The sequence below is a fragment of the Chenopodium quinoa genome, unplaced genomic scaffold (assembly GCF_001683475.1).
Source record: "Chenopodium quinoa cultivar QQ74 unplaced genomic scaffold, ASM168347v1, whole genome shotgun sequence".
In the NCBI taxonomy this organism is placed as follows: Eukaryota; Viridiplantae; Streptophyta; class Magnoliopsida; order Caryophyllales; family Amaranthaceae; genus Chenopodium; species Chenopodium quinoa.
The window spans coordinates 7831336-7889948 of NW_018743955.1; the positions used below are offsets into that span (position 1 = coordinate 7831336).

Genomic DNA, 58613 nt, shown 5'->3' on the forward strand with positions numbered 1-58613 from the left:
AGTTTAGCTCCAATCAGTTCACTTCATCTCAATTCAATAAATGTGAACAAACCCTAATATTAGGGGTATAATCTTTACTAATGGAAAATTTGATCCAGTAAAGAAATCCAGTCGAAAAAAAACTCAAAACTTTGATTAGATTTATAGTAACACCCTCTTTCTTTCATATGACTATATGAGCGGCGAGCCTACCTTTTCTTACATTTGTACATGTTAGCTAAAAAAATAATAGATTGAGATATATAGCTTTATATATAAAACCATGAGAATTTTCAATGGGCCTTATGATACACGAATTCTTCACTTAAGGGTCTACATTTTCGTTTTTATTTCAATTTTTAAAACTCAAAAGACGTTTTTGAAACTGCGGAATAAAATATAAACTCGCATGATTAACGCTAGAAAAAATATTATGCACAAAGATTCATATTATTTTCGACATTAAATCTCTTAAATAAAGGCCAAATTTTGTTCTTACTCTTTGTGTATCACTTCTAGTAAGCAAATACATACGCAAAATTCTCTAAAATCAAAAGGGAAAGTTTAACCAGGCACCTGAGCTATCCGATCCCTCACATTCAACAGTTGTGTTTCATGATTTGTCTTATTTCATGTTAACTTTATATCTTGCTTCTCAATTTTGTGTCTAGCACAAGCCTACATCATAGGATAACGTACAAACTAAATGATAAGAATATAAGATCGATACAGATTAATTGGCTATAAATTGAACGAGAGAGCTATAATACATCATCAATTCCTCGGAAATTGGGATATGATAGATTAAACATTTACCAAAAAATCAATACTTGACATATCTCTTTTATTAACAAATCCCTATTATAAATTTATAACATAACTTATTCAAGTAACTAAAACAACAACATATCGTACGTGAGCTAATGCGTGAGCTTTATGTACAAACAAACAACTACTTAAAATTAAATTAAATGGAATTTTGTCAGAGAAAAATGGAATTTAAATTTAAATGGTCTAGATACCAACGAGGCAACGAATGTGATGATGATATACATGAAATTATTATTTAGGTTGGTGCACAAGCACAACTGCATAATAAGTCCAAAACCCCATGCATCTTGGAGGATACCTTCTGAAAATCTGTAACCTTTTTTTTTTCAGCCATATATTAAATAAAATGCATGAATTAATTTGGCATTAACAAAGGTAACAGAGAACGTCACTTTGAAATAAAACTTGGAAACTGAAGCAAAATACTCCATATAAAAATGTTAGGAAATATAGGTGTAATTGTGTTTAATTAGGGCTTATTCTCATTGACTGAACTCAGCTGAGCTGAACTGAACTGAACTGAACTGAAATGAATATTTTATAAGAGAAGGAAATTAGGAGCTGAACTGAGCTGAACTGAACTGAACTGAATAGAACTGAATTTCAACGTAAGAGAACATACCCTTACTGCGGAACAAGTCAATGAAAATAAGAACGAAAAAAACAATAAAAAAGATAAACAAATGACACAAGGATTTGCGTGGTTTGGTCAAATTAGACTAAATCTACGGGTGGGGGATACGAGAGCTTTTTCACTATAACAGAGAGAATGAGAGGATGATACAAGGAGACCTAAATCTAGTTGCGGAAAAGGTATGATCTAATTGATCAGCTAAAGGGTCCTTTTATAACATAAGGAAACCCTAACAAAAACCTTAACTTGTTCCGCAAGTCCTCATAGGGTCGAGCTATAGCTCACTCGCATAGAGCTATAGCTCGCCCGCTTGTCGCAATTTTCTAATTTTGTCAGGTTTTCGTAAAACGGCCATAACTTTCTCATTGCTTATCGAAATTGGGCATATGAATTATTGTTGGAAGCTCATGAACCAAACTATCACCTCCAACTTGAATTACCTCAAAATTACTTGTAGTTTTAGAGAAATCTGTATTGAAAGTTTGCTCTACTAGATTTCAAGTCACAATCTAACAAATAAATAATGTGACCAAAACAAAACAAACATCAAATACTCCCTCCGTGTTTTTTTAAGTGATACATTTTCCATTTCTGGCCGTGTTTTTTTAAGTGATATATTTCCTTTTTTGGCAAAATAATACATTAAAATATTATATCTCTCTCCTCTCATAGTCCCCACCCAAACCCACTACTACTATTTTATTATATCTTTCATCTCACATTCATTACTTTTCAATAAACTATTAACCCCACTATCTTTTTTTAACAATTCTTTAATACTCCACTACCCCACTTACCTCTTATTTTATTTAAGTCAATTAAATTGCCTAAAACTATGTGCCGGTCAATATGTATCACTTAAAAAACACACGGAGGGAGTATGTTATACAAGTAATTATTTTAAGTCCAACAATTGTTAATATTATTATAAGTATGTCGAAAGTATGTAGCTAAATAAAGATTTTCAAACAACTTAAACAGTATAGATATAGATAAATTAATGCAATAATTATAGGTGAGACACGTATTAAGTATAACATTGATTTAAATCTCGAGAAGGTATTGCGTCATTCCGAATTGACAATATGTTTGGTTAATCCAACGGACTTTTAATATCTTATATTGGATAGATGATATCCTCTATTGAATGGATGATATCCTCTATTGGCTATATGATATCATATAGTCAGTAGAGAATATCATCCAGTCATGATATCATATAGCTAATAGAGGATATCATTCAGCCAATAAAGAATATCATAGACACAATCATAAATAATATCATATAGCCAATAAAGAGTATCATCCAACTAATAGAGAATATCATCTAGACAATAAAGAATAGCATATACACAATCATAAATGATATCATATAGCCAATAGAGGATATCATCCAACCATAATATCATATAGCCAATAGAGGATATCATCTAGATGATATGTATAAATGATTGGAGGATATAAATTATTTGGAGGATATGAATAACTTGTTTGAGGATATATATAATTTGTTTGAGGATATATGTATAATAATGGCGGAACCTCTATTGAAGAGCTCGTTTCTCAACCAAATAAAATATATGCATTTGTCATCAAAATGCTCACAATTCAATATACAATCATATGAGACAAACAACTTCAACAATTATACATCGCATAATAAAGGTCAATTCGATTTTTTAGGCATTTTTCGAAAAATCCGAGAATCAAACATTCTCTCTATTTCGCCATGAATGACCTCGCTTCTCTCCTTCGCCATTAATGTCGTCGTCATCGCCGCCTACAAAGAGATAAGGAGATCCACCATTGTTGTCGTCATCGTCATCGTCATCGTCATCAAACATTCTCTCTATTTCGCCTTGACTGACCCAATAGTTTTTATTAAATCTCAATCTAAAATCATAATTCTGATATTTGGAAAAAGTTAGCACAAACATCTATCTCGTTATGTATTATGGATAGACTTGTCAGTTCAGATCAACGGGTCGAATTCGGGTCAAATTTTAGATTTTTTGGGTCGTTTGGTTCGAGTGGTTTGGATTGATAGGATCATTACAAATTATGATAAATTGGTCAAATTGGGCTATTTCGGTCATATGGGTAGGATCGGGTTGGATTTAGGTTCTCTCTCAGTAAAACGGATTTAGCATTGAGTCGGGTCAGGATTTAACAAGTTTAACTATGGAGCCATGTGCTTACCTTGCATGCTTACCACTAACTAAATTAAGTAATAAGAAATGAACCTATGTATTATTTCTCCGTTTATGTAGTGATATACTTTATTTGTTTCACAAGTATTGCAATAATGATGAAATTACGTATTTATAAAACATATTTTATACAAGAGTAAAAAATATAAAAGTAGATATTGTGAAAGTATTTTACGAAAAGAATCTAACAAGACCACATGTGACTATATTTTACTTTACGTATAAATCTTAATATGTGATCAGACAAGTGTGATGTGTAAAAATCCAGTTGTTGCAATATTATATATTAAGAATATGTTCTGATTTACTGAACTGAACTTATTGGAGCTTAATTGAATATTTTATGGAAGAAGGAAATTAAGAACTAAACTGAACTGAACTGAATTTATTGGAGTTGAACTAAGAATAAGATGAAGTGAACAGACCCTAAATACCTACAAAATGTAGATAAGAATTCAATTTTTTTTTTCATATACTATGTTTATTTATATTAATTTATCATCAATCTCCATGCTTTTTAGATAGTCTTAACTCTTCGTCAGATTTAAAAAACAGAAGGAGAAAAAAAATAGCATATGAGCGGATCATAAAACGAGGTGGAACAGGCGAATAGTATAGCAATGTCAAATTTCCAAGACTCACTTGTACGGTTATACCACATATATACATGCCCAAGATATATTTTGTTCGTTGTTAAACAACCAATTTGGAGCTTTTGCGTCACTGAATCCCCGTGCCCATCTCCCAAGGATTCTTTTTAAGGTTTATCTCTAGTCTCTGGTTTCCTTGGGTTCAAGGCTTCTTTTGGACGGTCGAAAAATACACATAGTACAAAGTTTTTTATTGTTTTTTCATTTTATTTTACTTCTTTCTCATTACTATGTACTCCCTCTATTTTTTAATACTTATTCCACTTTTTTTTTTCGACCGTTTTTAAATACTTGTTTTATTTCTTATTTTAGAAAGCTTTTACAATATTTATATCATTTCTTACACTTAGTGGACTCAACATAATACTCTCTCTCCTCCTATTCTTCCACTACTTTTATTTTTTACAATTTTTTATTTTAATTTCCTTCTCAATTACCCCACTACCTCCATATTTTATTAATTTCTTTAATTTCTCCTAAAACTCCGCGCAGGAAGAAATAGAGTAAGTATTAAAAAACGGAGGGAGTACATTTTACTGCTTCTGTTTTCCTTTATTTGTATCAGTTTGACCGGCACATTTGCCGAGACGCAACTTTGAACATTAATATCTTTACATGTTAATTATTAAATTATAACAAAATTATAATATGAAACTAGACATTATGACAAATCTAATGATATTTTATATAATAACAATTATTTATTTTATAAAGGTGAAAAAAATTAAGTCAAGCATGATATGTGAATAGTGCAAAAATTAAAGTGATGCATTTAAAAAAACAGAGGGAGTATCATTTTCATCTTATAAATGTTTTATCATTTTCGTCTTATAAAAACATTTCAAACAAACATAACTAACAAATAAGAACATTCAAATTATAAATTAGTGCACATTAATACAATTATACAAATTTTTTGATATTTTATTTAATAATATTTCATTTTACAAATTATTGTACACTTTAGATAAAACTCAGAAATCTGATCAAATAAATTAATACTACCTCCGTTACAGGTTATGTGCAACGATTTGACATAAAGCAGAGAGGAAATATCTAATCATTGCACATAAACTGTAACAGAGGTAGTAAGATGAGATGAGAAAATTCAAATCAGATCAAATAAGATAATGTAACGTGTGAATATCCGTACGGAATGATTGGTTGGTGCTTGGTACAAATTCTTAAATGGATCTGGTTCATACTAATTTATTGTGGACCACTAACATTAGAGAAAGTATGGTTGTTTTATTAATAAAAAAAAAGGTCACTATAATTTAAAAAAAGTTCACTATGTTGAAATAAAAATCATTTTGGTAATATATATAGGCCTAAGTGGTTATTTTTTTTAATGAAATATTTTATATACTGATCAATATGAATAATAAAGGCCACTATGTTAAATTTAGGGTAATAGCGTCGTATTCCAAGTTCACAATATTATTAAACGTTGTAGTAGTTTTAACACAGTAACCTTATTTTTAACATAGTAACTTTTACGGATTTTTCACCAAATACCATTGAGTTTAAGCTTAATTCATCGTATACCACCAAAAACTTTGTAATACACCATATAACCTTCAGTTTTATGGAAATGTCACAACATGCCATTAATGACTAACGGAGGTTAACACCGTTAGTCATTAAGGTTCATAATGCCACGTGGCAGCTTGTGATTTGTTCCCTTTTAAATAATTTAATTTAAAATAATTATTTAATTAATTATTGAAAAAATAAAAAATAAAAAGAAAAAAAACTACCACCACCAACGTTCCCCCAGCGAGCCACCACCAACGACACCCCCTGTCAGCCACCACCAACGAACCCCCTCGCCGGTGCGAAATCCGACCAGGACCTCCGCCGGCGCTCCTCCTCTTCCCCTTGTGCCTCCCTCGAAAACCCCATTGAATCACCTCAAAAACCCCCTACCTCACTCGAAAAACCGTCCCCTAAACACCGGCCGACGTCGAAACCCCCCTCCCCCGCGTCGGCGAACGAATTCGCCTTATACCGATGCCATCTCCACCCCATTGAACCACCACGTATGCCGAAACCCTAAAACCAAAATCTAGGGTTTCGATTTTGGTGTTTTGGGGTTTCGTGGTGGTGGTTTTTGGCAAGTTTCGTGGTGAAGGCTAGAGGGGTTAATCGGGGATGGGATGGAGGTTTTTGGCCGTTTTGCGAAGGTTAGAGGGGTTAATCGAGGCTGGGATGGAGGTTTTCGGTGATTTGCGAAGGATAGAGGGGTTTTTCGAGGCTGGCTGGTGTTTTAAGGGTGGTGGTTATGGTGGTTTCGAGGGTAGGATTTGGGTCAAGGGGTGATTTCGAAGTTGGACTTAGATCAGCGGGGTGGTTGTTTGTATTGGGGGGTTCCGGCCGGCCGATTTCGAGGGTTTAGGGTGGCGGTCGGCCAGTTTTAGGTGGGCCTAGGGTAAGGGTTAGGGTTTCGCGGTGGCTTGGGAGGTGGGGGTGGGTGGTGGGTTTTTTTCATTTTTTTTTACATATTTTTGTTTTTGTTTTAACTTTTTTTATTTGGACCAATTATTGAGTGCCACGTGGCATTATTAAACTTAATGACTAACGGTGTTAACCTCCGTTGGTCATTAATGGCATGTTGTGTCATTTTCATAAAACTGAAGGTTATATGGTATATTAGAAAGTTTTTGGTGGTATACGGTGAATTAAGTTTAAATTTAGTGGTATTTGGTGAAAAATCCGTAAAAGTTACTATGTTAAAAATAAGGTTATTGTGTTAAAAATAAGGGTCACTATGTTCAATATAATGTAAATTGCGTGTGTATAGACCTCGGGTCCACAATAATATTATTGTGGACCAGGTCCACACAAGTCTTTTTGGGTGCTTGGTGTCGTTGTGAGGGTATTAGGGCCTTAGGGAATGACTAACCTAAGATTGAACTCATGAGTCAAGAGTCAAACTTTCACATTCTAAAAGTTTTTTATTTTATTTTTTTATTATTTTTTTTTTTTTAGGAAGCAAAAGATCAGTACTTGCATTATTAATTTATTTAATTTGAGGACAAAACACGAGCACAACATTCTCATCACAATCAAACCGAAGCAATATAAAACAATAGAATATCAACAATATCATAACCGAACCGTTAGCAAGAGTTCAAGACAGCCTCACCTTGAGCAATATCAAGCACCGCATCTTCCTGGTAGCACCAAACGAGAAATTTCCATTCTTCGCCACAGCTCCGACTCCCACCCATCCATCCTCGTGCAAGGAATCTTCGCAATTCACTTTAACCATACCCAAAGATGGTGGCAGCCACACCTTGGAACTCTTACACATACAACTACTTACAAATCCGAAGATACAAGGTGCATGTATTAGCACAGCCAGGTACTCAGTTCTATTCGCTGCTTAATAGTTAAAACTTCATACTATTGAATTACGTATTTTGAACAAAAGAAAAAACATTGTTAACATAAAGTAGAAAAAAATGAGGTACATGGCAAACATTAAGGGTCGGAGGGAGTAGAATATAGCCTAAAGCAAGAGACTTGCCCATGTAGAAACTCGCAAGAAATCACGGTCGGCATCTCATTTATCCATATCAAGCAGTTCAGCTGATTAAAAAACACTCGAAAACTGATAAGTTATAACACACAATAATTAACAAAAATACACTTAACTTATTTTACATGAAAGAGCGAGGTGCTCCTTAGCTTATAATGAGGATCGTATCTACGACAAATGCCTCCACATTGCTGGACGGTCTCTTGATATCAGCAGAACCTGGGAAGAGAGGCAATCAAATGAAGGAGAATACAAGTCATCCGGGCCAATAATTTCCTTGGCACTCTGTGGACTAGTATAGTCGCTAGCAAATGAAGGCAAACCATCATCTTTTAAAGCATCAAAAACAAACAACCCAAGTCCACAAACGGCCATAACCATGTTTCCGTTCCCCCAAACTTGGGTCAGCGCTTTGTGATGCGAATGAGCGTTGGATTCAGGTAAGGTATAGGTGTTCACTATCTTTTGCTTACGTAAAGAGAATTGTTGCACCTGTGAATTCACCTGCTTCTTTACAGCTGAGACAACACTACTGCAGCCAAGAAACACGGAATCTCCTCGAGAAGAGACAGATTGAACAGTTACACCAATCCTAGGTATCTTAAGTCCGATACCAGATGGCTGACGGAAGTCAAGGACGTTAATGGAATCAGCAGTGCAGAAGACACCATCATTTCCTTCCGCTTCTGATGAACTTGCTCTGTACATCAAACAGCAACCAATTTAAACAAAGAAAACTATCACATGCTCTTATCTGATCAATAGGTTGGTATAATTTTTCTTATCCCACTATACTTTCAGCAATACACCCCTTTCCCCCACCAAACACACACCAGCAGAAACATAGAAGATACTCATTAATTTTCGCAAATTTTAAATCATTGCATTGCCAGGATGAGTTTATTGCTGTTAAAAATGATTAATTCCATAAATCCACTGATACAGTAAGGCATATTTCGTAGTGAGCAGGAAATGTGCACTTAACAAGAGAGAAACTAACCTTTGTCGGACTCCTCCACCCAATTCAGCATCAGTATTATTCACATGAAGAGCTGATATCCTGCGACCTGAGGTAGAAACAGATAACAATGCTCGAGGATTTAATGAGTTGACATCCCACAGAGATATAGCATCTGCTTCTGCTATAACAGCTTTTCCTCTGTTTCTCCACTGCAATGGACTAGAATAATCCATTGGTAGCACAGGCTTTTGAACATCCCACCTCATAATTTGCTCGCCATCACGGATGTCAAATACTTTAACAGCTTTCTGGCAACTAGCAGTGGATATAATTAAAGGTCCACAGGGTCTATACCACCATTGGAGGTTTTCAGAGGACATGATATTAGATGGAGCATTCCTTCTGTACATAATGTTATCACGTAACCGACCAAGAGCTACTCTTGGGCTGGTTGTATTATCCTCAATGTGAAAAGCTCGCACATCTTTGGTATAAAAGTCCCATGAACAGAACCCTGAGTCCATAGTATTTCCTGCAGAAGCAGCCACCACATACTTTCCAGAGCAACCATCAGCACTAGGGGCGCGAATTATCCAGCAGTCCCTCCATATGTTTTCTGAAATTCCTGCCGGTGGCCTGTATTCAGCTTTCTCCTGGGAAATTGATGATAAATTAACATCTCATATATTGTCCAATCCTAATAAGGCCCAAATAAGGAATACTTGAGCAATTCTTGAGTTAAGGGTCTTGCTTAATGTTGAATTGCAGAAAGAAGGTAAACAATGATAGATAGTACTCCATAAAATTTCCATCAAACATGACAATTTTCAATTGACAACAGTATACAGGAATAAAAATTACCGAAAGCCATAAAGACTCAACATTTCAACAAGAAGTGAATGCACTTTGACTATATGCTGCACTGATACAGTATGTTATCAAAAGTAATTTGCATCTCCCAAAGACTCTTATGTAGTATGTAAGTATGTAACTGGCAAAATTCAAATTAAAATGCTAACAGAATTCAGAATTTGTAATAAAAAACATACCTCGTGGTTCGCAATATCATAGAAAGAACATGAACCATCATCATGAGCTAGAAGAACTGATTCTCCTTCCGATACAAACCATCCTCCAGTAGAAGTCTTGCGCCCAATTTCTATCAGCTGAGTAATGGAATTATCATCCATCTCTTCATCAACTATCATTTTTTGCTTATTCTCTTGATCATCAAATTCATCAAGTGTCTCGTCAGCTTCCAAATCTACTTCCGCAGTACTTTTTCCACCCAATACACCTGAACTCCGTCGTGTTGTTGAAGTTTCAGCATCATCTGCTTCATGAACTTTATTAGCATCCAAAATAGCTTCTACATCTTTCATATCAACCTTAGACTGTGTCTTAGTTAAAGAAGCCAGGAACTCCATTGCTATTGGATCCTCATCCATAGGACACTCTGCGTCATCTTTGGAATTAGATTCGTCATTGGTTTCTAACACATGGGTTCCATCACTTTGAGAGCCATAATCTGCCACTTTCATTGTAGTCCGATTTCGCAACAATTTGTGATGAGGGAAAAGCCTAGCTTCTAGCTCTTCACAACTCAAGCTTTTCACTGATACTTTTGAAGAATCACCTTGCACATTTCGATTCTCCTCTTTTATTCCGTGTAAGCTATCAATTTCAGTGTTCTTTAAATTATCCGAATTACTAGAACTATCAGCAGTTCCATGTGATTTAGATTCACTCATCACATTGCCCATGGCTTTCTCAATACCCGAAATCTTCTCCTGAATATCCGAAAGTATAACCTTAGACGCATCGGTATTGTTCATATCAAGCATCTCCTTCGTCTTCTTTATATCGGTAGCAATTCTCTTCACCTTCCCTTCCAAATACGCAAGCTTCTCGTGCAACTTACTAGCGTGCTTGTTCCCAACACGCCCACTCGTTCCCTCCTCGATCACACCCTTTTCTTTACCACCATCCACGCCCTTCGAAGCACTCGAGACTCTCACACTCTTCTCCATATTAGAACAACCAACATTAGCCTTCAAATCGACAATTTGATTCACATTTTTCAATTCACAGGGATCAAATCCTTGAACTTTATTAGTCTCATTAACACACCCATCACTTAAATTATTAACATTTACCTTTACAGAATGAACAGAAGATAAATTATCATCTTTTCTACCACTAATTTTCCCAACATTTGCAACTTCTTTTCCATCAATAGAAACCCTACTTCCACTAATTTTCTGATTCAAATCCCTAAACCCCTTTTTATCCAAAACTTTAAACCCACTAACCCCCTTCAACCCAGAAATCTCACCCCTTCTAGCAGAATCACTCCCACTAGCAACCCTAGTTTTTCGCATATCAGACAAAACTCGAGTAAAATCAGAGGGATTAGAATTAGGGTTAGGGTTAGGGCTAGGACTCCTCCTACCTCGAGATCGAGACCGTGTTTCGACATCAGAAACTCTTGGCATTGACCGAATCACAGGCTTCTGAGCTCCGCCGGAAACCCTAGAAACCGATCTAGGGTTAGGGTTTTCCTTGCCGATTGATTTCCTTCCACTAGTAGCTAAAGAGGGTTTTTCAGAAATTGGGGTTAGGGTTTTATTGGGTATTGAAGATGCAATCTTTCCGACAGATCCTCCCCTTTCTTTGATCCGCCGAGTTGATGATGACGACATTGATTAGATTTAATTGATTTTGAATTTTAGGGTTTTGAATTTTGTTTTTTTTTTTTTGGGGAAGTTTTGATTTTTGAAGAAGGCGGAAAATAAGAGGAGAGAGAAAGAGATGACGAAAAAAAAAGGTAAAATTTGAGAGGTGAGCGGGAAAGAGAGTGTTTTTAATTTTTTATGTTTTTGAGTTTGAATTTTGTTGAAAAATGTGTTACGTTTTTTTTTTTTTTTTTTTTTGGTGGGTTTGATTTTTTCGATGGTTGTGTTTGTGTAACTTGTGTTTGATGGGGTGACCAATTTCATCTTCAAAGGCCCACGAGCTTTTTCATGATTTGGGTTGTTGTGTGAAAAACGGGAAAAAAAATTATTAGCTCAATTCTAATACTTTGTATCATATATATATCATATAACTAATATATAAAGCTAAATTTTTAGCCATGTCACGAGGCAGTTGGGTAGATTTAAATAGACTTCATAAGATAAAAATCAGTGTCTTAGGTAGACTTTATAAGATAAAAACGTTAGTTAAAAATTCCATTTTCAATCAAATTAGGATAGAATTTTAGAATAAGTTTGTTGTTTAGAGTTTTATTTTCGATAAAATACCAAATAATAAACTTATAATTAGGCCACAAGACAACATCATCATTTAGCGTTTTAACTTTTCGCCAAGTGTCGTACCATGTTCGATAAATATAGATAGATTTTATAGCAAAAAAATGTTAATTTAGAATTCTATTTTCAATCAAATTGAATTATAAAATAGTTTTATCTTAAAAGTCTAAACTTTTAGCCAGGCGACGAGGTAGCGACATTTGGCGTTCTAACTTTTCGCCAAGTGTCGCGCCACGTAGGATAGAGTTATATAGAATTCAATTTGTAGAATAAAAAACTTAATTTAAAATTCTATTTTCAATCAAATTTGGATAGAATTTTAGGATAAAATTTTTAATTTAGAGTTTTATTTTCGATAAAGTACCAATATTTCATATGTATAAATTAAATTATAATTTTATTAAAAAAAATTATAACACTCATAAATTATCATATAAATTTATTTTTTGTATCATAGTATTTTTTTGGAGCGAAGGAATTAGCTCAAAATATACCACATCCATTATTTATAATTATATATTCTAATCAATTAAAACAATATACTTTACAATCTAATATAATTTTATTACTGTGTGTAGACCTGTCAATCGGGTCGGGTCACGAGTCATTTCGGACAGGGTCATTATTTCAGGTTACGGGTCAAGAAATGTTTTTCACCAATGTTATTATTATTAGTCATTACATGCCTACTATATAGTTTAAATCATCACAAAAACACATCAATTCCTAACTAATTTTGTATCAATGATATGTTTTAAAATTTGAAATATAGATTAAAAATTTATCTTAAAATTCAATAAACAACCCGGGCATCGCACGGGCACAAAACTAGTAACTATATAAAGCTAAACTTTTAGCCAGATTGCGAGGCAGCGACACTTGGCGTTTCAACTTTTCGCCAAGTGTCGTGCCACGTTGGATATATTTAAGTAGACTTCATAAGATAAAAAAATTAGTTTAGAATTTTATTTGGATAGTATTTTAGGATAAAATTGTTAGTTTAGAATTTAGTTTCGATAAAAAAACCAATACTTCAGATGTACAAATTGAATTATAATTTTATTCAAAAAAATTATTAGATTATAATTTTCAAAACTTATCATATAAATTTATTTTTTATATCATAATATTTTTTTTTAGCGAATGAAGTAGTTCAAAGCGTAAATATCTATTTATGATATATACTAATCGGTTAAAATAATATACTTCACAATCTAATAGAATTTTATTACTATATAGACCTCTCAATTAGGGTCGGTTTATGAGTCATCTCGAATTAAGTCACTTTAGGTTATGAGTCAAAAAATGTTCAACCCTTACCCAAAGTTTTGGTTTCAGGTTAATCCAACTGATTTTGTACATTTATTTTATTTAATTTATTTTTCGCTAATTTTTTATATTTTTAATGTATTAAATCGAACATTTTGGAAAGAAAGTCAATGTTCTTGCCCCTGATTATAAAAATTGTCTATTTTTCTTAGACCCACCTGCTTTTTCACGCTTTCTTGCTCAAACCAAAATTTCTCTATTAAAAGTTCGCCATAAAGAGTACATGAATAGTCCATAAGTCAAAGCGTTACAGATACATAAGACATAATTTCTTAACATTTGTATAAGTTTCAAATGTTAAAATCAAAGGAGGTAGCACAATTCACTTGACACGTGATTTTAATTCATCCAATAAAAAAATCATAAATAGCAATAAATTTGTAAAGCAATTGAAGAAAGACAGAGAGAATACCTGGATAAGAAGGTTGAGGCCAAGAAGGAGGCTGAAATGGAGGAGAATTAGGGTTTTCCAAATTACAAAGCCAAATAACATCATCAACTTTCTTACCAATTTTGGGAACATGTAAATGCTCATCTGCCTAGAACTCTCATAAATTATCATATAAATTTATTTTTTGTATCATAATATTTTTCTGGAGTGAAGGAATTAGTTCAAAATGTACCGCATCCATTGTTTATAATATATTCTAATCGATTAAAATAATATACTTCACAATCTAATATAATTTTATTACTGTGTGTAAACCTGTAAAGGTCAGGTCACCAGTCATTTCAGGCAGGGTCATTATTTCAGGTTAAGGGTTAAGAAATATTTTTCACCAATATTATTATTATTAGTCATTACATGTCTACAAGTTTAAATCGTCACAAAAACACATCAATTCCTAACTAATTTTGTATCAATGATATGTTTTAAAATTTGACATATAGATTAAAAATATATTTTAAAATTCAATAAACAACCTGGGCATCGCACGGGCACAAAACTAGTATGATATAAAAAGGATTTGATCCGAAATCTTTAGTATTATCCCTAGAACATTAATCAGAGAATCAATTTCATCTTCAAAGTCTCACGAGCTTTTTCATGATTTGGATTGTTGTGTGAAAAACGAAAAATAAAATAAAATTGATTTGCTCAATTCAAATACTTTGTGTATGATATTAAAAGGATTTGATCCGAAATCTTAGTATTATCCCTAGAACATTAATCAATTACAGATTAAGGGTTTTGTTCTTTTCAGATTCAGTTCAGTTCCTAATTTTCAACTAAGCGCATTTCAACTCAATTCAGTTTAGTTCACTTCAACTTGGCTCATCTCAGTTCAATTCAGTAAATCAGATCAGGCCAGTACAAGTATTAGTAGAATAGCAAAAATGCGTTCCTCGTCATGTCATTAATATGTTTTATGTTTGCTCGCGGTAATTGTAGCCTCTCGGGAGAATCAATGACTGCATCTTTGATGCACTGCTAGTACATCCGAGAATTCTTAGTTGGCTAGTTGTAAATAGCCCCGAACAAAAGATTATCCCGCACCTACACTGAAGTATTGACGGAGATTTTCAAATAGCGCAGAACAGAATGAGAATGTGATACGACGAGATAGAAAAAAAACAGGGAAGGGGTCACTCACTTACCTACTCTTAACGGTCAAAGCGAGCCCCTTCATTCTGAATTAAAGAATGAAGAATGAATCCAATCTCCCCAAGTAGGATTCGAACCTACGACCAATCAGTTAACAGCCGACCGCTCTACCACTGAGCTACTGAGGAACAACGGGAGACTCGATCTGATAGAGTTCCATTCCCGTTCTCAAACCATGACCAATATGAGCTCGAAGCTTCTTTCGTAACTCCCAGAACTTCTTCGTAGTGGCTCCCTTCCATGCCTCATTTAATAGGGAACCTCAAAGTGGCTCTATTTCATTATATTCCATCCATATCCCAATTCCATTCATTTAATATCCCTTTGGTGTCATCAACATAAGAGATGTGGGTTCTAGTCTATCTCTTTCCTATATATGGAAAGTTAAAAAATCATCATATAATAATCCAGAAATTGCAATACAAAAGAAAAAGGGAGGTTTGTGATGATTTTTCAATCTTTTCTACTAGGTAATCTAGTATCCTTATGCATGAAGATAATCAATTCGGTCGTTGTGGTCGGACTCTATTATGGATTTCTGACCACATTCTCCATAGGGCCCTCTTATCTCTTCCTTCTCCGAACTCAGGTTATGGAAGAAGGAGAAGAAGGAATCGAGAAGAAGGTATCAGCAACAACTGGTTTTATTATGGGACAACTCATGATGTTCATATCGATCTATTATACGCCCCTGCATCTAGCATTGGGTAGACCTCATACAATAACTGTCCTAGCTCTACCCTATCTTTTGTTTCATTTCTTCTGGAACAATCACAAACACTTTTTTGATTATGGATCGACTAGCAGAAATTCAATGCGTAATCTCAGCATTCAATGTGTATTCCTGAATAATCTCATTTTTCAATTATTCAACTATTTCATTTTACCAAGTTCAATGTTAGCCTGATTAGTCAACATTTATATGTTTCGATGCAACAACAAGATGCTATTTGTAACAAGTAGTTTTGTTGGTTGGTTAATTGGTCACATTTTATTCATGAAATGGGTTGGATTGGTATTAGTCTGGATACAGCAAAATCATTCTATTAGATCTAATAAGTACCTTGTGTCAGAATTGAGAAATTCTATGGCTCGAATATTTAGTATTCTCTTCTTTATTACCTGTGTCTACTATTTAGGCAGAATGCCGTCACCTATTTTTACTAAGAAACTGAACGAAACTCCAGAAACGAAAGAAAGTGAGGAAGAAACAGATGTAGAAATAGAAAAAACTTCCGAAACGAAGGAGACTAAACAGGAAGAAGAGGGATTCACCGAAGAAGATCCTTCTCCTTCCCTTTTTTCGGAAGAAAAGAAGGATCCGGACAAAATAAAAATGGATGAAATGGGAAAGATCCGAGTGAATGGAAAGGACAAAACAAAGGATGAATTTCACTTGCACTTAAAAGAAGCATACTATAAAAATAACCCAACTTCTTATTCTGGGAATCAAGATATTTCGAAGTTCGAAATACTTAAAGAAGAAAATAAAAACCTATTCTAGTTTCAAAAACCCCTTCTTTTTCTTCTTTTCGACTATAAACGTTGGAATCGTCCAACGCGATATATAAAAAGCTATCGGTTTGAAAATGCGGTAAGAAATGAAATGTCACAATATTTTTTTTATACATGTCAAAATGATGGAAAACAAAGAATTTCTTTTACATATCCACCTAGTTTATCCATTTTCTGGGAAATGATAAAAAGAAAGATTTCTTTGGCTACAACAAAAAAATTCTTATATGATGATGAACTATACAATTATTGGATTTATACGAACGAACAAAAAAAAACAGCTTAAGCAATGAATTTGCTAATAGAATTACAGTTCTAGACAAAGGACTTTTTTATATATATGTACTCGATAAAAAAACTAGATTATGCAATGATAAAACTAAAAATAAAATTGAATATTTGCAAAAAAACCACGATCCTTTATTAAATGGATCCTATCGGGGTATAATAAAAAAAAAGGCTTTCATCCATTATAACGAAAACGACAGTAAAAAATTTAATAGATGAGATTTTTATAAATAAAATTCATAGTGTTCTACATAATGATTCTAATTACCAAGAATTTGAACATAAAAAAGATCAAAACTCAATATCAGCAAAAATTAGACATTTCGTTAGTCAATTTGACGGGGAAGCCATGTTCAATCAGAAGAGAGTGTCTTTACTTTCAGAACACGAACAAATTGTTTCCGAAGCTCCAGAAAGATTTTTAAAATTTTTAGTTGATACAATCAGACCGGATTCCTTTCCCCAAACAATTCCAAAAGAATCGATTGGAATAAAAGAAATAAGTAAAGAGGTTCCTCGTTGGTCATACCAATTAGTCGACGATTTAGAACCAGAGGATAGACCAGATGAAAAAGACGTGTCAGTGCCAATCGATGATCAAATTCGCTCAAGAAATTGGAAAAGTGTAGTTATTTATACCGATAAGCAAGAGAATACCGACAATCCTGCCCCAAATACCGCGGATATATCTGAGCAAGCAGGTGAAGTTTCTTTGATACGTTATTCACAACAATCTGATTTTCATCGAGAAATAATCATAGGTTCCATGCGTGTTCAAAGACGTAAAATAGTTATTTGGGAATTGTTTCAACCAAATATACATTCTCCGCTTTTTTTAGACAGAATAGATTAATCCTCTTTTTTTACGGCTACTTTTTCCGGATTAATTAAAGGGATTTTAAAAAATTGTATGGGACAAAACTCAGAATTGCGGATTTCTTATTATAAAAACGAAGAATTGAAGGAGGAAAATAAAAATAAAAAATACAATAAAAACGACGACAAAAGCCAAGAAAACATACGAATAGAAATAGCCGAAGCCTGGGATACTATTCCATTTGCTCAAATAATAAGAGGTTTGATGCTAATAACTCAGTCAATTCTTAGAAAATATATTCTATTGCCTTTATTGATAATAGCAAAAAATTTCAGTCGTCTGTTATTATTCCAACGACCCGAGTGGTCGGATGATTTCAAAGAGTGGAATAGCGAAATGCATGTTAAATGCACCTATAACGGCGTTCAATTATCAGAAACTGAATTTCCTAAAAACTGGTTAACAGATGGTATTCAGATAAAGATATTATTTCCTTTTTGTCTAAAACCTTGGCACAGATCTATAATACAACCGTCTGATCAAGATCGAATAAAAAAAACGAACAAAAACGAAATCGAAATCGAATAGATGAGTTTTGTTTTTTAACAGTTGTGGGCCTGGAAACTGACCTTCCTTTTGGTCCTCCTCGAAAGCGGCCCTCTTTTTTTCAACCTATTTTTAAACAACTCGACAAAAAAAATCGAAAACTTACTAAAAGGGCACTTTCAAATTCGAAAAAGACTCAAAGAAAAAATTCTTTTTTTTATAAGTTCGAAAATGAAACAAACAATTGGATTGTTGAAATATTTCTGTTTTTTTTAAAAAAAAAAAAAAAAATGTCAAACGTAAATCCAATTCGACTATTTGGATTGAGAGAAGAATCGAGTAAAAGAAAAAATGAAAAAGATTCATTAATCAAAAATCATATGATTAATGAATCATCCATTCAAACCGGATTCCTAAATTGGACAAATCCTTCAGCGACAAAAAAAAAATGAAAGATCTGACTAGTAGAACAAGAATAATCAAAAATCAAATAGAAAAAATAGCAAAAGACAATAAAAAACTAAAAGGTTAGTCCTACCAAAATACCATATGGTACGAAAAAATGGGAATCGTCAAAAAATACGAGTCATATATTAAAAAGAAGCAATGTTCGATTAATCCGTAAATTCAATTATATTTTGAAATTTTTTAGGGAAAAGATATACGTAGATATATTTTTATATATCATTAATATTTCCAGAATTAATACACAACGTTTTCTTGAATCAACAAAAAATGTAATTGAAAAATCCATTTCCAATAATGCAAAAAATCCTGAAAAGATTAATAATAAAAAAAAAATTCAGTTTATTTGGACTATAAACAAAGGATTTTTCCATTTTGTTAGTACTAATAATAATATTAGTAATAAGAATTCGAAGATTCCGTCGGATTTTTCTTTGTTGTCACAAGCTTATGTATTTTACAAATTATCCCAAGCCAAAATTTTGAACTTCTATGAATTAAAATCGGTCCTTCAGTATCGGGGAATATCTTTATTTCTTAAAAATGAAATAAAAGATCTTTTTGGAACCCAAGGAATAGCTCATCCCGAGCTAAAGACTAGAAAACTTCCGAATTCTGGGCTGAACCAATGGAAAAACTGGCTAAAATTGAAAAATAATTATCAATACGATTTATCTCAGATAAAATGGTCGCAATTAGTGCCACAAAAATGGCGAAATAGAGTAACTGACCACTGTGAGGTTGAAAATAAAAATTTCGAAAAAAGCAAAACGAATTCATATCAAAATGAACAATTAATTAATTACACAAATAATTCTGAAAACCGTTTATTGTTATTGCCAGATCAAAAATCGAATTTTAAAAAGAATTATAGATATGATGTTTTATCATATAATTTTTTTTATGAAGATAAGAATGATTCATATAGGTATAGTTATGGAATACCATTCCAAGGAAATAAAAACCAAGAATTTTCTTATACTTCTAATTACAACAAAACTAAAGACAAATTTATTGACATGGCGTGGAATATCCCGATCACTAATTATTTGTTTTTAGGAAGAAAAACTATTTTGGATAGAGAAAAAACGATAGATAGAAAATATTTGGATTTGAAAATTCTCCATTTTTTGTCTTAGAAAAAAAGTCGACGTTGAGACCTGGGTCAATATCAATACTAGCATGAATGAAAAAACAAAAACAGAATCTAAGAACTATCAAATTGTTGATAAAATTGATAAGAAAAGTCTTTTTTATCGCACAATTTATCAAGAAATCAGCCAACCTGATAAAATTTTTTTTTTTTTGATTGGATGGGAATGAATGAAGAAATACTGAGCTGTCCCATATCAAATTTGGAATTTTGGTTTTTCTCCGAATTTGTCTTATTTTATAATGCATATAAAATGAAACCGTGGGTTATACCAATTAACCTGCTTTTTTCAAATTATAGTGTAAGTGAAAAGGTTAGTGAAGATAAAAGCATCAATAGACATAAAAAAATAAATTCTTTTATACCATCAAATGAAAAAATATATTTTGAATTAAAGAATCAGAATGAAGATGAAAAGGAACTCATAAGTCAAGAAAATCTTGGATCCGATGTTCACGAAAACTCTGACTCTGTTTTCTCAAATGCACAAACAGATATTGAAGAAGATTATATAGGATCAGATATGAAAAAGCCGAGAAAGAAAAAGCAACCCACGAGGGGTACATAAGTAGAAATTGATTTATTCCTGAAAAGATATTTGCTTTTTCAGTTGAAATGGGCAGATTCTTTAAATCAAAAGCTGATCAATAATATCAAAGTATATTGTCTTGTGCTTCGATTGATAAATCCAATAGAAATTCTTCTATCCTCGATAGAAAGAAAAGAACTGAGTATGGATATAATGCTGGATGGGAAAGATTTAACTCGTTCAAATTTGCTAAAAAACGGGGTATTGATTATTGAACCGATTCGTCTGGCTATAAAAGGCAACGGGCAATTTCTTCTGTATCAAACCATAGGGATTTCGTTAGTTCATAAGAGTAAACACCACAATAATCAAAAACGATACAGTGAGAATGGTGATAAAAAATTTTTAGGTAAAAGAGACAAAAACAATTTTGATTTGTTTCCTCCCGAAAATCTTTTATCGCCTAGGCGTCGTAGAGAGTTAATAATTCGAATTTGTTTGAATTCAAGGAACGATAATGGTGTGAATTTAAACCCAATAGAGAATCGAATAAAAAACTGTAGTCAATTTTTTGATGAAAACAAAGATCTTGATCGAGATAAAAATAGACTTAAAAAATTAAAATTCTTTCTTTGGCCCAATTATCGATTAGAGGATTTAGCTTGTATGAATCGTTATTGGTTTGATACTACTAACGGAAGTCGTTTTAGTATGTTAAGAATACATATGTATCCGCAATTTTAAATTGATTTATGATACATTTGATTTCCTATTATTTGGTAGATAAATATATACATAGCCACGATGTTGTACATTCAATTCCGATCCATGATACTAATTCGATGACGTATCCACTATATCCAAAATGAATCAACATAATAAACCTTATAAAGTTTCAAAGTTTCTTTGATAAAATAAATCAATTAAGGTATTGTATATACCAGATTAAAATAGCTGGCATTATTATTACTGATCGGTAAAATTCAATATTTGCTAAAACAGATAAGGAAGGTTAAGAATTTATGAAAAAAAATTCATTCATATCCGTTATTTCGGAGGAAAAAAAAGAAGAAAACAGAGGGTCTGTTGAATTTCAAGTAGTCGGTTTTACCAATAAGATACGAAGACTTACTTCCCATTTGCAATTGCACAAAAAAGACTATTCATCTCAGCGAGGGCTACGAAAAATTCTGGGAAAACGTCAACGACTGCTAGCTTATTTGTCAAAGAAAAATGAAATACGTTATAAAGAATTAATAAGTCAATTGAACATTCGAGAACTAAAAACACGTTAATGTGAAGAGTTGTTTTGAATTATAATTATTTGATTTATTAGATCTTGAATTTTGATGAATACCTTGTTGTTTTCAGCAATTCATGCACAAATGAATTTGTGAAAGAATGAATCGGAGAAAAACCTATGACTGTACCAACTACCAGAAAAGACTTCATGATAGTCAATATGGGCCCTCACCATCCATCAATGCATGGTGTTCTCCGACTCATCGTTACTTTAGACGGTGAAGATGTTATTGACTGTGAACCAATAGTAGGTTATTTACACAGAGGTATGGAAAAAATTGCAGAAAACCGAACAATTATACAATATCTGCCTTATGTAACACGTTGGGATTATTTAGCTACTATGTTTACAGAAGCAATAACTGTAAATGGACCAGAACAATTGGGAAATATTCAAGTACCTAAAAGAGCTAGCTATATTCGAGTGATTATGTTGGAGTTAAGTCGAATAACTTCTCATTTATTATGGCTCGGCCCTTTTATGGCGGATATCGGGGCGCAAACCCCCTTCTTCTATATTTTCAGAGAAAGGGAATTAATATATGATTTATTCGAAGCTGCCACCGGTATGAGAATGATGCATAATTATTTTCGTATTGGAGGGGTAGCTGCCGATCTACCTTATGGATGGATAGAGAAATGTTTAGATTTTTGTGATTATTTTTTAATAGGACTTGCTGAATACCAAAAGCTTATTACGCGAAATCCCATTTTTTTAGAACGAGTTGAGAATGTGGGCATTATTGGTGGCGAAGAAGCAAAAAATTGGGGTTTATCGGGCCCTATGCTACGAGCTTCCGGAATACAATGGGACCTTCGTAAAGTGGATCATTATGAATGTTATGACGAATTTGATTGGGAAGTTCAATGGCAAAAAGAAGGAGATTCATTAGCTCGTTATTTAATACGAATTGGTGGAATGGCCGAATCTGTAAAAATTATTCAACAAGCTCTAGAAGCAATTCCAGGAGGTCCCTATGAGAATTTAGAAATCCGACGCTTTAATAGAATAAAATATCCTGAATGGAATGATTTTGAATATCGATTCATTAGTAAAAAGCCATCTCCTGCTTTTGAATTGTCGAAACAAGAACTTTATGTAAGAGTCGAAGCACCAAAAGGTGAATTAGGGATATTTTTGATCGGAGATCAGAGTATTTTTCCTTGGAGATGGAAAATTCGCCCTCCGGGTTTTATCAATTTGCAAATTCTTCCTCAGTTAGTTAAAAAAATGAAATTGGCTGATATTATGACGATATTAGGTAGCATAGATATCATTATGGGAGAGGTTGATCGTTGAAATGATAATTTATACAACAACAAAAGTACAAGCTATCAATTCTTTTTCCAGATTGGAATCCTTAAAAGCGGTTTATGAGACTACATGGATCCTTTTCCCTATTTTGATTCTTGTATTGGGAATTACCATAGGTGTACTAGTAATTGTGTGGTTAGAAAGAGAAATATCTGCAGGGATACAACAACGGATTGGACCTGAATATGCTGGTCCTTTGGGAATTCTTCAAGCTCTAGCGGACGGAATAAAACTACTTTTTAAAGAAAACCTTCTTCCATCTAGAGGGGATGCACTTTTAATTAGTATCGGACCTTCTATAGCAGTCATATCAATTCTACTAAGTTATTCAGTAATTCCTTTTGGTTCTCGCCTTGTTCTAGCCGATCTCAATATTGGTGTTTTTTTATGGATCGCTATTTCAAGCATTGCTCCCATTGGACTTCTTATGTCAGGATATGGATCAAATAATAAGTATTCCTTTTTAGGTGGTTTACGGGCTGTTGCCCAATCAATTAGTTATGAAATACCATTAACTCTATCTGTATTATCAATATCGCTACGTGTGATTCGTTAAAACATGGGTCTTCACCCTTCCCTGTTTATTTTTAAGTTTCTAAAAAGAAAAATGTATTGAATAGGATCTTTTTTTTATTCACGGGGCGGGTTGATTAAAGTAAATCAGATAGTTAGATGAGTGAAAGAAAACAGCTTCGAAATTTGCAGTAAAAAATTGAATCTCATTGCCTATGTACAAGGGTTAAAAACATAAACAGTCAAGGTTATTTCCCCCAATATTGGTTAATTAGTCATCATTACTTGAAGCGGGTTGAAAAGAACAATTCTATGAAGTTTTTACTATCTTTTTTTTTTGATGTATTACCATACATGACTTACCATAGAAATTGACCAAAAAAGTGGATGATTAGGAACACCAAAGTACACAAAGGATTTGTAATAGAGATTATGTAAGTTATCTGAAGAAAGATTTTTACATAAAAGAAATACTAATTGAGGCTTTAAATTTGTAGAAATGATCAAGCAGTACTCCCACAAATTTCGATCCAGAGTATGCTCCTATCCACCGATTAAATGAATGACTATCAGGAACGAAGTAATCTTTTACTTTTCCCACTGAATAAAAGAAATAAGAGGGACGAAAAAAAGGGATATTATAGTAATAGAATCCAAAAAAAAGATCTTTTTCCAATATCGATATTCACGGAAATTCCATTTTGATCATAGCATAAATCATGAATGAATGTTTCCTTTTTTCGGAATATAAAAAAAAAAAAAATAAGAATACGGCGAAATTTTTATTGATAATTGATATTTAGTAAAATTAGTAAAAAGTGTTTTTTATTCAAGAATTAAGTTATTACTCAATAAAAAGGAAATTCTTCAAAATTTAAGTAAAGGATGAGATCAATTCCGAAGCAATTTTTTATAGTATAGCAGACAAAATTTTATTGGTCTAATTCAGGATTTTTCGATTTATTTTCACTTTCGTTATCCTACAAGCATATCAAGATTAAAGAATATCGAATTAATCCTTAGATTTATTTATGGCTCTTGAGGAGCCGTATGAGGTGAAAATATCATGTACGGTTCTGGAATAGCGATGACAAGGGTGATCTTATCTTCGACTATAATTATCTAAGAGTTTAAGTACAGTTGATATAGTTGAGGCACAGTCAAAATATGGTTTTTGGGGATGGAATTTGTGGCGACAACCCATAGGGTTTATTGTTTTTATAATTTCTTCTCTAGCAGAATGCGAGAGATTACCTTTTGATTTACCAGAAGCCGAAGAAGAATTAGTAGCGGGTTATCAAACCGAATATTCCGGTATTAAATTTGCTTTATTTTATGTTGCGTCTTATTTAAATCTATTAATCTCTTCATTATTTGTAACCGTTCTTTACTTGGGCGGTTGGAATCTCCCTATTCCATCCATATTCATCTCTGAGTTTTTTAAAATAGATGGAGTCTTTGGAACGACAATTTGTATTTTCATTACATTAGCTAAAACTTTTTTGTTCTTGTTCATTTCTATCGCAACAAGATGGACTTTACCTCGACTGAGAATGGACCAATTATTAAATCTTGGATGGAAATTTCTTTTACCTATTTCTTTAGGTAATCTATTATTAACAACTTCTTCCCAACTCTTTTCATTATAAATTCTAAAAACAAAGAATATTTACTATAATCTAATTTACAACTTGTCAGAAACAAGAGAAAGAAAAAAATCTTATTTTTTATTGATATTTACTCTATGTTCCCTATGGTAACTGGATTCATCAATTATGGTCAACAAACAATACGGGCAGCAAGGTACATCGGTCAAAGTTTTATGATTACCCTATCCCACGCTAATCGTTTACCTGTAACTATTCAATATCCTTATGAGAAATTGATCACATCGGAGCGTTTTCGTGGTCGAATTCACTTTGAATTTGATAAATGCATTGCTTGTGAAGTGTGTGTTCGTGCATGTCCTATAGATTCGCCTGTTGTTGATTGGAAATTGCAAATGGATATTCGAAAGAAACAGTTGCTTAATTACAGCATTGATTTCGGAATTTGTATATTTTGTGGTAATTGTGTTGAGTATTGCCCAACAAATTGTTTATCAATGACTGAAGAATATGAGCTTTCTACTTATGACCGTCACGAATTAAATTATAATCAAATTGCTCTAGGTCGTTTACCAATATCAATAATCGACGATTACACAATTCGAACAATTTTGAATTCGCCAGAGCAAGCCCGTGATTGAAGAGCAATTTCCACCTATTAAATTAAAGCTATTTTATATTCTTGTTCAATAACTAGAAATTCTGATTATTCTTATTTATTGGTGAAAATCGCAACTTTAGTAGTATTTAAAATTGATTTACTCCAATTATAATCATATACAAAGAAATGATAAGGTTATGGTCCATATAACTAATACTCTATATAACATCTCAACAAGAAATATAAACAAGATTATAACACATGGCTATTTAATAAGCCTAACATCAAAGCATTTGTCTGGATAGATGCAAATAAATATAAGTCCCGTATCATAAATTCATGACTAAAATCATAAAGCATTTTTGGGTTCTCATCACAAACAAGAGGAAACTCTAAGTACACTCTTGAGTATTATAATTGGAAGAAACATATATTTACCACCAAATCGGGTAAATGTAAGCAACTCATTCATTTATAAGTATCATAGTCATAGGAATTTGGCTAAAGTTTTATTTAAATAAAGCGATTTAGAACGCATAAAACACCCATCAAAGTAATAGGATGGTTATTGTGAGAGTGGTTGAAAATTTTCAACAACATTCATTATTAATCACCCAAACTAAATTTCAATTATATTTATTTTGATCTATGGTTTGATCATAATTCATTATAAAACTCTCATTTTTAAAAAAGAAATTTATCAATCGCTAAAAGTTGTTTTAAATTGTAAAGTTCGCTAATGAAATAATTTGTCGTTTAGATTATTTAGAAATTGTAAACAAATTTGAAAGTTTTGGAATGAGGAAAAATCATGGTGAACATATCATTACAGCATAAAATCATGATCCAAAATCGTTGTAAATGGTTTTTAAAGTTTTTTTAAAAAAGTTAGAGAAGATGTTACAAACATTTTCAATGATTCAAAAACAAAAGGAGCAATTTAGGGTACACTGAGTGTACAAATGTATCTTGTACACAAGCATTCCATTGGTTGAATGAGAATCTTTTTTTTGTGTGGACCACCTTCATTTGAATTTGAATTTCAAATCTTATTTTTAAATTTAAATTTTTGAATTTCAAATTTATCAAACCTTTTATCTAACCAAATTAATATAGTATATAATCCCAAAAAAAAATTAACTCTCATTTTTTTCCCTCATTTTTTTTCACTCTCCTAATTTTTGTCTTTCCTGATAATTACCCTGAAAATGATCTCTCTCCATAACGAATGAATAACACTAAAGAAATCTTAATTTCTTCATTGAATAGTTTGACCCCGTGCGTTAGGTAGTGATTTATCCGGTGAATATCTGAATGGTGTTGGTCAATTTTATGTATTTTTCCTGTCGTTTTCGGCTGTACTCGCGGTGGCTTACAATTATTAAAATGAATTTTATTTAGTGGTAATATTTATGAAGCTTCATACAATACTGTTAATTACATAAACTTATTTGAATAAAAGATTGGTTTATGTGTAAAAAAGCAAAAATAAATTTAGAATTATATGATGCAAGTAAATAAATATGGTTAATGTTGATGTTGTAAAATTTTCGTATAAATTGTAGCAGGAACATGATTTAATGATTGTTGTCGGAAATTGAAATTTGAGACAAAAACATTACAAATTAGTGTATCCAACGGTCTAATAAACAAACCCATTGAGTGATGATGGATAGTCATCATATTGTGTTCGAATCTTATGGAGGTACAAAAGAAACACGGTTTTTTTTTTTTTTTTTTTTAATTTTATAAATTTTCATTTTAAGCATCATTTTTGTATTTAAAAAATCATAACTAATTATTTTCAATTTAAAAGGAATCATATTTGTATATATAAAGTCAAACATACACCATATTTCAAAGTAAAAAAAAAAAAAAAAAAAAGCAAATAACACTTTTTATTTTAAATGTTTTGCATGTAAATTATTTGTATGTCCAATCAATTATTTTTGGGCATAAAATTTTTTTATAGAGTAGAATAAAATCATATGCCAGGAAATTTAGTCTAATGGATACATATAAAAATTAATTTTTTTTTTCATCCAATGTATGTGTTGATACCCCTTAATCTAGTAATAAACAAACCCCTTAAATGACTATGGATAGTCGTCTTGTGTTCAAATCTTGTGGAGGTATAAAGAAACACATTTTGATTTTTTTATATTTTATAAATTTTCATTTTAAGTATTATTTTTGTATTTAAAAACTCAAAAATAATTATTATCATTTTTAAAGGAATCGTATTTGTATTTGTAAAATCAAAACTTACACCGGTACCGTATTTCAAAGTCATGAAACTTATTGGGAACTTTGTAAGACCTTATCAAATTTATTATACCTTATTGAGCTTATTAGACCTTACTGAACTTATTTGACCATATTTCAAAGTCATGAAACTTATTGGAACTTTGTAAGACCTTATCAAACTTATTATACCTTATTGAACTTATCAGGCCTTACTGAACTTATTTGAACTTATTATACCTTATTGGACCTTATTAGTACGGGTATCCATCATTCGGATTAAAATCGAAATTTAATCAAATCAAAACTGAATTATTAATTTGGATCGGATCCAAACTTTAAATCGAATCGGATCGGTTTTGAATTTTTTTGAAAATTCAGACGTTCGAATTAGATTGGATTGACCTTGTTTGAATCCAAATAACCGGAATAAATTAAATATGAAATCGTTAGTTTATAAATAAGTATTGTTAATATAATCATGCTAAACTATGATTATAATTATTACTATTTACCATGTAACCTACTTATGTTTTCAATACTTCTATTAATCATGTACAACTATACTTTTAATAATTATTTTTTTATTATTGTATTTTAATTTTTATTACTCCCTCCCTTTTTAAATACTTGCTCCATTTCTCCATACACGGAGTTTTAGGAGAAATTGGAGAAAGTAATAAAATATGGATGTAGTGGGGTAGTTGAGAAATAAAAAATTGTAAAAAGCAAAAGTAGTGGAAGAATAAGAGGAGAGAGAATATTATGTTGGGTCCGCCAAGTGTGAGAAATGAATTAAATATTGTAAAATGTTTCCAAAAAAGGAAATGGAGCAAGTATTTAAAAACGGCCGGAAAAGGAAAGTGGAGCAAGTATTTAAAAACGGAGGGAGTATCGCATTAGGCCCAATATATTTGCAACGTATTTTAATTTGCACTCTCGTATCGAGTCTAAATAACCGAATTTTAAATTTGTTTGAATCGGATTGGATTTGTTGAGGAATTCAGATCAGGTTGGATTTGATAATTGAAAATTGAAATTTATTTCAGATCGGATTGGATTTGGGCTAAATTCAAACCAAAAAACCGAATGGACAATCCTACTTATTAGACCTTATTATTAGACTTGATTAGAACTTATTGAAATTTATTAGAACTTATTTAACTTATTGGACATTGTTATAACTGATCTGAACTTATTAGACCTAAAACTTATTTTTATAAGGCGAAGAGAACAAGCCCTAAGTGAATGACGGTGTGCAATTGAAATAGTTTTAAATTTGACCGCCTATTAAAGTATCTCACTTTGATTAATATATTTAAGTTTTTTTTGTTGATGAAACACATTATTAAACCAAACAACATCATACAATACCATTATCCTAACATTTATCCTAACATTTATAGCCCAATGAAATTTTAACCCTAAACCCTTGACCTAAACCTAAAAACATTTATATGCAACAGTAATCATCATAATATATTAATAAGCGTATTATTACCATTTAAGGAATCATATTGTCTTTAATAGAATCATCCAATATATATATTTGACATAAATATAAATAGTACGAATAAATAAATAATACGATAATATATATGCTGATACCCCTTGGTGTAGTTGGTGAATACTTTTCTATTATGTATAAGTGATCCGTGTTCGAATCCAAACTACACCAATTTTTTTTTTGGGTTTTATTTTTAGTTTTCATTCACATAATAGCCATAAATACTAATGTTTCCCATTTTAAAATAGACTTTTAAATACCAATGATACTAATTATCAATAAAACAATTCGAGTCATGATTAATTTAAATTCAATATATCAGTTATTATTATTTTTGTTTGCATTTTATATTTCATTCACCTATTCGCCACAAATAGTAACGTCCTAATAAAATTAGTACTTTTAAATACTAATGTTACCAATCGTCAATAAAACAGTTCGAGGTCTGGTTTCTTCAAATCTGAAATTATGAAACTCCCACTACAAACCCAAAACCTTTCCGTATTTTTGAGCATCAAATTCCATAAAAAAATATCTTTCCAAATTTAAACAACATCAAAATGGTATTAACAGGTTATATATATATATATATATATATATATATATATATATATATATATATATATATATTGGCTTACTGATTCATATCTAATTCATACAAATACAAATATTTTCTCAAAGACATGCATATGGCAAAACCTTGTAAATTCTTCACCGCTTGCAAAATACATACCCACAGCTGGAGTACGACTGACCTGTTGTCTCCGTTTGACCGATTATGAGAGTAATGTTCATTTATATTGTTATTAACCTCAACCTTAATCTCTTCATTAATAATGTTATTAACCTCAACCTTAATCTATTCATTAATAATGTTATTAACCTCAACTTCTTCATTAAGATCGAATGGCATTGTTGCGTCTTCTTCTGTTACATCGTTTGATTTGATCTGCATCTCATTAAGATCAATGTTCAAACGAGGGGACATGTTTTCGCATTCCATTTAATTTCACTGCCACAGTGTCAAACACAATACTGTATTTTATTTCAGATTCAACAAAATAAAAAAAGATACTATAAAATTATATTTTAATTTATTATTGACAAAATGATCCTACGTATAAAACACAAATGCTATAAAATTATTGACTGCAAATAAATCTCGATTCCATTTAACAATTGCTTCCATTACAATGGAACCCTTCAATTAAATAACATCTCACAAGAAACAAAACCAAAGACAACATACAAATCAATTTAATAATAATCAAAACGAATAACCCTCTCAATTACATCTTTATATAAACCTAATTTTTACCCAAAAATCATTTACTTCAAAATCATATAATCAAAACCCTAAATTATCATTATCATCTAATTAGGAATTTCAAACGAATTAATTAAACAACTAACAAGATTACCTGTAAATACTAGTACGTGATTGACGAAATTTATGTCCACACTTGAATAATTTCTTCACAATTCGTTCCCTTAATCAAATTGGATGTGTTATTCGCTAAGGAATTTTGGGGGAAAAGATGAAATTTTGAGGGAAAAGAGGGGAAGTTTTGATGATTAATTGGGAAATTAATTAATGGTGTATTACCCATTAATCAAAGCATGAATTGTTGCCACCTACTCAATACTTTGCCGCCCATCTTCATCACTTAGCGTCCAGCCTGAAAATAATACCGCCCAAGTTTCCGTCCCTCTTTTTTTTTTTCATTTCCCTTTTTTTTTTTAGTTTTCATTATTACATTGATGAGTTGGCATTTTTTTTATTGGTGGTGTACAAAAGGGCTGTGTACACTTAGTGTACCCCTACCCTTTTACCAAAAACAATATATATACACGTGTCATGCTAAAGGGATAAAAACCCGTTGCTGAAATTAACCATCTGTTCATAAATTCAATTTATTGTATTTGGATAAGGTGTAATGAAATTTTTCCATTGAGGAATTAATGTAGGGGTAATAAGCAATAAATAATAATTAAATGGTCATTGGAATATGGAAGTATTTTTTTAAAAAAATAGTATATGGAAGTATAATATTTATCCTAATTTAAAAATTAAATTAAATCTATAATCTATAATTAATACTAATGTAGCAACCGCTGATATCATACTATTTTAAAATATGACACATGACATGTTGTCATTAAATATTTTCCCTCCAAAACTATAAATGATGTCATCGTTTTGTGACTTCTATTGTATTTTATTAAAAATTCTGGTCAATTACATTATTATTAGGAGTATCAAATTTTGAAAATGGTCAATTCTATTTAACAATTAATAATTTATTTTGTCTTCCTCGGATACTATTTCATCATTCATTTTTTCTATGAACTCTATTATTATTTTTTTTATATTTTATGTTTCATGTTTTAATAATAACTTTTCTTTTGATTTGGTTATGAAAAAATTATTAAGTTTATAAAATTTTATTTGATAAAATGGTGCATCGTACAAGACTAATCTAGTTGTTATTAAAACTAGACAAAAGATGAGGTTTTAACTCAAATAGTTGTAAAAAATATACAAATAATGAACTTTTATTAGACAATTTTTTTTTTGAAATTTTATATATTCCTCCATTTAATCACAATTGACTATTTATAAACGCAATTTGTGAATTGTTTTTGCTAATGAATTATGATATTAATTGCTTTGCTTTAGCTACTTATAAGTATAATTAGATCAAGTGTAGCCTGTAGCCCAATATAAGTTAGGTTAATTTTAAAAAATAATAAGATATGAATGTTAGACAACTAATAATTGTTGTATTATACCAACACAATTATGTTAACATTACATGTTAGTATGTCATCGTCACCCCTTAAAGGCAGCTTGTGAACAATGTCGTGTTACAACGTGTTTTGTACTCAAGTGAGTCGTGCTTGAAATGATTCAAAAAATCGTGTTGTGTCAGCCTTTACAGAAATGACTTCGAACACCTCCTCTGAGTTTTATTCTTGCAAAACTCATAGATTGAGCCCATGAACGGCAGAGTCTAGACGTCGCATCATATCAAGACCAAATTTAAAGGGTCAACACGCTTACGCGCTAAACCAGCCATTTTGCCAAATTAAAATATGACGTCAAGCCACAATTAACGTCTCAACACACTCTTGCCGGCGGTCTAGCTCTATGTCCGACCATCTCTATTATGTAATCACTACTTATTAGGTGTTTGGTTCATTAAATAAAAATGGATTGATATGGTATCTCATACAGTATTAGAGAGAGTTATAGATTCTTAAACTTATACTAGCCTAAGGTTTTTTGGTTGGAATGAATTTTATACATTAATAATACAATGGACTGTGAATCTCAGGGGGAGAGGTACGTAAGAGGCTATAAGAGCTTAGGATGGAGTTTAAATCTTTTAGGTATGAGGTTCCTTAGCTTGCTTAAAAAGCTCAACTACAAAAAAAAATAAAAAAATGGAATGGATTTTAACTCCATTTCAACCCATTCCAAATAATTCAACTAAACAGCCTCTAAATACAATACTAGTACAACCATTAGTCCATTAAGATGAATTGAGATACGTATAGAAAAATGAAACTCATATCATCCTCCGATTCCACCCATCTAATGATGTAAGAAGAAGAAAACTCTCCAGAGTAGTAATCCATTCCTTTATTCGAATCATTATAGTACTATACTGTAGTATCAATTGGTTAATTGGATTCTTTACCCCTAGGATATATATATATATATATATATATATATATATATATATATATATATATATATATATATATATATATATATATATATATATATATATATATATATATATATATATATATATATATATATATATATATATTTTAAGGCTTTGAGAGGCAACTTCTCCTTGTCGTTAAATAAGATTACTCCTTTCCTATGGAGTATTTGTAAAACTCGAAATGCCTTGATTTGTTTTTTTAAATTTTTAAAATACCCTTATTTCTTCCTTGTCTACTCTTTCTCGAACTCAAATGACTTACTTTGAACACACTATTAGGACTCATTTAGACTCTCTTGAGACTAATTCAATTTTGACCCCATCTCCTATTAAATCGTTCATGCATGTAGCTTGGCCCCCTCCCTCGGTTGGTGTTGTTAAAATTGACTTTGATGGTTCTGTCTGAGACAGATCAGGTGTTGCATGTATCGTTATTAGAGATCACTTTGGCAATAACGTTTGTAGTTGTATGTTTAATTTAGAAACAACTACTCATCTAATTGCTGAAGTTATAGCTCTCCGAAATAGACTCCTTTTGGCCCGTGCCCCTGGAAGATTCAATTGTTTGATGAATGACGTCAACAAGCTTCTTTGTCATTTATGCGGTGTGGAATTCAAATACGGAGTATATTTTAAGAGTAGGCAGTCGAGCAACAGATTATGTTATTTCCTTGGGTTATTACATCCAATTTTGTCTTTGTTTTAACTAAATTCTTTACACTTTTTTTTTAATGATTAAAATTAAATTTTGTATACTCCTAACTATATTAATTATCCCTACCGTTTAATTTACAACCAAATTCTAACGTATTCAATCTTGTATCCTATTTAATATTCAATACTATACAAATTCATAGTCAATAATAAAGTGCACTACGACAATTTTTTTTAGGTATGAAAATTATGTGTTGTACTAGATGAACAATAATTTAAAAAAAAAAAAAAAAATCCATCTTGTATGGCTAAGATTTTCGAAGGTCTCTAGCACCCCCCATGGGATTTTCGAGGGTCTCTAATACCCCATGGCTAAGATTTCCGGGGGTCTCCAGTATCCCCCGGAAAAGGTTTTCGGGGGTCTTTAGTACCCCCCGGATAAGATATCCGGGGGTAAACAACATCCCCGAAAAACATATGCGGGGGTACTTATAATGAAAATTACAACAATTCAACCAAAAAACAAAAACCTTAGGTCGGAGTGAAGAACTTGTTCGTCTCTAAGGCTCATATTAAAGAATTTGAGGGAAATGGTGAAATAAAATGAATTACCAAAAAAAAAAAAGGGGATTTTTCACCATATTCCACTGAGTTAAAGCTTAATTCACCATATACCATAGAAAACTTTCTAATTCACCATATACCATTTAGTTTAACTAAAATGTCACAACATGCCATTAATGACTAACGGACGCTAACACCGTTAGTCATTAAGGCTAATAAGGCCACGTGACAACATATATTTGGTTCCCTTTTGAATTACTTAATTTTAAAATAATTATATAATTAACTACAAAAAAAAGAAAAAAATAAAAAGAAAAAAAACCAGCCACCCACGTCCCTCTGGCCAGCCACCACCTGTCGGCGCAAAACTCGACAATAACCCTCGCGTCGGCGCAACCACAACCCCCGTACTGGCCTGAAACTTGATGAGAAAACCCCGCCGGGCCGTCGGCGCTACTCCCTTTCTCTTGAACCACTGATGAAATCCTACGTGAACAACCGAACCACCGGTCGCGAACACAACCCATCTCCCTCGAAAATCCCTTCCCTTACCACCAATCGGCTCCCAAACAACCTTCCCCCGTGCCGACAAATCGATTTCGCCCATCTCGGTGCCATTTCCACCCCAAAGTGACCACCACGTACGTTGAAATCCTAAAACCAAATCTAGGATTTTGAATTTGGTGTTTTTAGGGTTTTGGGGTGGTGGTTTTCGGCAAGTTGGGCGGCGGCGACGTGTGGGAGAGGATTTGGGCTGCCGCGCAAAGGTGGTGACTGGAGATTTTGGGAGGGAGAGGGGAATTTGTAGCTGGTGCTGGGGAATTCGAGAGGGAGAGGGGAATTTGCAGGTGATGGCTGGGAGTTCGGAAGGGAAAGGTGGCTGGGGTCAGGAATTTCGCCGGCGGGGAAGGGGGACGGTCGCCGGCCAGCTGGGGGTGGGGTCAGAGCTAGGCTGGTGGCGGAGGTTGCTAAGGTGGTGGTGTTTTTTTTTATTATTATTTTTAATTTTAAAAATAATATCTCTAAAGTTAGTTTATTAAGGAAATAATATTAATAAGAACCAATTATAAGCTACCATGTGGCATAATTAACGTTAATGACTAACTGAATTAACGAAAAAGGGCATGTTGTGACATTTTCATAAAACTGAACGTTGTATGGTGTATTAGAAAGTTTTATATGGTATATAGTGAATTAAGCTTTAACTCAGTGGTATATGGTGAAAAATCCGAAAAAATGGTGAATGAAAGAAAAAATTGGCGAGTGAAATGAATTGCAAATAAAAAAATGTACTGGTAAAATCTAAAAGCCTGGTGAAATGGCGATTTTTTTTTTTTAAAATTTTGGGAAAAGGGTATTTCAGTTTGTTTATTATTTTCATATCATTAATTAATTTCTACATTTAGGTTATTTTGTACTGCATTTAGGGCCTGTTCTCATAGACTGAACTTAGCTGAACTAAACTGAACTGAACTGAGCTGAGCTGAGCTGAGCTGAACTGAACTGAACTGAACTGAATATTTTATAAAGCCTTGTTCTATTCACCTTTAAACAAAATAATATTAAGTAAATTTAATTTCAGTTCAGTAAAAATAAGTTCAGTTCAGTAAAATTAATTTCAGTTCAGTAAAAATAAGTTCAGTTCAGTAAAATTCAGTTTTCTTAAAGAAGAACTATAATAGAAAATCAGTAAAAATAATTTCAGTTAAGCAAAAATAATTTCAGTTCAGTAAAAATAATTTAAGTTTAGTAAAAATAATTTAAGTTCAGCTAATTTCACTCCAGTAAAAATAATTTCAGTTCAGCAAAATTAAGGTGGAGAGAACAAGGCTTAAGAGAAGTTTTTTTTTTTTTTTTTTTGTTCATTTAAAAAAAAAATAAAAAATCCAAAACAAAACTGAATAAATTAAAAAAATAAAAAATCAATACCCACACTGCCACACAGTTCACATTTTAGTGATTTTACAGAACCAGTAACAATGGCTTCCATCCTCCCCTCTCCTGTTCATCATCAACCTCGTCCTTCTCTCTCATCTTCATCTATTTCTTCAAGAAATTTTCAAACTTTTGGTGCAAAAATCCAATCTTTAAATCTGGGTTATACCCAAAATGGAAGAATTCTCTTTCCTAAACTTCAAGTCTCTACAACTGACTATCCTCCTCCTCCTCCTCCTCCATTGCCATCTCCAGAGTTCAAGGAACTTATTGCTTCTTTAAAGCTCAAATTGTTGGTAATTTCCCTAATTTTGCACTAATTTTATGCTTTTCACTCAATTTAATTGTCTTTCCTACTTAATAATCTAGAAGTTCTGAGTCTGAATCTTTGGTGAACGATTATTGCTGTGAAATTAGAATTGTTTTTCTACATGATTAATGAATTCGATTAGCTTAGATTGTGAAAGCATTAGTAAAATGGGTGGTACCCAAAACCCCAGATTGAATTTCGTCCACATAGTTGATTTTGCCCTTTATAAAACAAGTTCAATTGTTTAATCATGTTATTCTGCAAAATTTTATTTGGTGAAGTTTTTGGGATCCTACCTATCGCCAAACTTGGGTTAATTCAGGTTATGTGCATACTGAATTTAGACATAAAAAGAAAAATCTGATGCCTTATGTTCCTTGGATGCCTGGTGAGGGTTTTGTAGATGCAATTGATTGTTGTTTGATATGGGTCTGATTTTGAGATCATTTTACAGTATCCATTGCTTTGTGCAACTTATCAAAAACCCAATTATGTATACCTGATGTTTGCTATTGTTTTGCTGGTTTTACTTATATGGCACATCAATCAAAGATAAAAGCTTTTTAAGGCAATTCTCTTAGTATCCTTCACATCTTATGCCAACACGATTTGTTGAAGATAAATTAAATTGAAAGAAGAGTGATTAAGCATGATGTGGGATAGACACTTCCAGAACTATAGAAGGCTATGTCAAAGATGGTAATTACAGCTGTTATGAAGGCAGATAAACTTGCAGGAGTTCTATCTTCTTGGTACTCTGCTTGTCTATAGAAACTCGAATATTATTTCCAAGTTGCTCTTACTAGAAGTCTAGAACTTAGACCCAATTGTTTAACTTTCCTCAATTCCTGATTCATGCTCCTAGAGTACAAACTATGCAATTTCGATAGATCATGATTAAAGGGTTAGGCAAGCCTCTAGGTTAAACAAGCCAAGTTCAAGAAAAATTTCAAGAAGTTTGGTAATCCTAAGATGTTGCTATTAAATCTGGTTATAATAATGAACAATAAGTTCGGGTACAAACTAATACTCCGTAATAGTTAAGTAGCTGTTGATAATTTTCCAACAGATCGAATGGTAGTATATCTTTGAGCGTTCCTTTGTCACTGGACAAAATAGTACAGCCATGGAATTTGTTGAAACCTACTTGTTTTACATGATCTCATATTTATTAAAAAAAACTATAGTATTTAGTTTCCAATTTCTTTTCGAGTTAGGTGGTCTCGACTCTTGTTTTATGTTCATCCCCTTTCGGTTCTCTGAAAGTGGCCTTTTGACCCATTATTCATAAGGTTCTCAACCTATTGATTGGAGCGTAAAGTTTATTCTGTACAAGCTTGCATGATGACAGCATGACTGATTCTTTCCTCTGGATTTACTGTCATCCTTTCCACCTCAGCAGTTGAGCTGCTAAATTCCGCAACGCCCAATGTATTGAGACTATTGACCATTAGCTAAGTATCTGTATCGGCTGTAGATGTTACTAAAATAGTGGTTTGAACTGCACCAATAATTGAGTCATTTGTATCAAAGATCTCTGAATACATTGCTAATAGAATGTCAAAGTAAACCTACAAAAGAGACGAAGACATTGGTCAATATGGCCTTACCCTATTGGACCAAGTGGAGGCCATGGTCTTGGGATGGTAGACTATGTTAAAGAACCCATATGGAGATTGTGAACAGCCTCATATAATTGGAAAGAGGATCTTTGTAAACTGACCATGAGTGATTAAATTTTGGTTGATGCAGCTGATCCTGACCTTTCTTTTTTTTTTTTTGTTGTGAACCCTTCACACATCCTCTCTTATATTGATACATTATATTTTATTGCTTTATTTTCCTTTCTTCCTATTTGTGTATGCATGCATAATTTGAGTACCGAAAGATAGACCCTATGTTTTGTTGGAGCCTTGTACGCTAGGTGGTTGTCAATAGTATGTATTCAATTTCAGGAAAAAAAAACTCTTAACTGCATCATTGATACTGTGCTTACTTTCCTATTCAATTTGGTTGATTTACCACAGAGTGCTGTCTCTGGGCTAAACAGAGGTCTTGCGGCTAATGAAGATGATCTAAGGAAGGCAGATGATGCAGCACGGGAGCTTGAAGCTGCTGGTGGACCTGTAGACCTCTCAAATGATCTTGATAAACTCCAAGGAAGATGGAAATTATTATATAGCAGTGCTTTTTCATCACGCACTTTGGGAGGGAGTCGTCCTGGACCTCCTATAGGAAGACTTCTGCCGATTACTCTTGGTCAGGTCTGCCAATCATTCTTTCATTCTATAATAAAATGTTACTTCCTGTTGAATGAAAGAGCTCATCAATGATGATTAAGTTCTGCACTTTGCTAAAGATCTTCGGAATATTACTTTTGAATCTCTGGTAGTTCTGTTCTAAGTTTTTATCTGTTGATTGGTGCTCCTTCCATCCATAATTGGTAGGCCACCTTTCCAGTCGATCATTTTAAATAAATCTTTGTGCTGTAGAGTTGTACTTGGAGTCATTGCTTGTGCTGTGCATTTACTATTTGTTGTTCGGCTGTTTTGAACAGGTGTATCAACGAATTGATGTTTTCAGCAAAGATTTTGACAACATCGTGGAGATTGAATTAGGTGCTCCATGGCCCTTACCACCTGTTGAAGTAACTGCAACGCTAGCACACAAATTTGAGATCACAGGTTTGTCTCGTCATAAATTAATTTTCTGTAGGTTTGATTTTCATATTCATGTCTAGAAACTATCTCCTAAAATCACATTCTGTTTCCATGTGATCAGGTTCTGCTTCAGTTAAGATCATATTCGAAAAAACAACAGTGAAGACAACTGGAAACTTGTCGCAGCTACCTCCTCTGGAAGTTCCTCGGATACCAGATTCACTCAGGCCTTCATCAAATCCTGGAAGTGGTGATTTTGAGGTCACATATATTGATGCAGACACCCGTATCACTAGAGGAGACAGAGGCGAGCTTAGAGTATTTGTCATCTCTTAATCTGCATGACAGATTTCGCACCATGGCTTATATATACATATATATATGAAATTATAAAGAGTGATTCTTTTGACAAGGCTTTTTGGACTTTGGATCACCCCCTCCAAAGAGAAACTCTGATTTTCTGCCGATTCATATGTATAATACATTAATACTGTATAAGATGAAGATATACAATATATGGACTATCATTGTACAGAGGTTATTTTGATATGAGATTCAAACAAGATTTCGTACAATGTTCTTAAATTTGTTGTTCATCTTGGCTACTGATTTTACCCAACTTCGGGTGATTTTGCTTGTTTCCATCTCGTTATATTCCTTCGTTTGGCCAAAGCCACCTTAAGAAAGACGATGTTTCAATCTTTATATTTAGACCATGAAAGCTCTTGTGATTTTAAGGCTTAACAGGCACCAGGATGGTTAAGCCATGTATACCGCGGAGAGAATGGTGGCATCAAATTGAGCCTTATAGGACTAGATTCTCTTTTGGAATCAGAAGAAACGGGTTTATGTGAAGCCCTCCGGTGGCTCGGGGATCGTATGAAACTCCGGCGGCTCATTTTTTCAACTGCCTTAACGTTGAGTGAAACTGTTAAGGACTTTCTGATCTTTGGTGTCTACCTCGTTATAAATTGGTTGTTCCAAGTCTTCCGCTTGGAGCGTTGATTTGTTTAAATTAATTTCTTTTAGCAACTTTATCACAATAAGCTGCAGTAGCATATTACAAGTCTTTATGTTTGGATATCAAAAAAATAAAATAAAAAAGTCTTTATGATTGGATACAAGGTTCGAATCCTGGCTGCAGCAATTTTTTTTTTTTATTAACAAATTAATTTTCCAGAGATAATAGCATTTGTCGAAGGATAATTGTTGTATTTTACTATTTTTACTAAAATCCCTTTTAAACAATTTTTTTTGGTGTTCTACCCGGTTCACCCTTTGGGCTAATCCGGATTCGGGGATCAGTTCTGGGTGGTTAGGTTCCAGTCCCATCCCAATTGTTGTTGCGGGGGATTGAATACGGGTCCTCCCTACCAAGTGTAGTCCCAATCACCACTACATCAACAACCAATTGACAAATTCCTTTTAAACAGTAGACATGTTCTATTCACTTAATTGAACTTATTACACCTGAATCAGGTGAACAAAAACAAACCTTAAATACCCATTTTTTTTTTAAAAAAATTCTTCCTTCCTAAGACTTAAATAATGTTATGCTCCCCTCTTTGTCGTCCCAATGTTGTAGTTTAACAAATATCTACGTTTCATATTAAATGCAATAAAACTTTGATACAGATTTGTGAGTGTAAAAGAAATGATAACATTTGTTAATTACACATAATGTGAACTTTTCATTTTTAGTAAGTAATGCACATCATATAATCTAAAACGAAGGTTGTATTTAAAGATCAAATTATATGATAATCAACAAACTTCATTGATTTAAGTAATCTTTATCACTTACATTTATTTTAAAATAACTAATATTTTCTTTAAACATATTTTAAGAGGTAGTTTCAGTTAATCAATTTATTATTTGTTTATCAAATGGTAAAATGGTAAATAAAACGACATATATTTTCAATCATCATGACATTTTCGTAAATAAATCAATAATAGTAGGACTCATATTTAATACAAAATTGTAAGTTTATTTACAATTTTGCCATTTAATAAATAAATTTTATTTATCAAATTGATTAATTGGTGTTTTCTGTATTTTTTTATTCAAACATTTACGTATCACACATGTACTCCCTCTGTCCTAATTTATTTGCAACATTTTGACTAGACACACTTGCTAATATATATGTTTGACCGTTGATATCTTTTAATATATTTTTATAAAAGCTATAAAAAATATATTAAGAAACTATACATTAAAATAAAGCCAATAATACCTTACATAATTACATTGACTTTTATATAATAGCTAAAAAATATGGTCAAAGTAAGATGTGTGAAAAGTATAAAAAGTTAAAATATTGCGAGTAATTTGAGACAGAGAGAATAATTTTAATAAATTCTCGGTATAATAGTCGAGTCGAATTGAGAGAGTAGCCACCCTTTTAAGACATGATGGCCTTCAGGATGATGGCCTTCATTTTAATTTACTCGCCAGGGTGTCGTCTCATCACAACCAAAGATCACAAAAAAAAAAAAAAAAAAAAAAAAACGTTAGGGTTCCCTCTCTATAACGGCTAGTTCCAAATTCAAAATTCACAAGAAAATCATTTCCCTCAAAACCCTCATTTCTTTCTACTATTGCAAAATTTCTTTCCGTTACAATCACTTCCTCTTTCCCTCCTTCACGCTTCCCAGCTTTCTCTCTCTTCATTCAGTAATCAATTCTCAATCTTTTATTCAAAGAAACAATCTTTTTGATTAAAATTTCAAGAAATCTCAATCAAATTAAGCAGCATTTCAATAAAAAAAATCTTTGACTTCTCAAATCAAAAGAAATATTTCCCAACTTTAATTACTCTGTTTTTGGATTGATTTTTGATCTGGGTTTCTGTAATTTGAACTTCAAAATCCATCAATGGCTCCAACCCCATCTTCATCTTCAAAATCAAATCATACCCATTTCAATATAATCAAAACCCCACAATCTAAACAACGTCTTCACTTCAATTCTTCAAGAATTCCTCATCCTTCACCAAACCCTAACCAAAACCCTAATTCCCAACCTGCAGAACACCCAGTTGAAGTGATTGGAAGAATCAGGAATCTTCCAGAACCATCAAAAGATGATAAACCCATTACTAATCTCTTCCAAATCATCCCAGATCAGCAAACAATTAGGGTCAAGACCGAAATCGGATACCGCGATTTTACCCTTGATGGGGTTTCATCTTCTGAAGATGATGACCTTGATGGATTCTACAAGAATTTTATTGAAAGTAGGATACTTGGGGTTAAAATGGGGGCTAAATGTACTATAATGATGTACGGTCCAACGGGTTCGGGTAAGAGTCATACCATGTTTGGGTGTTTGAAGCAACCCGGGATTGTGTACAAGAGTTTGAAGGATATTTTGGGAGATAAAGAAAACGGGGAAGAACAAGTTGGGATGTTTGTGCAAGTTTCTGTGTTGGAGATTTATAATGAAGAGATTTATGATCTTTTGTCTTGTGATAAAAATGGTGGATCATTCAATCTTTGGTCCAAGGGCAGTGCTTCTAAGGTATAATCATTTCAATATTTTTGGTTAATTACCCTTGTTTTGTGTTGAATTATTGTTTAATGCTTTGTTTAGGTTGATAATAATGAGTTAATTTAGCTTATTGTTGAATGTTGTGTGAATTGTGGTTGCGATCTGTGGTACTCGGACTATTCATTTCACTAAATTTTGAGTTAAGTACTTAAGTTTATGGAGAAGTTTTATAAATTAGCGGAGTTGGACGCTTAGACATGGACTCGAGTCCGAGTAACAAAGGTTGTAATTAATGTTGTTTGTCTAATTTATGTATTGCTCCACTTGATTTTATGCAGTTTGTAATATAGTATTTACATTTGATTAGTCAAGCTGTTGGGTTGTTTATCTTCCTTGTTTCTGTTTCAATTAGGTGTTAGCTTCTCAGAATTGCCATTTTATACTAGATCAAACCCTAAATGAAGGTTCATCATATAGAAAATGCAGGTTCTTACTGATTTCAACTTAATTAAATGAAGGTTCATCATATAGAAAATGCAGGTTCTTACTGATTTCAACTTAATTATGGTATAATCATTTGAAAATAAAGTTCAAACCCCTCATTCCAGGTAAAACTAGAAGTGATGGGAAAAAAGGCTAAAAATGCAACATTTATATCTGGAAATGAGGCTGGAAAAATTCTGAAGGAGATACAGAAGGTGGAGAAGAGAAGGATTGTTCGAAGCACGAATTGCAATGACAGAAGTTCCAGGAGCCATTGCATGGTATGGATGTTTTATATCTTACTATGACAACATCTATTATGTGATGTCTAGGCTTATGAAGTTTATGACTTTATATCTATCTTTTGGATAATGGCAGATAATCTTGGATGCTCCAACCGTTGGTGGAAGGCTGATGCTCGTCGATATGGCAGGATCAGAGAACATAGAACAAGCTGGTCAGGTTGGCTTTGAAGCCAAAATGCAGGTAATATAAAGCAAGGATTATAGAAATCCTTCAATGGCTCAGTTTAGGCCACATTTTATTTGGAGTCATACTTAATGAGTTAATATATACTTAGAATACATTGGGTTGATAAAGATAAAAATGTGGTTTATTATACTAGGATGAAGGATGGGTTGACAAATGACAATAATAAATATATACTGGTTATGATCTAATTTTACTTTCCTCTATACTTAGAAAGTGACCAATTATTTTTGGACGATAAAAACAGAAACGTGGTTTATTATACTAAGAAGGGTGGTACAACAGTAACGAATATATACTTTCTGATCTAATTTTACTGTCCTTGGTACTTATGCAGACTGCAAAGATTAATCAAGGTAATACAGCTTTGAAGAGAGTTGTTGAGTCTATTGCTAATGGTGATTCACATGTACCATTTAGAGACAGCAAGTTAACTATGCTTCTGCAGGTATACAAGAATTTCATGTTTTTATATCCAACAAAATTAGTTCAAGTTTTCTATAAGATCAGTTTTCTACTGCTTCGTTGACTGTTTAAGAACATTGGGTGCTTTTCTTCCTGCTATGTCGTTGTAGGATTCTTTCGAGGATGACAAGTCCAAGATACTGATGATCTTGTGTGCAAGTCCTGACCCAAAAGAGACACACAAGACAATCTCTACACTTGAGTATGGAGCAAAAGCAAAGTGTATTGTTCGTGGTCCACATACTCCTGTCAAAGATAAGATCGGTGAGGATTCAGCTTCTACTGTGATTCTAGGATCAAGGATCACAGCAATGGATCAGTTCATCCTGAAGTTACAAACAGAGAACAAGCAAAGAGAGAAAGAATGCAGTGAGGCAAAGAAATTGCTTCAGAAAAAGGAAGAAGAGGTTTCACAGTTGAGGGCAAAGCTTGGGCAAGTGGGAGGGGAACATGTGTCAGGTGCTAGTGAAGAGGAGATCAATGAGAAGGTCAATGAACGTATGCAGAAGTTGAGGAAGGAACTCGAGAAGCAGCTGGAAGAGTGCCAAAGAATGGCTAATGAGTATGTTGAGTTGGAGAAAAGGAGAATGGAAGAGAAGGTACAAAGACAACAACAAGAAGTTGAAATGCTGAGGCGAAAGTTAGAGGAAATGGAGATTGAGCTATCTCGTTCAAGGGATGGAAGTAGTAGTGATGGAAGTGGAGTTGAATTAGATGGCATTGGTCTTGTGAAAAGGCTAAAGGAAGTGTATGCTGATGAAGATCCTGGAATGGAGAAGTCGATGGACTTAGACATGGGCGATCAAGATTCTTATGCTCGTGAAGTAATTGTAGGCCAGTATCCTACAAATCTGTTCAGTGGGATGCAGGGTTCTTTCACTCCAATACTTTCTGAAAAAACATATTTGAGCACAGTTTTTGAGGAGGAAGAAGCAGAAGCCGAGGATGAGGATGAAAAGGCTAAGCTGGAGGATGATGAGGTGGAAAAGAAAGTTATAGAGGAGAAGAAAGTCTCTACATCGCCACTGTATGATGTTCAACTCACTCCATCCTCCAGGAAGACAAGGATTCAGAACATATTCACCTTGTGTGGAAATCAAAGGGAGCTTTCACAACGAACTCCTCAATGTCCTGAAACTCCATGTGATCAATCAACAGTCGAGCAAAGTCCTATGACACCACCTAATCGCTCTCAACTTTCTTTTGCTGCTACACCAGAATCCCTGAAGAAAAACTTCAATCCATCCCCAAATGCCACACCAGAGCCTATGAAGGAAAACTTCAATCCATCAGCTAACAATGAAGAAAAAGGTGTTCTGATTGAAGTATATGTTAAATGGGAGGCAACAAAGGAAAATCCAGGAAAGTTTATCAACAAACTTAAGGTTGTCAAAGATGCAACCTTGGCTGATTTAAGGAAACTCATTGAGATTCATCTTGGTGTCGATAAGCAGGATTTTACTTTCCTGTCACTAGGGGTATGTATATAAAGTTATTGCTGATTTCTTTCACTACATAAGAACCAATCTCATGTTTATAACTTTATATGTCTATGTTATGACAGGATCCTACTGGAGCTCCAATCTCGAAAGAAAAGGAAGATAGTTTGCTCGCGAGTAAACTACCAACATGCAACAACCAACTAGGAGGACACTTAGCATGCTTGAGGCCAGCCAAGGGAGCTCAAAGTCCTAATGTTGTTCCATTCACCCCACTGGAAAACAAGCTTTATACAACTCCAGTTTCTTGTGCAAAGAAGCTAGTTAATGACTCTTCTATATCACCTAGCCTCGACTCTAGTCTGGGTTCCACTCCCTACATTACTCTTCGTCGATATTAACAGGGGTACATAAGCCTATGTACTTGTTTGTTGTATGAACAACTTGACTTTTGTATCACTGACTAATATGAAGTGGAAGTGTAATGGTATATATATTCCTTTTGTCTAACCTTTCGATTACACTTTGTCTTTCATTTCATTTCTTGCTGTTTCTACCCTTGATCCTTATGCTGTCTACTCTCTCTATACAGTTGCTGCATCAGCCTCTCATTCTCCATTCTCTAGCTAGTCTAACATCTCTAGTTAATAAAAAATGATACGCGTTGTTTTCCCTTCTATGTGTTTTCAGACTTATATAGAGGATCAAAGAGAAGGTAATGGTAGAGATAATATCATAACAAAGGGCTGTAATTCAGAAATGAGAGGAAAAGTCATGCTTAAGCTGTAAGTTGATGCTGCTAGATAATTAATTAGCTAAAACAGCTATATGTAACTCACTAAAAATCACATTTTCCAGTAGTAAAATTGATTATTATCCTTAAAACACTCCATAAATGAATATAATTTGTTCAATGTTAGACTGGTTGAAAGACAATTATTCAAGCCGGTAACCAATTTTGTTACATGACAAGTTTCAAATAGATGATTACTTGTACTTCAATTTGTTTGACTGCAAGCAAAGAAGGCAATGATAATTTGGTAGTATTTGATGTATGTAACTCTACCTGTAAATTTTTATTTATTTTTTATATTGAGTTACAAAATGCAAATTAAATACTCATAATACATATAAAATTTAATCTCAAATCTTAAATAGTACATCCAACAGTCGTCGTATACTTAAATCAATTAACTAGTTGAGACTTGAGAGTAAGTTGACAACCTTGATATCAATCGACCATAAGATCACAACGAGTGTATTTGAAGGTGGGTTATAAACTTATAAAGTATTCTCTTTGTCTCTATTTGTTTGCCCATTGCTGTTTGTGAACCAAACTTTAAAAAGTTTACCAATTATCACACTTTAATCAAAGTTTGCTTTAAGAGATTAATACTCCATACTTTGTATTTTACAATTTATGTGTGTATATAATTGGCGAAATTAATTGTTTAATTTACTCATATAGCATATGTTGAAGACTATTAAAAAAAAAATAGAGACAAAGAAGTAATTTAATGACAATAATGTGGGCCATGACTATGAGGGCCTAGGGTCATTTTTTAAAACGGTAAACTACGGGGAAAAGGGCCCCACCTATCATAGGAAAAGAGGTGCTTTGAGGAATCGAATCCCTCCATCTCCTCATTCCTCGGGTAATTAGGAATTTTGGGACCACACTAGATGCATTGTTTTGAGTAACTTGATTTAATATTGATTCATCTTTGAACTTTGACTACATGACTACACTTTTTACAAAATATAATTTATAATTTTTTTGTGTAAAATATTGTTGAATTAACATACCTGAGGAGAGCCTTTTTTCTTTCTCTAGGGTTTTAGTTTTCTTAACCGTTTAGGTCGGAATAGTCTAATTTCCTCTTTTTCTTTAATTCAATTTATTTTTTTTGTTTTGCTTTACGTTTTTTTTATTTGTTTTGTTTTGTTCTCTCCATCTGGAGACTCTGTCCTAATTTTCTGGGTTTTTCTCAATTTTCTGGGATTTTGATTTTCATCTATGGATTGGAATTTTATTTTTAGGTTCTTATAATAATTGGGAAGGTGATTTGGTTCCTATGGGTATGGGATTTGTCATCAACTGATCGATCAATACATCAGTGCGGATTGCGGATGTCTCAACTTGAAAATATGCAAAGACATCAAAAATATTGCTCTCGTCAAGCTTGAAACAGCGGAGTATGAGCTATGCCAAATATGCAAATTAGTAATGATTTTGATTGTAAAAGTTATGATATTTTCTCTAAATTTGTGGTTTACAGATCTTTATTATTGTAGATGTCGTATGACTATTATTTAATGATATTATTACTTCTCGTTAAAAAAAATGTTGAATTGATATCTATTTATGTTTTCAAAATATAATTTATAATTTTTTTTATTATTTAATGTACTACGTTTATAAAAATTAATTTTAAAAATAATTTTTTTTATTAAAAAAAAAGTCAAAATGTTACGTCTATTGTAAAGGAAAGGTATTAGTATGATTAGGGCCTCTGGGCTCAGTTTTGAATTCCGAGTTAGATAATTGACCATTAGGTGCGATTTATGCTTGATTTTGACCCCCTTTTTTTGGTTTGGCATCTTATTAGACAAACTTCTATAGCTCTATGTGATTTTCATATCATTTTTTAGCTGGATTTCTTAATTTCTTACCTTATATATAGAGAAACTTGATTGGATGAGCTGTCATTAAAGTTGGACTTGATTTCTCACCTTAATTGTTAGGGAGAACAATAATTTATTTTTTATTTTTTTAAAAAAAGGGTTTAGACGGTAATTATTAGATTAGAAATTAGATCAGAAATTATTTTTTTTTTAAAAAAAATTAGATAAAAGATCGGAATTAGTTCATATAATACTTTATTGGTTTATGTATGACTCTTATCGCCCTAAATATCTTTAATTTCGTGATGAAAAAATTATGAAAATTACATAATTGAAAACACAAGTTAATTTAAATCTTTTAAAAAAATATTTGATATAATTTCTCCTTATATATTAGCATAAGGTTAAATTTAAGTTATTAAATCAGATTATCAGACAATTAGATTAGAAAAAAAAAGTTCAATATTGTACTTCATATGAAATAGATTTTTGGCGGCTTGGCCAATACTGAAGTCAAGAGCATAACATTGTCTTTGATATAATCAACACTCGTATAAGAATAGTAATTAAAGATCATAAAATAAGTTATTTGGTTAAATAAAGTTAGACTGATAAAGTTAGAAATAACTTGGGCGGAGGTGTAAAATAGGGTTTCATTGCATGTATAATTTTTTGTATTGGCCTAGTTCCAAAGCATATTAAATAACAACAACAACAACTAACGGATCACAACCGTCTTTTAGTTAAATTTGGTAACAAGAAATCATAAATAGAAAAAAAAGTAATGAGAAAAATAAACGTACGGGGGATATGATTTAGTCCGAACCCTTCAAGTATCATATGTTATATATATATATGGGTAGAATAATGGACGTGTCATTTGATCTCACTTGATTGTCTAGAGATCCATTAAAAACTTCTCTATATACAGTCCGGCCTTTTGAATTGATGGTACCGCTTTTATGTGCCCTAATGATGTATATTAATTTGAGTTTAAATTGACACGTAAATTGGTACCACCATTGATAATATCCACTAGAGTACTAGTAATTAGGTATTTTAATGCACGTATGTGATAGATTTATGAACGATCAAGTTGTAAATGGCTGTGCATGTATGTTCTTGTTATATTATTATTATTTAATTAGAATATTGTGTAGTATAATTATATTTAAGAGTTTAATTTGTGCTTTTACTTTGATCATACATATATATTGTTCAATTCCTGATAATAATCTTTCTTTATTTTATTATATGATCAATTATACCAGTACATTTTATGATCTAATATAGTAGCTACTAAATATGTCTATATAAATAAATAAATAAATAAATTATTGTGTGCTTGTACTGTTCAAACTAGTTATATATTTCTATGCTGCATGTATTTAATTAAATGATTTCTCTACATGCCTAATTCTTTTTGATTAAGTTATTTAGCTGAATTCCTCAAACAAATTAAAAAAAAGTTATTTAGCTAAATAACACAAGTACATTATTATTGTATGTTATTTCCTCGTATTTCCTAAGTTTATAATAAACATTAAACAAGCTAGTACGATCATCACTTAACCTCATAATTGAGATTTATTTTCATCAATTTCTCTCTATATATATTCACCGTACTAATGTTTGCAATTCGGAGTAGTACCCTAAATAATTCAAACAAGTTGACACTAATTAATTAAAAATACTACGTACGTTATTGTACGTAGTAGTTATAGTCCGTACTTTCACCCATACTATATATGTACGTAAAAAGAAAAAAAAACACGTTAGGTTAACTGAAATACACAAAGTACTCCGTAATAAAATAAATCATACTTGTTCATAATCTGACTAATATAATTGAGATTATTGTATAATCAGACATAGGAAATCAGAGATGATATCGGATCAAAACGGATCACAATCGAGGAGTCCAGCCCAAATATCATGAAGATTATTTTTTTTTTTTTTTTTTTTTTTTTGAAGAAAACCATGGAAGATTATATTATTGCATGAGATTATATATCCTACAATAATTGGTGTTAATTAATTAAATTTGACCAAAAAGTTAAATAATTAAGTTTCAAAAAACTGGATAGAATTAATAGTAATAGAGTCACACTAAAGAGCATTCTTAGGTTGTTTACATTTCACTATAAATAACGTTCAACCCTACTCCTTTTGTCTCACACCACCTCTCTAATAATCTCTTTTCTCTAAAATAAAATTGGTTTTGTTTTCGGTGTTTGTTCTTACAACCACCACCACCACCACCGTCACCATGGTTGCTCATCGAGACGCTCGAGCCCGGAGTCCCGCTAATGCTATCTCTGCTTATTCTACTACTGATGAGAACGATGGCGATGAGGTTTATCTCTTGTTTCATTTTAGCACGTACTCTTTTTATTTTAACACTCATCATGTTTTTTTTTTATTTATGTTTGTTTTATTTGTTTTTGTTTTGTCAAAAATGTTTTTTTTTTTAAAAAATAAAATTGTTTTTTGGTTTGGTAAGTTGACTCCTCATGCCAAAAAATATAGAATCGATTTGACCTTTTGTTGAATCTTGATGTCATTTTTTCTTGATTTTTTTTAATCATTTTTATTTTTTATATGTAATTGTGATTATGAAATCATTCTCTTGATTTTTTAAAATTTTATCTTTTATTTAGTTTTTATATACTACGGAGTACGTATATAGTTGTGATGATGAAATGAAAATAAATGAAGGATGGAGAATTAATTTCCATCAACTTTTTGTGTATTAACATTTACTTCAAGAGTGTCTTAAAAAAAAAAAACATTTATTTCAAGAGTCATTTTTATAGATCTTTAATTGAATTGATTAAAAGTTAAGGTTTTTTATTAATCAATTGATTAAAATTAAATATCATCATAAATTAATTTTTACATATGTTTTTACCCTCCATCTATATAAATTTTTGGACGTTTGATTTTAGATTAGGGGTTTTTGGTTATTATAGGAATTTGTTCTTTTCTCATATAAATCAGATGTAAAAATCAAAATTTTATGGCCTTTTGAGTTTTGAAATATGTAATTGTCATTTTTAGCTTGATTACAGTTTTGAGGGCCTATTCGACATTTTAGGGTGTATAGAGACTTGGATCTGACCCCTCATTGGAGCGATCCAATAGATCTAGCCTTTCTCATGGAGATCAATAGTCTATCTTCATTTGAGAATCCATTTAGCTTCTTCCTTTATTTTCTCTCCTTCGATTTGGGGAAGGGGAAGGGGAAGGGGGGTGGGGGGGGGGGGATTTGGAAAGGGTGAGGGAGGGAACGAAGGCGATAAAGAATCTATTAATTGTGTATATAAATCTAATTTATCTAAATGTTTGTGTTTTTCGAGGACCTAATTCATCTATTGATTTTAATTTGATTGTGAAGCATTTTAAGGCTTCTATTTAGTGTATGAGAGAGTTTAATTTCACATTTTATTCACCCTTTTACTTTCATTGGGATTATTAGAGAATCATTAATTTCAAGGAGAATGTAGTAGCTTAGATTAAATATTTGGAGAGGTTTAGAACCCAAATCATCTAGTAATAAGATTGATTTTAATTTGATTGTGAAGCATTGAAGCCTTTAATTTCACATTTTACTCACCCTTTTCCTATCATTGGGCTTGTTAGAGAATTGTTCGTTTGAAGGGGAATGAAGTAATCTAAATATTGGGGAGGTTTGGAACTCTACCTTCTATCATTTATCCCATAAAATTAATTGAAAAGATCAATTCATTAACTACATGCTTGATTGTGTGTGAATTGTTAGCTTCAATCCCTAGAATTGTCAATTGTTAAAGATGCATAAAATTGCATGGTTGATCAACGTAATTCACGAGATTTCTAGATGATTGAATGTTTGATGTAGGTTTTCCTATGTGCGCAATTTTGCTTATTTATGAAATCTCTTTAATAAATAGCGAGATTACATTATGTAATTAACCGTCATATTTCTTAGGTATTAAGACATGTTTATCTTTTCTCTCACCGGTAATTTTTGATAGATTATTAATTGCATTATATTGTTTAGATCCGTTACTTTTTCCAAATATATATTGCATCATTTATGATTTGTCACCGTGTGTTATACATGTTGTTCTCATTCTAGAATAGATATTTTTTGTTAAGAGTTATAGTTACTCAAACAATTAAATTTTAACATTTTAAGCTTGAACTTGATATGTTAAAAAAAAAGGCTTGAATTTGATGAGTTATTTACCATGTATCTTCACATTAATTAACTTTCCCATGTAAAATTTAATAAACTACTCCGTAGTAATTTTAAGAGGTGCATCCAAATTCGCGGTATTTTTCCTAGTTCTATGATCATTGTTGTAGGACTACCTACACTCTCAACAACGTCCACCATGCCCTCTTTCAATCTGTTGTCACTAATATCGTATGTACACGAGAATAACAATGGCGATATATATTTATATAGACCGATTTAATTCTGTTTATATGTTTAAATTATACTTACTTATTTTTCTTTAATTTCGCTTTTTTTTTCCTTACAGCTTAACATTAGCTTAAAGATCAAAAGCACAACACCCTTCAAAGTGTGAAAATAGTATAGTGCACCCGAGTGCACCATGCGCATGGTGCGCCCGGAAAGAACATTAGACTTATTTTAAAGAACATACGAGTGTTTGAAAAAGAACATGCTAGTATTTGAGAAAGAACATGCATAATAGTGTTCAACAAAAGAACATGTTTGTGTTTGACAAAAAACATGACCTCCGAAAAGAACATTAGGCATATTTTAAAGAACATGGAATAAAAAGAACATGTTAGTGTTTGAAAAAGAACAAGTCAGTGTTTGAAAAATAACATGCTAGTATTTGAAAAAGAACATGCATAATAGTGTTCAACAAAAGAACATCTTTGTGTTTGACAACGAACATGACCTCCGAAAAGAACATTAGGCATATTTTAAAGAACATGGAATAAAAAGAACATGTTAGTGTTTGAAAAAGAACAAGCTAGTGTTTGAAAAATTAACCTTGCTTGGTTATCTTCCAGTTGGCTTCAATTCATTACTATTCTTCTTTCTCCTCTAATTGTTCTTTTTTGAATAACTTGTACTTTATAGCTTTAATTTTTTATTTTATTTTTTTTAAAAAACCCCAAATTCACAAAATTAAACACTTTGACTTTAAAATTATTGACGAAAAACAATTTGCATGTACAAAATTTATACTTACATTTTACTTGAATCCACCATTTGTTTAAGTTTGAAGGTTGAATTGTTGAAATAAGTTCAATTTTTTTCTTGGGTTTCACTTTGAAGATGAACAATTTTACTATTTTGAAATTTTTTTGAAAAATAGAAAAAAAAATAGAGAGAAAAGTTATGGAGAGAGAAAATGAGTACTTTGGAAATGATTTTTACCCAAATTCATTGAAATTCTTAAATGAAAACGATAGTGTAAAGGAGAGTAAAAATTGGCAGCAAGAAAGAGAGTGATAGGAAGGGAAAGAGGAGTGAGAAATTGCAGGAGAAGAGAGTGATGGATTTGCAGTTGCAAGAAAATAAAAACATGTTCATTTTTTACCCATGTTCTTTTAAATATACTAAATGTTCTTTTGGGTGCACCATGCGCATGGTGCACCCGGGTGCACCAACCACAAATTATTCAAAGTGAAGAAATCTGACAAAACCAAGAAGTTGAAAGAGAATTGCGTCAAAGCTGAACCTTAGGATGAGGAACAGACATTTGCCAACAACAACAACATTAGGAAATTGCTGATCAATATCCCTACCAACCCTGAGCTGGACATGATTGTTGACGCGAATGCCGGTGATACTGCAAAATCTGTCAAATACATGATAGCCAACAAGCTAGGATGCTACCCGTACAGCTACGATCTCATGCACAACGGCAGGCTACTTCCTCCGCGTGCAACCCTTGATATTCTCGACATTGATACTAATTCGACCCTGTTCTTGGTCGATATCCCTCAAGATCTTGTGTGGATCTCAGTTTACACCCCGAATAATGGGAAGCTATTCTTTCAGCTCAGGAAGCTGCAGACTGTTGGTTATGCCAAGGTTGATTGGAAGTATGATAAACTCGAGAGTTGCTGGATCTGGACTTCTGTTGGGTGGAAAGGCGCTCGAGGATTCGAGGACATTGGCTTCATACACCAATGATAATCATATTGTTCTGCAGCTGATCTATCCGTTTCCGGTGTCTTTGAAGATGTACATGGGTAGGACTGTTACTCTGAATGTCCTGGCTTCGGATGATGTGGGTAATATCCATCAAAGGATGCTTGATCAGCACGGAATTGTTCCTCCTTCCGGCCAACACATCTCCTTCCAAGGGCGAAGGCTCGTGGTTAGATACAGCCTAGCAAGTTATGGTATCAAGAAGGACTCCCTGCTCAAAATTGGGCGTCCTCTGAAGCGCACAGTAGTACAAGAATGATCATGAAGTTGCTTAGCTTGATGAGGGTTTTATTGGTGCTGCTGTTGTTTTTCTTCTTGTTGTGTCGTCGTTGTCTGTTACTAGGCAGATTTTACATGTAACATACCAGAATCTCTCTGTTATTCTGGTACCAGTAAACTGTCTATTGCTTTCTGTTTGTTGAGTCAGTCCATGTTATAAGTTATTATGTTGAATTAAACTCATCAAGCTTTAATTTTTATGGTTTAAGAAATGTTGTGTTAAAGTTTGCTGGATACTTTATCTCAGTGTTGTTAGTTTAAGTTTAAATGTTTGATTATATCATGTAGTTATTGTAAATGGGTTGTCTAAATCGGACCATTTTGCTTTGGGGACGAGTTAGATCAGGTTTATTAAGATCTATCGTAAATTAATTCATTATGTAAAATAATCAATTTTAATTACAAATTTTTTCTGAACATATTTGGTGTAGTAGTTCAAATTCGAGTAAATACTAATCTAAGTTGGACTAAGTTGGATTAGTTTTGCGGGTTTACCCTAAGTTAATAATTTCACAAACTACAAATAGGTATGGTATTACAAATTTATACCAGTTTAATATAGTTGGTAATTGTTGACTCGAATGAACAATACAAGAGGGGGGGTGAATTGCATTGTACAGGAACTAGGGTAATTTTTGCAGAATTAATAAAGGAACTCAAACAAAAACTAAAAGTGCAAAAAAAGATTTTATGTGGAAAACTTCTTGGCCCTAATCAAGAAGAAAAACCACGACCACAAGAGATTTTAAACTCAACTCTTAATAATAGGCAAACAACCTATTACAAATTAAGACTCTAAACTCAAGTTCTTCAACGAACTCAAGCGCCCTTCAACTAATCCCTTAATCAGTTGATCACTCTAACTTTCTCTTTCTCCTTGCTTCACTCAAAGCAATAAACACTCTTAGGGGGCGTTTGGTTTGAAAAGTGGAAACGGAGTGGCAAGGAAACAAATAAGAGGGGGAAAATGAATCATTTAGCTATTACCTTTTCATTTGTTTGGTTTAACTATAGAAAGGGTATTTGTTAAGAGGAGGGTAAGGGTATTTGTTACCATAAGTTTTTGAGAGGTAACAAATAAGGGGTAATCATTACCCTTAAGTAATGGTAATTGTTACCATGCCTTCAAACCAAACACATGGTAACAGTATTGGTTTCATCGAATCCGTTTCCAATTAAAAAATTACACCAACCAAACGCCCCCTTAGAGTTTCCAAACTCTATTCCAATACAACTCAAGATTAAACTCTAAATGCTAAGTACTAAGACATTCAAGGACTTAAGTGGATTATGACTCTTTTGAAAGCTAAAAGATTGTAATGCTCAAGTGTGTTTTTTCCAACAGAAAACCAAGTCTTTTTATAGAGGAAGAAGGAGGTTAAAAACTGTCGTTTGCCTTAACCTCCACTAATCCATAACTTCCATAAAACTAGAAAGTGCAGTTCGTGGGAGCTTGGGTAGCAAGCTAAACGAAATACTAGGAAGTGGTTTTATTGGCTTCCTAATTTTTCTCAGCCTCTTTTGACAAAGTAAAACACACGTTGAAGAAGCTAATTTTCCAAATCAGATTTTCCAAAGAATGAGATAAAATCAAAACAGAACATCTTTTTAACAAGAAAAGATATTTTAACACAAAGATATTTTCGAGAATAATTGAGTTAAAATATGGAAAATAAAATCTTTACTAAATAAAATTAAATCCACTTAAATCCTATCAATTATCATATTACTTAACATAAATACAAGAAGCCTAAAATAAAGATAAAATACATTTGTAGGGAATAATTTCAAGCCTTAAATCCCACTAGCTTGAACCCCACTGTGATCATACACTAAAGTACGGTGGCGTCTAAAAGGGAAGAAGATAGAGCAAAAGAGTCGCCAACAAGTTTTAGGAACTTGTAAACCGTTCACGAGGTGAAGGTTACACCCCTTAACGATCCAAGAGATCGTCAACTCCATAAGGTCTAGAACCAAATAAGGGTTCGGGGATGAAGGTACAAATCCAACCTAAAAGAGATTGAACCTGCCCTAATAATAGGCCTCTACTTTATTCTGATCGTATTCATGTGCGCTTTCTGATTAACATGCAATCAATAGGATTAACCCTAAACCTGTTTATCTATGTTGGTTGAATATTAATGCACAAATAAACTATTATTGGCGATCACTTGAAATTATAATCATATTAACCCTAACAAGAGTATTAATTATCTTATTAAGCGTGATTACAAGAATAAATTCCCTTTAAACATGCATAAAAGGTGTGATCAAGCAATAACAATAAAATATCAAGCAACATAATAATAATCAATAATTAATAATCATGACAATAAAATCATAATCATCAAAATAATAATAATCATCAAAATAATAATAACAATAATATCATCATAAATCATAACCATTATAATCATAATCATGTTCATGTTAATATTAAAGCATAATAATAGCAAGATCCTAGGCATGATACTAACAAGATTAATAACAAACCCTAGCATGTCACTAAGCAATAAAAATCAAATCTTTAACCCTAATATGATACTAACAATCATAAATATTAGGAAGAACATATGAAGCATCGTAAAAATCATATTAAGCATATTTGATATTATAACCTTTTCCCTAAACATGATACTAGGAATATCATAATAACAATATAAACATGATTTCTACATCATAACATCAATTAAAACCATTAAAGCACTTACTTGGATGCTTCGTACCTCTTTCTAATAACAAAATACACACGTTAGTAACTTCAAGGAAAATAATAAACAGAACAATCAAATTAAATAATTGAAATAGAGATTTGGGACCAAACCCTCAGAAATTAAACCTTTCACGTCTAGGGCGAAGGCAACTTCGAATATGGCTAGGTGTGTCTAGATCTTGTGAATGCGGAATTTTGTATGTAAAAGCAAGGTTTACAAAAAAGAAAGAAATGAATGCTAATTAAAACTGATTGTTGACGAGAACTCGTGAAAATTTGTGAATGATGAATGTAGATGATTGAAAACAGAGTTTTTAATACGTTATTTATAGAGAAAATCAGCCAAAAAGATAAAATAAACAAAACAGAGTCTTGGCGCACGTAAAACAAGGTTGGCGCACGCAAAACAGAGCTGACGCCAACCCTGGCTAATTGGCGCCATGTGCCAATGGCTAGCACCAGGCGCCAATGGCTAGCGTCAGGCGCCAAGCCTGATTCCAGGCGCCAATGCCTGGAGTCAGGCGCCAGGCCTGTTTTTAACGCGTTTTAGAAAATCAGATAAGTTTGCCGTACTGGAGGATAAAATCGTATCTTTTCCTCGAAAATGCTTTTTGATTTTAATTAAAACTCTGAAAAGTCAACAAAAGTCAATTTATCAATGCTAATTGAATTAGGAATGAAAAGAACCTTCTAGAAGAATCTAGAAGACTAAAACCATTCCTAATTGCATTAGGAATGATAAATCATATTAGGCCCTCCTCTAGATCATTGGGCCGCATATAAAGCTCAAAACGGGCTCAGATTGGTAAATTGGCCATAACTTCCTCAATATTCATCGGAATTGGGCTTATAATATATCGTTGGAAAGGTCTTTGCAAGCCCCATCCAACTACATTACTATTAGACCCATATCATGGACCAACCAAACTGGATCGTCTGTTTTCTTAAAAATAAGTTTTCAAAAATAGAGAGAAGAGAAAAGAAATTAAAACTATCTGCAACACTAAACTTTCCACAGTTTCACTTCATTCGATTATGATTCGACGTGAAAGGTACTCATCACTGGGTTTGATTTTGGGGAGACATAAATGGGTGTCTACAACATTAGACTCCTTGAAACTCT

At 32.5% G+C, this 58613-nt stretch overlaps 3 protein-coding genes, 1 non-coding gene and 1 pseudogene across 4 annotated transcripts; 3 read left to right on the forward strand and 2 right to left on the reverse strand.

Moving 5' to 3' along the window:
• Positions 1-6794: 6794 nt before the first annotated feature.
• Positions 6795-11711, reverse strand: LOC110689403 (KIN14B-interacting protein At4g14310-like). The gene is made up of 3 exons (XM_021866189.1): positions 9859-11711; positions 8849-9462; positions 6795-8548 (listed from the first exon to the last, which is right to left on the reverse strand). The coding sequence occupies exons 1-3, from the start codon at positions 11509-11511 to the stop codon at positions 8017-8019; spliced, it is 2799 nt and encodes a 932-aa protein (XP_021721881.1). The 5' UTR covers positions 11512-11711; the 3' UTR covers positions 6795-8016.
• A 3400-nt stretch (positions 11712-15111) lies between these two features.
• On the reverse strand, positions 15112-15183 carry TRNAN-GUU. Its single transcript has one exon. It is a non-coding gene; the product is annotated as a tRNA-Asn (tRNA).
• A 4277-nt stretch (positions 15184-19460) lies between these two features.
• LOC110689404 lies at positions 19461-25867 on the forward strand (annotated as a pseudogene).
• A 10404-nt stretch (positions 25868-36271) lies between these two features.
• Positions 36272-39902, forward strand: LOC110689405 (plastid-lipid-associated protein 6, chloroplastic-like). Its single transcript, XM_021866190.1, has 4 exons — positions 36272-36643; positions 38685-38921; positions 39215-39341; positions 39439-39902. Exons 1-4 carry the CDS (start codon positions 36392-36394, stop codon positions 39651-39653), a joined length of 831 nt encoding a protein of 276 aa, XP_021721882.1. The 5' UTR covers positions 36272-36391; the 3' UTR covers positions 39654-39902.
• A 2296-nt stretch (positions 39903-42198) lies between these two features.
• LOC110689406 (kinesin-like protein KIN-10A) lies at positions 42199-46229 on the forward strand. The gene is made up of 6 exons (XM_021866191.1): positions 42199-42843; positions 43422-43577; positions 43675-43782; positions 44123-44233; positions 44361-45728; positions 45815-46229. Exons 1-6 carry the CDS (start codon positions 42199-42201, stop codon positions 46088-46090), a joined length of 2664 nt encoding a protein of 887 aa, XP_021721883.1. The 3' UTR covers positions 46091-46229.
• The last annotated feature ends 12384 nt before the right edge of the window (positions 46230-58613 follow it).

What these genes read in the sequence shown, in the direction of transcription:
- LOC110689405 (XM_021866190.1), top strand. Translation starts at nt 36,392, where the DNA reads ATGGCTTCCATCCTCCCCTCTCCTGTTCATCATCAACCTCGTCCTTCT. An exon ending in CTTTAAAGCTCAAATTGTTG is followed by an intron (nt 36,644 to 38,684) that starts GTAATTTCCCTA and finishes GATTTACCACAG; the next exon opens with AGTGCTGTCTCTGGGCTAAA. An exon ending in TGCCGATTACTCTTGGTCAG is followed by an intron (nt 38,922 to 39,214) that starts GTCTGCCAATCA and finishes TGTTTTGAACAG; the next exon opens with GTGTATCAACGAATTGATGT.
- LOC110689406 (XM_021866191.1), top strand. Translation starts at nt 42,199, where the DNA reads ATGGCTCCAACCCCATCTTCATCTTCAAAATCAAATCATACCCATTTC. An exon ending in GTTCCAGGAGCCATTGCATG is followed by an intron (nt 43,578 to 43,674) that starts GTATGGATGTTT and finishes GGATAATGGCAG; the next exon opens with ATAATCTTGGATGCTCCAAC. An exon ending in GCTTTGAAGCCAAAATGCAG is followed by an intron (nt 43,783 to 44,122) that starts GTAATATAAAGC and finishes GTACTTATGCAG; the next exon opens with ACTGCAAAGATTAATCAAGG.
- LOC110689403 (XM_021866189.1), bottom strand. Translation starts at nt 11,511, where the DNA reads ATGTCGTCATCATCAACTCGGCGGATCAAAGAAAGGGGAGGATCTGTC. An exon ending in ATGATATTGCGAACCACGAG is followed by an intron (nt 9,463 to 9,858) that starts GTATGTTTTTTA and finishes TCAATTTCCCAG; the next exon opens with GAGAAAGCTGAATACAGGCC. An exon ending in GGTGGAGGAGTCCGACAAAG is followed by an intron (nt 8,549 to 8,848) that starts GTTAGTTTCTCT and finishes TTTGATGTACAG; the next exon opens with AGCAAGTTCATCAGAAGCGG.